Source organism: Furipterus horrens, unplaced genomic scaffold (assembly GCF_987537825.1).
Source record: "Furipterus horrens unplaced genomic scaffold, mFurHor1.1.pri manual_scaffold_3, whole genome shotgun sequence".
NCBI classification, from domain to species: domain Eukaryota; kingdom Metazoa; phylum Chordata; class Mammalia; order Chiroptera; family Furipteridae; genus Furipterus; species Furipterus horrens.
Window position 1 is genome coordinate 173,307,903 of NW_028327173.1, and position 72,089 is coordinate 173,379,991.

General features: G+C 39.9%; 1 protein-coding gene and 1 pseudogene across 1 annotated transcript; one reads left to right on the forward strand and one right to left on the reverse strand.

Moving 5' to 3' along the window:
- Window positions 1-4,224: 4,224 nt before the first annotated feature.
- Window positions 4,225-11,461, reverse strand: LOC150016760 (DNA-directed RNA polymerase III subunit RPC10 pseudogene; annotated as a pseudogene).
- A 6,210-nt stretch (window positions 11,462-17,671) lies between these two features.
- Window positions 17,672-33,166, forward strand: PTGER2 (prostaglandin E receptor 2). The gene is given in 3 exon segments (XM_090270881.1): window positions 17,672-19,201; window positions 29,612-29,827; window positions 29,829-33,166. Coding segments are annotated over 3 exon segments (1,089 nt in total). The 5' UTR covers window positions 17,672-18,358; the 3' UTR covers window positions 29,859-33,166.
- Window positions 33,167-72,089: the final 38,923 nt, after the last annotated feature.

Consider the following 72,089-nt stretch of genomic DNA (forward strand, 5'->3'; position numbering starts at 1 on the left):
GCTAAAGGAGCTCATAATCACCAAACCATTATTATATGACATGTCAAAGGGACTTACTTAAGAAAAAGAATATCAAAACCATGAACACTAAAATGACAACAAACTCACAACTATCAACAACTGAATCTAAAAAATAAAAACAAAATCCAACTGGGCAAACCAGAATAGGAACAGAGTCATGGGTGTGGGGATCATTTGCAGGGTTGTCAGCTTGGAGGGGGAGGGGGACAGGTGGGGATATGGTGCAGGGATTAAGAAGCATGATCGATTTGTACAAAATAGACAGGGGGAAGTTGGGGGTAATGTAGGAAGGGGTGAAGCCAAAGAACTTGTGTGCACAACCCATGGACATGAACTGAGGGGGAGTGGGGTTGCTGGAGGGAGGTGGGTACTGGGCAGAGGGGAGCAAGGGGAAAGAAAATTGGAACTACTGTAACAACATAATCAATAAAATATACTTTTAAAAAAGTGTGAGAAGAAGAAAAAGAAGATAAGCTATACAGAAAAAAACTTGACATGATAGAAGAAAACAAACTACAATTCTGAAATCAGCATGCCTATTTAATTCTAAAACAGCTGAAAAATTGAACTCAACAAGAATTATGTTAAAAATTGTTCCCTGTGTAATGTTTCTCTGAACTCTGGTTTCCAGATCTAATCACTCACACCTGACTCCCAGGAACATTTTCCCTGTAATGTTCTTCAGGCATTTCCAGCCTTTCCACAGGGGCAGCCACCCCTGATTCTTTCACATGCTCAGAGCACTGATGGCAGTGACAAGCCTTGGGCCACGGAGGGAGAGCAGCTCCCTGAGATGGGCTCCTTTAGCCTCCAACGAAGCTTACTGGCCTCAGCCTGATGGTTGTTTGGTTGTCAAACAAAACCAATGAAAGGGCATTTACTCACATTATCAGAGAATCCATTAGGGATTTAATTTTTTTTTTTTCTCTTAGTGGAATAGAAGTCTCCATTAAAATATGTAAAGCTGTTTTTAAGCTTTTGTTATTTGAACTTTCTACATATTTTCAGAAATACATCATATGTTTCACCTTCCTTCCCAGACTTTAAAAGATTTGAGGGCCAGATATTTAACTGTTTTTCTCCTCTCCCCCCCCCAATAACTAGCATGCACTGTAGAAGGACTATAAACATGTTATAAGGATATATTGAATAAAAGGTTCTCTCTACCATAGTCTGCCCTCAAACATAAGTATCTTCAATAAGAGGCTGCTATAACCTGGTCAGAGAGTCCTCTGTATCTCATGAGGAATGTTCTCACTCTAGCATATAAGGATTATTTTTCCTTAGGCTATCCAAAGGTGAAAATAATAAATGCAGGAGAAAATATTTTTGTTCCATAGTTATTCTTACAGTCATAGAAATTATGGAAATTAACTTGTTTCAATTTTATCCAGGAAATAGCAATTCATAATGAACAAAATTAACAATATAAAAATTTGTTGACTTGGCAATTTTACATTGTGAAAACAACCTTGTCTTACTGGAGCAGAGTATTTCATGCCTTCTCCTGTAATTCCTCTCGGGAGTGAAACTATAATTGCCAGCCCAGGTATTTCCAGTAGGGCTTGCAAGTGGAGGAAAGCTGAGCTTGCAGGGAAGTGGTGGGACTGTAATTACGGCTTGCTCTCCCTGACTTTTTCCACAATTGCCTCTTTGACACAAGTCAACAGAACTTACCTGATATCAGCGAGGTGAAAATTTCAACCTTTTATATGGTTTTTTAAAAATTGTGTGTGTTCCGGAAAAGGTGTTTAGAATCCATCATGCTCAGGTTACATATATTCTATATATGGGAGAAGAAGAAATGAACTTTTTTTTTCTTTTTGCTACCTCAATGCTAAAACCAGTGAGAACAATAAAACATAGTCAAATCAAATCTGATAAAGAAGTATATTTTTAAGTCAAGTTCATAGGGCTTTATAATGATTCTTAAGTCATAGAAAATGTTTGGAATCCAACTGGAAACACAGAACAAATTAGAAGTTAAAAATAATATAATGCAATGCAAATGTTACCAAGTGCTTCAGTATGGGCCATAGATTTTAACAAAACAAAGCTTCAAATCAAATAATTGATGCTTAAGATTAGTCTAATAGTGCATTGTATAAACACCTGGGCAAACAAGGAAGTAGCTTGCCAACATCAATTTCTTAGAAACACTAAGTGTCATGCAACACAATTCATGATGAATTAAGAAAGGTTTAATTCCATGAAATTAAAAATGACCCAGAGAGTTATCAGTTAATTTTTTTTAAGTGCAATGACTTACTGGCCGTGACTGGCACATCCCAAATAAAATAAATCTCCTTCAAAAGCTACAATGGAACGAAGGTTCCATCTTTCAAATGTAAACAAAAAGTACTATCAGGCAGCCTGGTGGGGTAGCTCAGTTGGAGTGCCATCAGGATACACCGGGGTTGTGGGTTTGGCCCCTGGTCAGGACACAGGCAGGAGTCAGCCAATGAGGGCATGGAGGGGTGGAGCAACAAATCGATGTTTCCCTCTTTCTTTCTCTCTGCCTTTCTCTCTCTCTAAAAAAAAAAAAAATCAATAATAAATAAAAATTAAAAATACTTCAGAGACTTTTAATTATGTGAAATATTTTTTTAATGTAATATCAGGCAAAGTAGAAGTTAAGGCAGCAAGTTTTAAATGGTTAAAAAGTCAATCTGTGGCTATAAGATGCTATCAGTAGTGACTGCCTTACAGCATGGACTTATCTTGAACAAGTAATTTGGCAATTAAAGTACAAAGGAAAAAAGTACTAAAAACATGAGAAATGAAAAAAATTCTCTGTTGTCATGGGTGATTTTTTCATGCCCTACCATCAAACAAAGGTAGATCAAATAGACAAAAAGACATTTATTTAAATACGTTTGTATTTCTGATGGTCTATTTTTAAGCATAGGCTATGACACAGACCTACCACTCACTTTGAGGGCCTTGGAGGCACCTTAGGAGGGACATGCAGTGGTCCCCCAGAGCAGCTCAAACAGGTGTTCAACAAGACATTTTAGCAGCTGGGAAAGATACATCCCATATGTAAAATGGCATTGTGGCCAGAGAAAATGAACAGTTTTTAAAATACAAGCTCCAAAGTCATAATGACAATCTCTGGCTCTTAGATGTTGGTTTGTGATCCAGCTGCTTTTGTACTGTGATCCAGGATGCGTATCAGTCAGAATTTTATTTATTTAACAATGGTTAGCATTTCTCCAAAGCAACAAAGGAGAAGCCAGCTGGTGAGTTATATCATTGCAGTAGGCAGCTTCTAACAGAGTTGCCAAAGATCCTGTTTCCTGGGCTTCATGCCCTTGTGTCATCTCTTCCCTTCAGGTGTGAGCTAGACCTAGAGGCTTGCTTCTCATGAGTGGAATACAGCAAAACGCATTGTGGGATGTTATACTCTAGATTAGGTAAGAAAAAGACTCTGGCTTCTGCCTTGCTCGCCTGTTCTTATGGAAGCCAACAGCCATGCTGTGGGAGGCTCACATGGCAAAAGACTAAAGGAGGCTGCCAGTCAACAGGCAGCAAAGAGCTGGCCCTTCATGCAACAAACCACAAAGAACTGAACTCTTCAACAACCATGTGAGCCTTCTTGGAAGCAGAGTCTTCCGAGTCCAGCCTTGAGGTGGCTGCAGCCCCAGCCAGCACCTTGATTGCGTCCTTGTGAGAGACCCACAGGACCCAGGTAGGCTGCACCCAAGTTCCTAACCCACAGAAAATGTTTGATAAGAAATGTTCTTTGTTTGTTTAACTTTTCATTTTAATTAAATGTGCAGAATAAACTTTGATTAAATAAGTTTGTAATTAACAGTCAAATAATTAGGAACAACTAATGTACTAAATGAGTTTTACTTTTTTAGTTGTACAGATGATATTAATATTTAAAAGTGTTGGTTGATGGTAAAAGAATGTCAATTGCCCAATAAAGGTAAAAGATGAATGAACATGACCTTAAACAGAGTGTACTTAGTTGCGGATGATCCTCCCCCAACATAGAAACTCCCTGGACATTAATCAGTTCATCCACTGACTGGCAGATGGGCTATCCATTTCCTGACACCCTGGCCAACAACCCTAAATGGGTTAGCTTTCCATCACACCAGCAAAGAGCATCAGGGCACACAGTGTTCGCTTGCAGCTGGGATCCACTCCAGGGAACAAGGTAAATGGACCCTGAGGCAGCTGCGCCAGCCTGGCCTAGTCCCACCAGCGGTGTCCACACTGAGCATCACAGCACTTGCGGAAGGTGGTCATTGGCTCATCTGCAGGGCAGGTCTGAAGCTGCATGAAGCAGGCACAATGATGTTCACATTTGGGACCTATCTTTGCATAGAATCGGCATTCTCCAGGCAGCTGGTCCACCAAGCGTATCATCCACTTCTTTCAGCTTTGTATACATCCGATTTATTGCCTTGCTGGTGATATGCACTTAGGGACAGGTGTTGCGGACGAAACGGTGGCAATGCTGTCCATTCTCCACGATCAGCCCATTCCCACAGCCTGGGTAGAAAAGCAGTGTGACAGCAGACTCTGCTCAGAGGCTTCTGTCACCCCTATAGCCGCTTAGGCAAAAAATGTTTTAAGCTACTAAATTTTGGGATAATTTTTCCTGCAGTTGTAGAAAACATATTACTATTAAATTAATGGACATACAAATTATATATAATCCAGCATATTTCTGATAAATATGATACATGAAATAGTTACAAGCCTTGATTGAATATTAGCTACAAGAAAAATCTCAACAAATGTAAGAAAGCACAAATAGTGCATAAAACATGCATATGCAATGGATAATAATCATAAAGTAAACACTTATGTAGACACAAGGCAGGACAAGAAATAGATCATTGCCTGGACTAGAAGCCCTGTGTGTCTTCCCTGATCACTGGTCTTGGGGTAAAGGCTATCTTGACTTTTACACATGTCTTCACTTTTCTTTGTTTTACCACCTATGTGTGCACCATAATAGATGCACTCTTTAGTGTTTTTCTCTCTAGCTTAGCAATATGTCTCAGGTGGGATTCCTCACATGCAGAGGCAAGGACAGGGAGTCAGGTCTCCATGATTCGTGGAGCTTATACTCTGGTGAAGGACACAGGACAGGGCAGGGCCAGGAATTAAGCAAAGATTAGGTCTCGTTTCACCCTGATACCCAAGGGAACTCTAGAACATGAATACCATCACAGTGTTAGTCCTACTGAGATACTGTGCCAGCATGTCACTAAGAAGTCTTTGGCCAGGGTGTGCTGGGGGCAGGTACCCTTTAGGCCAAGGGCAATTTTATGGAGTAGGGGCCCGTTGTGAGCCACTATCAATCAATACATGCAGGAGCTAAGGTTTGGCCCATTAGCCTTGAAAAGGGAGTCTACACAGGCCAGTGTGTCCACTATCTATTATGACTGAGATTCAGCCTCACTGTATGTGAGCTGCAGTTCATACATTTTCACTGCCAAATAGTATTCTATCGTATGAATATATCATATGCTGCCAATGACCATTTGGAATGTTTCCAGATTTGCCTGTTATGAATAATGTCGCTTGGACTATTCTGAACATAATTTGTATTGGATGTGTAAAAGAGTATGTTTAAGGCATGTACTCAGGAATGCAATTGCTGAATCGTAGACTATGTGCATCTTCAACTTTATTGAATTACAAAAACTGTTTTCCAGTTTACACCACCACCAGCATTGCTCCACATCTTTGCCACTTTTTATTTTCACCATTCTGGTAAAATTGTAACGGCACCTCACTGAGATTTTAACGTATTTTCCTTGCTAATAATGATGATGTTCCACATCTTTTCGTACATTGGTTGACCGTTTGGAAATTGTCTTCTTATAAAACTTCTGTTCAAGTCTTTTGCCTAGGTTTTTCATGTCTGTCTTTTCTTATTGATTTGCAGATGTCCTGTCTGCTGTTACTTTGTCAGTTATAGTCATTGCAAAAATCTTTTCCCATTCTATAATCTCTCTTTTCATTCTCTCTATGATGACTTCTAGTGAATAGAAGTTTTTGTCTTATTAGAATCTAATTTATTAAGCTTTTCTTTTATGCTTAAGCTTTCTTATGTCTTGTTTGAGAATTCTTTTTCTAACCCAGAGTCATGAAATGTTTTCTATATCATTTTATAAAAGCTTTATAGTTTTGCCTTTTACCCTTGGATTTTCATCCACCTGTAATTTATTTTGTGTATGGTGTAATGTAGATATCTGATTTTGTATTTTACCATGTAAATAACCAATTCTCTCCAATTGAACTTTTTATGGAAATATTTATTCTTTCCCCGTAGATATTAAGTATCATCTCTGTCACATACCAAGTTTCTGAATTTGAATGTCTATTTCTAGTCTGTCTATACAATTCCATTGGCCTACTATCTTAGTTACTGTGATTTTACAATAGCCAGCACACTAAATACTTCCACCCAGTGCTTTTGCAAGTGCGCCCTGCTAATCTGAGTGCTTTGTGTTTCTGTATACATACATTTTAAAATAAGCTTGCCAAGTTCCAGCAGAAACAAACAGAAAAAACCTGCTGGGATGTTGGGATTGCCTAGATCTATTGATTACTTTAGTATATTCCCAGTTTATTTAGGCCTTCTTCAATGTCTCTTTGTAAACATTTCAATTTTTATTAAAATATAATGTACATACAGAAAAGTATACAAATTATAAGTAGATGGTGGAATTAATTTCACAAAGTAAACACCTAAGTAACTAGCACCCAGATCAAGAAACAGAATACTACCAGCCCGTACCCCTCCACAACCCCCCTTAGCTATTAACCTCACCCACAAAGGGTAACCACTTTCTTGACATATATTAATTTTGTCTGCTTTGGGGATTTATATAAATAGAATAACATAGGATATATTACTTGGCTTTTTTCATTCAACATTATGCTCATGAAATTATCCATGTTGTTCAGGTAGCTATGTTTTACTTATTCTCATTGTTGTAGCACGTTGTCTTCCACTGTATAAAATTACTATAATAGATTAATTCATTCTGTTATTGACAGGCATTTGAGTTATTGCTTAAAGGGGCTATTATAAATAGTAATAAGCATTGTTGTGTACATCTTTTGCAAACACATGCATTCATTGCTATTAAAGATATAACTGTGAATGTAAATGCTAGGTCATAAGCTTTGTCCCTAGAAAAGACTGCCAGGCTATCTTCCAGAATGGATTGTACTGATTTCTACAGCAGTATATGACAGTTCTAGTCAATCCACATGCTCACCAATACCTTATGTTTCCTTTCTATTTCAGTTTAGCCATTCTGAGACTATGTAGTGGTATCATATTGCTGTTTTAATTTGCATATCCCCAAGCTGCACATTTTCCTATGTTTATTGGCCTTTAGATATCCATGTCTGTGAGAGAGCTGTCTGTTTAAGTCTTTTCCCATTTATAAAAGGTTGTCTGCCTTTTGCTTATTGAATTTCATCGCCAGAATCTATTAGGTTCTTAAGCTTGGGGCTTTGGGCAGTGTGTGGCAAAATTTTGTACAGTGTGGAAATTTTAGTAAATCCAAATCTACTTGGTTCCTGGAACTCAATATGAGTCTTTAGATAATGTACCTAAAGCCATTGCAGGTGTGTTTCTGCTGATTCTGGCTTATGGCCTCCCACTTCCTGGTAAGCTTGCTGTGCTAACTATTCCTATCCCTGAAATTCTCTGATGCCCAGGATAATGGTGGCTTCATCAGCAAAGATTTGTATTCATCAGGACTTGCATCAGTCCAGAACTACTTTAAACCAATTCGGGGCAGGGGACTTTTTTGGTACCACAAAGGTGAGGTGTTACAAACTCACAGGGACTGCCCGTAGTATGTGGTCATAACTTCCCAGAGAAAGGGATTTTCTTTTATCTTTTCTTTTCTCCCTCTGTACTGTTCAAGGTCAAAGAAATTTATTTTCTTTACAGTCTTCTGGGGGTTAGGTTAGAGTCATAGTAGGTTTACTTCTGGTTCATTCTCAACCTGAGGAAGTAGCCCTTTGGGACCCTAACCTTATGGAGGAAGTTTCTTATTACACTTACCATCTTTACCAGAACTTGGATTTTAATTTCTAAATCTGTGGGCCCTGAGAGAGCATAAAAAAATAAAAAAACAAGTTTCCTTAATTGGCATATGTCTTCAGGGGCAAAAGTAATGTCAATGTTCTGTTTTCCCTTTAGATTCCCATTTTCATTTAGATTTGGGCCTGATAAATCCTTACTATCTTGTCTTTTTCATGCTTTTCAGACTTTTGAAATAGAACATACAATGAGAGAGAAAAAGCAGGATGCAGTATTTTCTGTGTATTGTACAGCAGACAAATCTGGAAGGACATATTTCAAATTAGAAATGAGAATCATATTAAAGTGGCATGATTGTGGAGAATTATTACTTTTGTAACTTAAAAATTGTAGCTAATTAAAACTCTGTTTTCCTGATTATTTCCAGAGGAGTTCATTCTCTTTTAAATGACACCACAATTTAACTTCAAAATTGGGGGAGGTGGGGTGCTAGAGTGATCCCTCACTGGACAACGTTATTTTACATACTTCTTTTTTTTTTTTTTTTTTTCCAGTTTTCTTTTTTTTTTTTTCACTCATATATTTTATTTTATTTTTATTTTTTTTCAGATTTAATGTGTTTTATTGATTAAAATATTACATTTGTGCCAATTTCCCTTCCCTCTGCTCCCCTCCACCCGGTGGCCCCCCTCCCTCCAGTTGTCCCCCCCTTTTAGATTATGTCCATTAGTTGTGCATACAGTTCCTCCCAACCTCTCTCCGTCTATTCCATTCCCTCCTACCTTGATCCCCAATTCCTATATCATCTCCCTCCCTTTCCCCATTCCCCCTCCCTGTTGACCTCCCCCCAATATGCTTCCCGTACCCACAGTTCCTCTTCCACTCTCGTTGCCTATTTAGTTTGCCTTTGTTTCATCTCCCTAGCTTCTGTTTTTTTTTAAACCAGTCCCTTTAACATCTCATATAACAGTGGTTTGGATCTAATGAACTCTTTCAGTTTTATTTTGTCCTGGAAACACTTTCTCTGTCCTTCTATTCTGAATGACAATTTCGCTGGATAGAGTATTCGTGGTTGTAGGTTTTGGATTTTCATTACTTTGAATATTTCTTGCCAGTCTCTTCTTGCCTGTAGGGTTTCCCTTGAGAAGTCAGCTGATAGTCTAATTGGGACCCCTTTGTACATAATTCTTTTCTTCTCTCTTGCTGCTTTTAAGATTCTCTCTTTATCTTTAATTTTTGACATTTTGATTATAATGTGTCTTGGAGTGGTTCTCCCTGGGTCCAGTCTCTTGGGAACTCTCCTTGCTTCCTGGACCTGCAGGTCTATTCCCTTCCCCAAGTCTGGGAAGTTCTCCTTTATTATATTTTCACTCAATTTTTCAAGTTCTAGTTCATCTTCCTCATTCTCTGGCAAACCAATGATTCTTATGTTGGGCCTTTTATAGCTGTCCCAGAGGTTTCTGATCCTCTCATTGTTGCTTCCCATTTCCTCTCGCTGCATTGGTTGACTGCTTGTTCCTTCTCCATATTCCAGTTTGTTGAAATGAACTCTGGATTTTTTTTTCTCACCATCTATCTCGTATGCGGTTTTGTTCCTTTCGTTATGAAAGTTTTTCACTTCTTTCTTATCTTTTTCCTGCTCTTTTGTGAATTCTGTAAGCCACCTGATAACAATGGCCCAGAACTGAGCCTCTGACAGGTTTCTTATCTATTCATCTGTCAGGTTCTCTATCTGCTGCCTGGTGAGCTGTGTCACCGGGATTTCTATAGTTGTCTGCCTCATTTTGACAGATGCGTTTTGTTTTCTTGGGCCGGCTGTCCGGGGCAGTGCCTGTGTACGCGTCACAAATCAGCGACCGGCGCCTGCCTGTCCGCGACCTATTTCGCAGCCCTGTGGTGCTTTCTTTGGGGGCGGGGGTCCAAGATGGATTCACACAGTTATTCAGCTAGGAGACCGGGATCCGTCCTCCCGCCCCCCTGGGCCTCACTGTTCAAGGCGATGCGGCGGCCGCTCTCCCCAGCTCCAGAGTCGCGCACCGCCAGGGGCTTGACCGCAGCCGGGATTCCTCGCCGCCCCGCCGCTTTTCCAGGTGCGACCGCAAACAGCACTGCCCTCTTTAACTCTTACCTGCCCAAATGGCACCGCTGGTTTATAACTTCATATGTTGGGCTTCCGTGTAGTTTTATTTTCTGGAATTTCTAGTTATCCTTTGTTTTGAAGTAGTTGTATTCCTCTATAGTTGTAGAGGGAGACCTAGCGTGTCCGTCTAAGCCTCCATCTTGGCCGGAAGTCTACATACTTCTTTATATTTCCCATTATAATTTATTCCCCTTCTACCCCCTCCCCACTGCAATCACCACCCTGTTGTCCATGTCCATGATGAGTCCTCTTTCCTTTTTGCTCGATTCCTTCACCACCTATCAATAACCAAAACTTTTGGCAAAAGCCTGCAGCCCTGATATTTTTATGTTGCTCCTCTAGAGGGAGCACAAGTGCTTAAAATACGGCATAACTGTAAATTCATCTGCTACAGCCGCAGGAGTCAAGAATTTTCTGAGCAACAATGGACTTCAAAGATAATCAATCTAGTGTGTTTTCTTTAGTCTCAGGGATACAGAAAACAATCTGTAACTATAAATGTTTGTTTCTATTATTAGTGCTGCTTTTAAATGACACAGATTTTCTTGAGTTGAGTATATAATCTTTTGAGTTCCCCATGGAAAGGAAGATGGTAAAAGAAGGTCAAGAGTGCAAATCATTCTCGAAGCCCTAATATTTCTATAATGAAATTATAATATAATAACTATCACCTGAAATTCCAAAGAATAGTGCTATGGGCCCACATAATGGTCCTTTTTGGGGGGTGTTTTTATTTTTTGATATCCTGTTGAAATTGGGTTCCACAGAACACCAAGATAAGGAAAGAATTTACAGCTTTGGTGTATGCTTAATTTGACTAGGGGTTTACCCAGGCAGAGCAAATCCGATCAAGGGGCCCTGAAATGCCAATTGCAAGAGGAAGTGGGGTTTGTTTAGCTTTGGACAGTCCTCAAGTTACATCTGGACTTAGCTAATCTTTAATTCAGAGTTCACTCTAAACTTTCTCATCTGTTTGTTAAATTTAAATTTCCATTAATGTACACAATATCTTTGTTGTAACCCAGTTTTGTCTCAAAGCTACTTGGAACCAAAAACAAAATGAAGAGCCACGGCTTCTCCAGAAGCAGTTATTCCTTGCTCCAAGTTTATATACTGAGATGGCAACCACAGATGGGGTTGGTAGGAGCCTGAGAACTCTTCTTCTAGTACTGGACATAAACAATGAAAATCTCAGATAATACAACAAGTCCTAATAGCTTACTGGTCTCACAGACAGAGGAGGAGCAGGTAGGACTGTTTCTCATGGTATCCAGAGGTGGAAATGGCCCATGAAACTCTTCTTTTGGGGATGGCTTGCTCAGAATCTTATTCCCTCTATTGGATGCAGTCTGATGGGTGAATGAACAGGCCAGGATTCTGGACTTGCATCCCAGATGTGGGACTTCTGCCCCAAATGGAGGTGCTATACCTCACTACCTCCCACAGGGGCCTCCTCAGGCATCTTCTTTGCACTTTCGGTCACCGTCTCCTTCTATTTATTATTATTAAAAAGGATGTGTGCATTCTAGAAAGTTACAAAAAACTAGAGAAGTACAACTGGAATAACACACTATATTCCTACTACTGAGAAATTGCCATTATTAACAACTTAGTGTATGTCCTTCAAAACATTTATGTGTGTGTATGTGTTACCAAAATGAGATGTACTATGTTGCGTTATCTACTTATTTTATTAAGATTCTCCAACTCTCCGTGTTAATACACTTTCTTGTCTGATACCTGATTGATATTCAAATTCCACAATTTGTTCCAAAAATGTCCTTTACACTTTATTTGTTCAAACCACAACTCAATTCACGACCATGCTTTGCATCTGATTGTGACATCCCTTGTCTCTTGATCTAGCACACTTCCTCTTTTTCCTTTTACATGAATATCACTTGTTGAAGGCACAGTCAGTTGTCCCACAGTCTGAGTTTGTCTGCTCGCCACCTTGTCATTCCAGTCAACTTGTTCTTCAACCCTGAAATTTAAATCTGAAAATTAAAACTAAAAACTTGATGCATTCAAGTTAGTTTTTGTTTTAGCTAGAATCTATCATAGAGGATGTTGTATTGTACTTCATGTTGCATTTTCATCATATCAGAGAAGATATGTATTGACTGAATGTTAAAATTTACCCCTGGGTTAAGGTTATTCTGAGCCTTTTATTGAACAATTAATACCTCTTGCATCCAATGAGAAAGTGATCTCTGTGGTATTACTTTGTGGCCTTATAAGAATGTCTACTTTCCATCAATTATGGATTTGAATATTTTAATAGCAACTGAACACCCTAAATCTGTCATTTTAATAGAGGTGACAGGATGATGATTTTTTAATTCTGTAATTCCTTCTATGTTTTTGGCTAGCATTCTTCTGTAAAATAGAACTTTCCCTCATCTATTTCAGCAATTTGGTTACTCTAAGATATATTTCTCATAGGAAAAAAGAAAATGTGAAAACTCAGAAGGGAGAGTGGGAGTTTAGTAGTGGAATTTTCCATGAGTAATCCTTTCTGTTTTAATCTTAAATAAAATAGAGCTGTTGTGTTAAATATAGTAATTATAAGTATAGATTTCATAGTAAAAGTGGCAGATTGTTTACAAAAAGGCTGCAATAATACCTCCCTCCCATGTGCACGCTTTGCTCATCAGGAGATGAGGTCTATTTCTCAGCCCTTTGAATCCAGGCTGGCCTTGAGACTGACTTTGACTAACAGAATGTAGTGAAATGATGGTGTGAAACTTCCAAGTCTTGGCCTTACAGCTTCTACTTTCACCTTGTTGGAACACCATGCTGCCACAAGAGCCAGCTCAGGCTAGCCTGCTGGGAAATGAGACAGGCCTTACCAACTGAGGCCTCCTCGACCAGCCACTCCCCAGTCTAACCACCAGGTGACTTCAGCCACTAGAATGAGCCCATTCAGACCAGCACAGAACCACATAGCTGAGTCCAGTCCAACATTGCTGAACCACTAATCATGAGAAGATAAAATGACTTTTAAACCATTAAATTCTGGAGTGATTTGTTACACAGGAATAGATAACTGATATACTTATCTATTAAATATTAATAGATAGGTATTAAATATTTATTATTTATTAAGATGATAACAATTTATTGTTTTATAATTGATCACTGATCTTTTAATAAGCCAAATTTTAACAAGTTTGATATTTATGAAGCAAAGTTGACAGTAGGGAATACATAATGAAACCTATTTTCTATGGAAAATTCACCAGTCATATATCTCATCTCAGTAAGTGTTTATTTTTACAGAAATTAAATCATATTATACATGGTGTTCCATAACTCACTTCATTCATTTAACACTGTAGATACCTACCGATACAAATAAATGCAGAGCTATATTTTTAAGCAGTTGCAAAATATTCCATTGAATAGGTACACCTATTTATAGAACTCCCTTCCACTGGACATTTAGTTAGTTCCCAAAGGTAACATATAAACAATACTGAAAAGAACTTCTTTATACTTACAACTTTGAGCATTTATCCTTTCAGTCTCTGTTTGTTCATCCATAAAATGAGAATATCTGACCCTTCCTACAGAATTTTTAAAATTAATGAGATATACAGCAAAGTTGTTAGAAAATCAGGTATTGATTACAGAGTGGTCCCCTAGCTGCTTTATATACTCGTCTGGCCCCACACATACTCATCCAGATATCGTTGTCTGTACTTCCTACGCTGTAATCCACATCTCTTGGCTATTCAGTAACTACCAACTTGTATTGCTTAGTCCCTTCACCTTTTTTACCCATGGTAGGAATGTATACATTAAATATATATGGTTTTTTATATGTCAACCATACTTCAGTTTTAAGAAAATACACATACTTTTTAAAAATTAATGAGATAATGTACATGAAGACTTTAACAGTTCAGGGGATATTGTAAACCCTTAATAAATTGTAGTCTTTTATTATTATTATTATCATCATCTCATTATGAGTTTCATTAGGGCAGGAACCATATTAGCATTACTCAGGACCTGGCTCAATAGTAAAATAGCTGACATCTGCTGAGTGATTCCTACGAGCCAGGCCCTGAATTTAATCACAGTCCATGAGGTAAGTACTGTCATATCCCCATATTACAGGTGAGGAAATTGAAGCACATAGAATGACGTAAGTTGTCCAAGGACAGAACTAAAATTTGAATTCAAGGCAATCTGACTTCAGAACACATGCTCTTGAAACTATACTGTTCTGCCTCAGTAAATATATGCCCTAAAAAATTGTGGCTGAGTGAATAAAATAATGGATTATAGTATTCTAAAACTAAAATTTCCAGGTCCCAGAGCATATACATATTGCAATATGTTATTCATTGTAATTTTAAGCTTTTTAAAAAGCAATATAAAATTATCAATATTATCACAACTATGGAAAACAAAAGTGCATAGAAGAAAAATGGAAAGAAACACAACAAAATGTTAGGAGTAGCCATTTTTGATGGACACATTCATGAGTGGGTTTTTCTCTTCCTTCTTTTTTCCAAAATTTCTCTAATGAATTGTTACTCTATACAAACAAATTGAACAACTATAGCCTTATTTTTGTGTTACACGTGCTTTACTGCCTTATAGTTCGTTCTATCCTCAGAAGCAATCCTCTCTGAGAGAACAGAATTTTCATAATTATATTGAGCTCTTTGTGCTCCACCAATCTTAAACAGAAATTTAAAATCACGGGTAATTTGTCTTCCTAACATTACTGGAGTGATTTATTTGATCTAATTCCTGGTGCTACCAAGCAGTGTTATGGATTTGCCTTTCTGATATTTTCTCTCTGAGGATGAGAGAACTGTGGTACTCTTATATCCATTTGTAAAACCATTTTTATTGACTCAGGGTTTTGAAAAGACTTTATCAAATTGTTTCTCAAACAACCTTGTGAGGTTGTAATAAATCCCATTAATCCTTGAATACACATACACATGTCTACATGAATGCAAAGGTATCTGGAACTAATTTGACATACCAACCTATGTATTTTTTGCCCAGTACTTCTTGATATTCCAGACTTTTCCCTAGTTTTAACAGCAACCAGGGCATTCTATGCTTACTGCCTCAGAGAAAGCACAATGTAACACAACACAGGCATCAATTCTTGGCTTATGACTTGAAAGACTAGGCCTAGTTGCACCACTTCTCCCCGCAACACCTTCCACAGGCTGTGAAGGAGGGAAGGTGATGTGCAAGTGAACACGAGAGCTAGGATGTTAATGCAAGGGTTTCCTAGATAATGTGGCTCTGTACCCCCAAAATGTCAGAAAGGTTTGAGGGAGCTGAGAGCATAGAAAACTGATGCTTCACTTCTCAGGTAGAAAGAGGACAAGCAGGAGATGATAGTGGATAATGAACTGTGCAGATCTGCAGCAGATGCTGTTGGTTGACTAACACGACTCCATTCCTTGCCTGTCTCTACTCTAGAAGAGGCTGCAAGTGTTCAATACCCCCTTTTTCAGCCTCTTTTAGAGCTAGGGGTTGGGCATTTTACCTAGTTCTGGCTAATGAGATGAGAAGGAAAGTCTTTTAGGGTGCTTCTGGAAAACTGTTTGCTCTCCTGATGAAAGATATAGGTACAAGAGAGAGCAAGCTCTCAGGTGCTGTCTCTCTCTCACCCTCTGCCTTTAAAGCAGACTTGATGTCTGGACCTGCTGGGCAGTTGTGGTGACTTTATATCATGACAGCTCGACTAAGCAAGATTTGTTTTCCAGAACGCTGCATGGTTTCAGGTTACTGTTCGCCTCAGAGAAATGTTGTGTAAGACCTGGAAGACAGCAGCAAAACATCAGGCCATGATTTTCATGATCTGAAGGACAATGCAGGGCTCCAGGCATGGCAGTAAATCTAGCACATTCTCACTAATCTGCTGGTTCACCTTGCTGGCATGAGGCTGCATCCAGACTCCAGCTCCTGCCAGATCTCCGTTTTCAGTCTCTCCAAGTCCTAAGCCAAGTGCATGTGCAGCTCCATGAAGGTGCCAGCTTCTTCTGCATTATCAAAGTTGGAGGTAGTGAGAGACACATGCAGATCCAGTCTATCTTTGAGAATTGCAGTTGTTCATAAATTCCATTTTGCCCCTGCAGGTTCCAAGTCTGTTCCTTCTCTCATCCAAGTCCAGCTTTCTACCCTGACAGCCTTCTGGCTGACCTGTGGTGACTTCAGCCTCAACACCAGAACCAAAGAGAGCAAACAGCCTTGCATAGACTCCTTAATCAACTCCCATGATCATTTAACCACTGTCCAACAGAACATCTGTGATAATGAAAGTGTTTTATATAGGAGCTGCCCAATGTAATCACTAAGCACATGTAGTTCTTGAGCACTTGACATGTACCTTGTACAACTGAGAAATAAGATTTTTATTCTTATTTAATTTTCATTCATTTAAATTTAAATAGCCACTTGTGGCTAGTGGCTACCATATTGAAGGGCATAGGTCTAGTGCTTAACAATAAATTTCTAATGCTTTATCACTTATAGTGGTTCTGTTCCTCTGGTTGAATTCTGACTGATACAGGCAGCAACTGGTGACCAGGTGGGGAAGAGCATGTAGACAGAAAGCCAACATGCTAGGAATAACAGGGCTGGAGAAAAGATTCCTGGGGAGGCTCACCAACCTGCCACTGTTGAACTTCTTATATGAGAAAAAGAGAACCCCCTTAGTTTGCCCTCATCCCCATTCCACTCCCCAGGCCAGAATTATCAATGTGAGCTAAAATACTCATGGGAGCAAGTAGGCTATAGTAAGGTGTGCTTTTCAGCAAGCACTCTTTCCTTTGCTCCAACAATGAATCTTTTCCCCTTGCCAGTTTCCTAGGCAGATCCTTTCACCTTTCTCTCCTCCTCCCTTCCCCAAGTGAATATGACCTTCCTTATAGAATATAATTATTCATGTTGTCTGTCAAACTGGATGTAAAAAAAAAAAAAAAAAAAAAAAACCCATCAGCCCATTTTCACAACTTTGCAAGTATGACAATAGATAGTAAGCAATCATTTTTGTCAGCTCCAGTCTCTTAACCAGGCCACTTAACCAATAAACTTTACCAGAAATGGGTCTTGCCAGATAGGCCACGATTACCTGTGAAAAAATTAATGTCTTAACAATCTTTTCTTTCTAGGCGGAGCTTGAGTAGAGAACAATGTGCAGTAGTTAAAGCTGTGTCCACAAACAATTCTCCACAAGTACAAGAACTATTGTTTGTTTGGGGGTTTTTTTCCTTAAAAAAAAAAAAATGGTTACTTAAACAAGTGGTTATCCGTTATGATGTCGACACAGGAAAAGGTGAAATGCTGGCAACCAAATAAAAGCAACAGTGCAACAGGCAACTGGGGGCATGCATGGCTTAGTTCCTTGGATGCTTGCTAGTCACTTCCTGCCAATTCTGGTCCCGCCCTCTTAGTGTATCTTCCTGAGAATGTTAAAAAGAAGAAGGGAAAAAAGAACATATTGGTCTTACTGCAAGCCTTCTTTGGTGTCTGTTGTTCCCTTCTTTTTACACCTCACGGGACTGGGTCTTCCTAGCTTCTCGTTTGGCGAGTCGCTTTGCTTTCCCCTTCGCCGCCTTCCGTGCCCCTGCTAGAGCTGAACACTGCCTAAAGGAGGCGGGAGGACTGGGGGCTTTGCGCACCCGAACCCGAGGGAGCGGAGCAAGAGCCACCGCTCCCGCTCGCCGCAAGCAGCTCCCAGGCGCCAGCAGCCCACGCGCCTCTGCGCAGCACCTGGCCTGCCAGTGCCGGGATCCGTCTCCCCTCCCTCTCCCCGCCAGAGCACCCGTGGGACTCGCAGTGCATCTCGTGGGAGACTGCCTCGGAACATCGGTTACTCTGCGCCCAGCACAGGCGGCGCCGAGGAGGAGGAAGCAGCCCCCTCGGCAGGCGGTGTGCTGCGGTCGGTGGAGCCTCGAGCGCCGGCCGGATGCTGCAGCCCCGCTGCCTCTCCAGCAGCTGGGGGAGACCCGGGCAGAGCCTGCCCTGGGGCAGGCGCGCTGGGGGCCGGAAGGGGGTTCTGGATTTCGATCCCTCCCCTTTTCTCTCTGGGTCCCGTAGCACTCCCACTCTCAGACCTCCCTCCTCCCAGGTCTACAAGACGGGAGAGGAGGACACATCTCTGCTCCCAGTACCCCACCATGGACAATGCCTCCAGTGACTCCTGGTCCGAGGGCTGCGAGACTCGACAGTGGCTCCCCTCGGGCGAAAGCCCAGCCATCAGCTCTGTGATGTTCTCGGCCGGGGTGCTGGGGAACCTCATCGCGCTGGCGCTGCTGGCGCGCCGCTGGCGGGGGGATGCGGGGCGCAGTGCCTGCCGCGGGAACTCCATCTCCTTGTTCCACGTGCTGGTGACCGAGCTGGTGTTCACTGACCTGCTCGGGACCTGCCTCATCAGCCCGGTGGTGCTGGCTTCGTACGCGCGAAATCAGACCCTGGTGGCACTGGCGCCAAAGAACCGTGTGTGCACCTACTTCGCCTTCGCCATGACCTTCTTCAGCCTGGCCACGATGCTCATGCTCTTCGCCATGGCCCTGGAGCGCTACCTAGCCATCGGGCACCCCTACTTCTACCAGCGCCACGTCAAGCGCCGCGGCGGCCTGGCCGTGCTGCCCGTCATCTACGCTGTCTCCCTGCTCTTCTGCTCTCTGCCGCTGGTGAACTACGGGCAGTACGTCCAGTACTGCCCCGGGACGTGGTGCTTCATCAGGCACGAGCGCACCGCATACCTGCAGCTTTACGCCACCCTGCTGCTGCTCCTCATCGTGGCGGTGCTCGCTTGTAACTTCAGTGTCATCGTCAACCTCATCCGCATGCACCGCCGGAGCAGGAGAAGCCGCTGCGGACCCTCCATGGGTAGCGGCCGGGGCGGCCCTGCGACGCGCAGGAGAGGGGAAAGGGTGTCCGTGGCGGAGGAGACGGACCACCTAATTCTCCTTGCTATTATGACCATCACCTTCGCCATCTGCTCCTTGCCTTTCACAGTAAGTCATTGACTTCGTTTCCACAGCCCAGCTCTGTGCAGCCTTCTCACACTCCCGCCTCTCACTTCCACCCTCTCCACTGCCATACAAACTTTTGCAACTTGTAAAAATGTGTCCTAATTTGTAAAGATCTGTAGACTTCCCCTGTCTCTTCTCACCTTTACGCACTTCCTTACCCCCCTAACCCTGGCGCATGGGCCTCTCTGCTAGTGTTTCTCATACAGGAATACAGTCCCACTGACAGGGAGCCTTGACATTGACTGAGCCAGCCAAGCTCCCCATCTTGGAATCACAGGCCCTTTATAGTGTCCCTGTCCCGCTCCCTGGCATAGCACCTGAGGAGGAGGTAGCCCCTTCCTCTGGGTGGTTGGCAGTTACAATCTGACTTCCCTGAGCTGCAGTTTACCTCCTGGTAGCCCTTTCCCACACACTGGCGCTAGTTCTCCATACTTTGCCTGTGTTTCTCCCAGGGTAAAATGTGGTACTCAGCTCATGGCATTGCAGCTGCCATGGAGAATGGTCCCGGGTGAGAAGGGTCCCTGTTTCAGAACTCCAGAGCTTTCGTTATTTGTCCTGGAAGTTCAACAAACACCTAGTTTATGGGATTTATAATTTACATATTGGTAGTGTAATTCTGTGGCCATGAAAATTCATAATAAGTCTGTAATGATAATTAGAGGAAGGCTGATTGCTTGGAAGCAACCCCTTGCTAAGCTTTTGAGATCCCTCTAGAGGAGGCATTTGTATTCTTACAAAATATCTTGATGTCACTGTCAGAAATATATACAGGTGCTCTTCAGCATATAATTGTGCACTTTATGAGCACAAAACCACAATAGGAATAGCTGATCCATCTCAGGGATGGAAGAGGTAGGCATGTCCAGTGCTTGCCATGACCCTGCAGGCCAGAGCCTGAAGAACTGAAGGACAGGAGCCTAGGTACTGGGATGGGTGCTGTCCTGGTCTGGGGCAACTTCAGTAGTTAGTTCTGCGATGCTGTGAGTTTGAGCCTCCTAAGGTGTACAGAGCCTGGGATATGTCTGAGCACGGGCTGACCTCTTACAGAGACATGGGGACCGGAAGTTTGGGCAGCTCCATTTCATAATCTTCAGAAGAACAAGACTGACCCTGCAGAGAGTAAGTAGTTGTCAGTGACTCCCACCTGCCACAATCTTGGAGAAAAAAAGTGATGGACAGTGCCTGCCATTAGCTGATCTGACCTGTAGAAGCTGAAAAAGTAACTTTATCTTACTTCCCACCATCATCACTGTTTTTAATTATCTTTATACGCTCATTCTCAGGGGTGGGAAAGAACACAGGATGCTAAATGCCCGGATATGACCCTCCCCTGCCCCAAATTAACTTCTTTTCCTAGCTATATTTTCTTCTCCCTGGTCCTCACTGTCCACATACTTCTACACCACCCTCTGTCAGAGAAGAAGCTGGTCTGAATGAGTAAATTACACTTTGGGAGGAATGAGATGGACTGTGTAAAATGTACAATGTTATTAAATGAAGTCGGATTGTGGGAGGCTGCAACTCCCACTCCACACACAGCTGGGAAGTTTGCGCAACAGAAATGCTATGACGTAGAGATCAGCATGGCTTCTATGGGTTTTTTTTGTTTATTTGTTTTACTGATAGAACCTTTAGATTATGTTAGGAGGTAAATCAACGTTTGGGGGTCGGGACTAGGATGCAGAATAAATACCTATAAAAGAAAAGCATTTCAAGTTCCACTAAACAACTTAGAATTCAACTTAGGAGACATAAATCACCTCTGAACTGGAGAGTGCCTGTCTTGGACAGGTGAGCCTTACGATATCTGTTCCTGGAATTTTATTTATTATTTGTGAGTGTGTATATAAAAATACCCCTGACCCCCAGCTACTTAAATAGCCTAGGAATGGGCTTAGACCAGAAACTTTTAGAAAAGCTTGTTATTTCCTTCCCTAAGTTCTTTAGAGAAAGAGAGCAGAAGGAAAAAGGTCTCACCTTTGAGCATGACTGATCTACTGTGTAAACTGTATTTTTCAAAATAAAGGCAGTGATTTTCAATAGGTTCCCCTCTTTTTAGGTAAATTTGCCTTTTATCATGAAGACTCCATCATTGCCATATGTTTATTTTCAAATATATGTATATTTTATACATTTGAATATATAGGAATACACACACATACACATATTTTCCCCCTCCATTTAATATTAAGCAAGGGGCAAATCCAGAATTGCTACAGGGAAGGGGCTAAGAGCTAGAAATCTCGTTAGAAGGAGTGGGGGAGTAGGAGGTTTGCTTTGAATCTGTGTTTTTACTTACAGTGCCTGTTTATGGCATGGGGAGGGGCTAGATGAAGATTATTTTGTCAGTAGATTCTTAGTACACAATACTTTAAACCTTATAAAATTCTGCACTATCCCAATTTAAGTTATTTCTTAGAGGGCATGTCTGATCATTCAAACCCATGGCCACTGTTTGATGCATACATTCTGCTATTTCAAAATGCTCATCATGTGCCTGGTGGGGCACTTTTCCCCATGTCCTTTTAGTTTATTGGTCCACACTAAACCTGTGGTCAGAAAGGCCTACACCGATCTCCCACCTGAGGCAGGAATCATTTCCACACATCCTAACTGGGGACACTGTTAGACATGGCAAAGTCTTGTGGTTTTCTTCAGACATTCTCCTGTTCCTCTCACAGCGCACATGCAGTGCCATAGAAATACAGTGTGGGCCACAAATGTGAGCCACACATAGAATTTAAAATTTCCTAGAAGCCACACAACAAAAATTTTAAAAATGTATATTAATTTTAGTCAATATATTTTAACTCAATTTATACAAAATATTATCAACTTAAAATGTAAGCAAGGTAAAAAGAAAAGTTATTAATGAACTATTCCAACTAATTTTATTCCTTACATCCCAGAAAATACTGGCAACTTACCCTATCTCTGCCAGTTCCCTCCAGAGCTGCTATGTCCCTCAAAAGTAGCCCAGGAAGGAAGAGAATGCCCAGTGAAATGCCAGTTTATTCCAGCACTTAAGGAGTGGGGGGAGGAGGAGGAGGGATTTAGGAAACCTGAAACTACTAACATTGCTGTCTCAAGGTGTGAGCAGATTAGAATTATTACTTCCTCCAAGAATCTCAGTCTAGGACTTCTGAAGTTTGGGAAGTGAGAACATCAAAATGTAAAATACCCAGAGCTCTGCAATGAAGTCAGGTTCAAACTCAAATATCATTACTATCATCAACATCAAAATAGCTAACATTTTTGAGTGCTAATTTTTACATACACTAACCCATTGTCTTCATAACAACCTGTAAAATAGATATTATTATTATTCCCATTCTACAGATAGGCAAATAGCTTACCCTGAGTCCCACAGCTGGTGAATGTTGGAACCAGTATTCAAAGCCAGGCAGTTTAAGCACAGAGCTTAGGCACTTAACCACTATACTATCAGAGAGAAAGTGCTCATTTTGTGGTAACATGAGAAAATTAACCCGAGATTTCAAAGAGAATTGTGAGGATGTTATAAATATCTGGACCACTTTGCCTCTTAATTCCAATTTGTTAGCTTTAAAAATAAAATGGCAAAGACCTTTTACTCCATACCAGATCAAGGGGCCTGAGCTGGGGCCAAGTGTGTAGTTCCTCTTTACTTCTCTACAGATCTGTGAGTTAAAAGGCTGAGACTGAGATTTAAAGAGATTGGCTAATGTAAATGCTGTTGTAAATTAAGAAATAATCAGACGAGCCCTCATGTAAAATCTTACATTGGTACCATAAAACATTTAAGTAATTTTTAAAAAGGCATGACTTGTTTAGGAAATGACATTAGTTTGGCTGTCCAATATGAAATCATGCATGGGACCAACAACATGTTCTAAACTGTTTATGCACTAAAGGGATATTGTGTAAATTAATAAATTCCTCCTTACGTTAATCAGCGGTTGTCATCATCTCAGAGATAAATAGAAACTTTCTTCATGAAATGGAACAGAGCGCAGGGAATATATCAGACTCCATTCTTGCCTCAGATATGTTTGTGTCTTCATTCCCAACCACATCAAGCCACTTTCTCACTACTTTACTAATAATTGTGGGTAACTTCCAGTCATTTTAAGCTGTTTTCCACATGCCATTAGGATAAAGCGCTTATGTATTTTATTCAGTTCTAAAATTTCAAGAGCAAACCATCGACTCATTCTAAAAATTTCTTCATGTTTAGAAATTCTTTAGGGCTATAATTTCTAGGTAAATCTGATTAGTGGAAATCTGATCTTTGCAATACAGAACAAACTCAGGTAAATAGTAATGGAGTTTCCTGTTCATTCCTGGTACTCTTTATGACATGTATGGGGCTTGTAAAACTGATATGAAACTGACCAATTACATACAAGGAAAATATTGCAATTCGAGTAGGGATGAAAGAGCAATCTAGAAATCTCCATGCATAACCATAATGAACTTTGCTTGGTGATGTTTTAAGTTAATATCCATGTACTATTGGAAGGTCTTTTATCATTCATGCATCATTAATGATGTGTTTGGGGATTGTTTAAATAGTTTTAATACACATTACATTTTTTTTCCTTTTTATTGAATTTATTGGGGTGACACTGGGTAACAAAATTGTACAGGTTTCGTGTGCATAATTCCACAACACATCATCTGTATACTATACACAGTACTTTTTTTTTTTTTCTGTGTGGTTGCCTCTCACGGGCGCCCCTGACTGGGGACCCAACGTGCAACCTAGTAATGTGCCCTGACTGGGAATCAAACCAGCGACACTTGGCTCACAGGCCAACGCTCAATCCACTGAGCCACAGCAGCCAGGGCTTTATACACAGTATTTTTTAAGAGAAGAAAGTTTTTCTGTATGAGTGTTTCCATTTGACATCCTTTCCTTTGCCCTTTGAACTATGAAATGGTGTTTGTGAACAAAGACAGAATTACACTGAGTTTTTAAAATTTAGACAGCAAGAACCATAGTCCTTTCCCCAAAAGAGAAGTTGTACATTATGTCTCCACCCTTGGTCAAGTTGATCATCCCTGCTGTTTCTAATGACTAAGACCTCAGCTTAAAGAAAAACAGCTTTCAGGGATGGTATATTTCTTTTCTGGCATTGCAAGAGGCCATCACAGTATTAAGTTAAAAAAAAAGAAAGAGAATAGAAATGGTATGCAGTTGGTCTCTAGAGACACAGTGTTTTAGGAAGGTGATCAACAAGTCTCTTTCCACCTACAGGCTTAAGACCCAGTTCATCTGCAACCTGATCTTAGTTTCCATGGCTTCTCCTGTCCTCTGTTTTGAAGTTTCTGATCACCACCCCCAATCCTTATCTTGAGCTCATCTTCCTTGTGCCTCAACTTATTTTAGATCTACCAAGCTTCATTTTTCTCAAACTATTTTGTTACCTAAAACTGTCCCCCTCTAACGGAAAACTAGACTTAAGACTTCTGCAGGATTTATGAGTATTAGGCCATGGATAGGGAGCGTGAATCCGGGGAAGGCTGACACTCCCTGCATGCCTGTACTTCATGGACAACACATGGCTCACTTTGAAGTCATTTGCAAAATCTTTTGTTTATTGGAGTTCTGGGTAGATGGTTCATAGTGTCCAACATCTTCTCAGAGGGTTTGGAGCCACCACTCTGGAATATACAGGCCCAGAGCTCTAAACCTTAGCATCAACTCTCTTCTGTGTCTGGCTCTGGGATCACCTGGAGCACAAGGCAGGGGACACTCTTTAGTACTGGAGCCACATCCATGCCCCAGTCTCTCCTTCTGAAGGGAAATGGGCTCCTGTTCCCTCTACCATGAAGCATGGGGGGAGAAATTTCTTTAAAAATCAAATACCTTCAAAGTAATCTCCCCATGTAATTTTTTCTAAAAAATGAATTACGCAAAGCCTATAGCCAGGATACTTGCTAATGTCTTTCACAGGGAGATAAATGTATAACAATCTCTGCCTGCAATTTCGTCGTGTAAAGTGGGGGAAAGAAAAGCACCAAGAAAGCCAAGTAGCTACTTAGATACAGCCATGGTTCTTAACAGGAACAGTGATTCCCATAAATCTTGCTGACACCTTTGAAAAGCTGTCTCTTACAAACCCAGTCAGTGGTGAATTTTATATGAGACTTTTACATCAGACTTGCAACAGCATAGTAGCTGGAAGAAAAATTCTGATGCCACTGCTTGAGCGTGACTCCATTGCCTCCCTACTTACCTGGAGTGTGATTTGGGACAAATAACTAACCTTCTAAGCCTTAGTTTTCTCCTTACTAAAATGGAATAATAATATTTTGTAGGTTCTATTAGGTAGCCTTGCTCTGAGAAATCACCCAGAGACCATTCTAGGATTAAACACCAGGTTTATTGAAGGAAAAGGGGGAAGGGGATTGGAGGGAAGAGGAAACTCCCAGACCAACTCAAGGGCCCATAGGAGCAAGGGAAGCGAGGGGAAGGTGACTCCTGGTCCACCTCACAGGCCTGTAGAAGCAGAAAGAAGGGAGAAGGGGGAGTGGAGACTCCCAGTCACCCCCGGAGTCCCATAGTAATTGCCTGCTTGTGTGTCTGCAGGTGCCATCTCCACACTTTGCCAAACACATTTCGGTTAGGGTGAGTTTATGCATCAACACACTCAGCAGGCCATTTACATCTCCCTGCTTTTCCCCCACAAGGCCAGTCAACATAGAGGGCTAGGTCCATCAACATTTCTTCTGGGAATGAGCAAAGTCCATTTTTATTTCCTATGGGAGGGGCTAGGTCCAAATTAATTTGCATATGGTTTATTTGCATCTGTCAAAAGTCCAGGTGGGCAGTCCAGCTGCCACCATGTTCTGACAGATTCATGTAAGGATTAAATAGCACAAGACATAAATTGCTTAACACCATGCCTGGCACACATAGGTACTCAGTAAATATTAGCTGCTATCTCCATTCAATTTCCAAGGGAAAATCAGGTTGTATGTTAATGATCAGGAATTCTAGAAGTGCAAAGTTATTTGTTTGGCCAGGTCTAAGTGGGTCTTTTGTTTTTATTTCAGGTGTTAGTTAAGGTTCTAAGGCTGCACATTAGAATCCCGTTGTGGGAGAGGGTGGGGATTAAAAACCACAATACCCATGTTACAGCCCAAATATGATTAATCAGAGTCTCCGAGGGAGCAAGCCATCAGGATATTTTTAATCCTCCTTGGGTAATTTCAATGAGCTGCTAGATAAAGTTCTCACTTGCTCTAAAATTATGAACACACTATGTGGTTGTACTGGTGGTAGGACAGCATCTCAAACGAACAGTATCCAGTCAGTGCCAGGATGAAGTTTTCTGTGGGAGGCTGCAAGGATTCTATAAAAGATTTTAAAACAACAACACTTCTTTTCACCTGTGATGCTTTGTTGGTATCAGTTTTACTAAAGCCCCATAGAGATAGCCTTTCCTAAGAAATTAAAACTCACTTGACTCATTTAGATTAGCATTTTGTATTTTTCTTATAGCAAATGTATTAGTAGTGTCCATAAAACTATGTATAAATTTACCAGCCTCTGAAGCAGAATATCATTGAAACATTAATTAATTGATTTATATACAATATGTTAGCCTTTAACGAAGAACCAGGATTGGCTGGAGGGAGAGGGGAACAGAGAGTTATTGTTTCATGGGTAGAGTTTCAGTTCGGGAAGATGAAAAGAGTTCTGGAAACGGATGGTGGTGGTGGCTGCTGTTCTGTTCTTTCATGTGATGGTCAGTTAGGTGTGGCCATAGGAGAAGACAAGAGAGGCTCAGGAAAACAAACTTAATCATACGCGCAAGTCCTAGAAACAGGGAGGACCGCACAACATAGGAAAGGGCCACATGGGAAAGTACTAGTGCAGGTCAGAAGGCAGCTGCAGTTGCTGGGGAGAGCATGGGCCACAGCCCTTACTGGAGTTTCCAAGGGAAAATGCGAAGCAGGGTAGGGTAACCAATTTAGGACTGGCTGTTAGAATCACTTCAGCAAGCTCATTTCAGTAGGACTGGTCGCTAGTTGCCTGGTACCAGGGCCCTGGGAGGATGAAGGCAGAGGAATATTGTCTCCTGGGGTACAGGGCCAGATGGAGGAGCTTGGGATTCCTTACTTTGCATATCAAAGGATTGCTCCTGGGTGACCCCTGGCTATCTAAGAATTGGCCATCCCCAAGGGGCAGTCTCTGCCCAGCCAGAAAGGGTTTTAGGATGTCAAGACATCATAATGTATAGAAAATAAAAACATAGGAGAAAGAACAATATGGTTGCACAACAATGTTAATGCATTTGATGACACTCAAAATGGTTAAAATTGTAAATTTTGTTATGTATATTTCATAATAATTTTAAAAACAGGATCTACAAGATCAAAATGGTGAACTCTAGGTAAAAGACAAGGACCAAATTTAAATAATGAGGTAGGAGAAGAAGGGGAAGACAAAACTTTTATCAAGAACTTCAAGGATCACTGCAGTAGATCTCTTTTCCACGTGTAAAAGAAGAAATTGTCTTCTGTAAAATATTGGCCAGCTCCTGAAATGCAAATTTTAAGCCTTTTCAAAAATCACGCAGCATAGTGGATGAAATGGAAAGGAAACAAATAGTACAGAATTGCTTCATCCTCTAAAACCACTTTTCACTTCTTATTGCTCTATCACACTTGAAGGAGATCAGGAACTGAAAACCTGACTCATTTTCATGTGTGCAGCTGTGACACTAGCCCTCTCTACATTTCCCACTGGGCTAGCCAGCTCAGTGTCATCATATTCTCTGACAAAACTGGGTTATAAACTCAGCCTTTTCTGCTACAAAGTTCCGGTTGCATATGTGTCTCTGTGAGTGTGTGTGTATGGTGACTAATGTATTTTAATCTACTACATTTATATACACTATTATCCCAAATTTTTAAACTCCAAAATTGTTCAGTATCTTATTCTTTGGTTAAACTAGATTATAAACTCAGACTTTTCTGCTGCAGAGTGCCCAGCTGTGTGTGTGTGTGTGTGTGTGTGTGTGATGACTAATATATTTCAATCAACCAGACTTATATATAATGTTATCCTGAATTTCTAAACTCCAAAATTTCTCCTTAAAGGCACTATATAAGTCCTGCATATTTCTCATCTGAAATAGTTTAGCTGCCAAGAAAATTATTGCCTCATTGCATATCCCCACCTAACTTTCTCTTCTCTCAAAAATCAGGGAGATCCACCATCAAGTCTTTTTCCTTACTCAACTGCCAAGGCTTTTCTCCATTCCCTATGCCAAGATTCTCTGGCATAAACACCTGTGGCTGCCAAACCTTCCTGCTATTGTCCTAACATAAGCAACTGCAATATGCTTTGTATATCCAGTTGTCAGATGCCTGCAGAGTAAGCCGAACAGAAGGAAATAAAACATTCCTTCTTCTGGTGAAGAAGAGTGGAGGAAAGAAGGAATAGTTTTCTAACCTATGGGCTACCATTGTTAAGAAAGTCCCTGGAGCATTATAAAGAACAGTTGTAAATGCCTGGGTGTGATTTACATCTGTTTTCTCTTTTCTGTAAACCGTGTGACAGTGTTTGATCTTTACCGAGTACATACAGTTCCATTTCTTTAAATCTGACCAAAACGTTGTGTTGCTCTCTACATATCTAAGGAATCCAATGAGAGCTGGTATACCAGTTTGAAAACACTGGTCAATGTGTAAAAGATGTGTCAGCCTTTCAGTGTTTAGGACATTGCTCTGAAGACCTTTGCTCTAATATAGGCGACCTGGGTGGAGCACCTGGGGAGCAAAGCACTGGTGTCAAGGAAGCTGGGATTTGTGTCTTGACTCCAGCACCAAATAGCCCTGGGAACTTGGGCAAGTCACCTCACTTCTCTGCACCTGAGTGTCTTCATTGGTAAAATGGAGATAATAACTAACATTGTGGGGCACTTAGTGAGAACTGTTTTAAGTAGCTTATACATGTTACTTCCTATCAGCCTCCAACTAAGAAGGAGGTATTGTTGTCATCACCTAATTTACAGATGGAACTGAAGCACTAAGAAGTTAGTTTTTTTACTTATGGTCCCAAAAATATATATGGAGCCTGATTCAAACCCACACTCTCTGTGTACCCTCTCACACTGAATTGTGATAATTAAGTCAGATTAAGTATTTGGAAGCATAGCATGTTGTTATTAACTTCCCTGAAGTTCATTTCTTTGTCTGCCAAAAGGAGACAATACTCATGTTTCAGAGTTTTTGTAAGGAATAAACATGTGGAAGAAGTGTGAAATTTTGCCATTCGCCTTTCACCACCACCACAAACAAAACACATTTTTAAATTTTGAAAAATTGCATATGGTCTAAGCCTGTCCACCGCTGCAATGTAAAACTAACACCATTTCCCCTTTTTGCTTCTTACAGATTTTTGCATATATGAATGAAACCTCTTCTCGAAAAGAAAAATGGGACCTCCAAGCACTTAGATTTTTATCAATTAATTCAATAATCGACCCTTGGGTCTTTGCCATCCTGAGGCCCTCTGTTCTGAGACTAATGCGTTCAGTTCTCTGTTGTCGGGTTTCATTAAGAACACAAGAAGCAACAGAAACTTCCTGTTCTACACGGTCAAATGCCAGTAAATAGACTGACCTTTGTGGACAATAGCTAAGAAGTGCTTAGTTAGCCAGCATCTGGAAGATCGTTTGAAAGGTCTCCTCAGAGAAATGAAAGAAGTTAGTTTATAAACAAATGAAGCTACCCTAATAAAACAGAGTAAGTAAACCAACATTTTAGCAGTGGTTTAGGTTACAGATGTGCTGACAAGGCATTTCCTGGAAGGTGTCAGAAGGAGCTATAAAATCTACCCTCTGAGCCTGTTACATGGCTTTTAGAAGAGCAACCAACTGCATTAAAGATCTGGTTGCCTTTTGATTTAAGCTTTCCTGTTGAATGAGAAAGCATGTGGTTTTGTAATTTGTTTAAAACCTGAAACAGTTACTGCTGTTATAAATATACAGTGTACAGTCAGACTAGATAAAACTTCATATGTATTCTCTGGGAAGTAGATATGTCAAAGCAACCAACCTCATGCTTTTTGATTGCTTAACAAGCCTGTTCTTTGGACAGTAAGTTAGAAAATCGCAGGCACTTTGTACTGTGATGTTTGTGTATGTGGGAGTACTCTCTCATCACTACAGTATTACTCATAGAAGAGCAGACTCAGCTTTTCACTAGTCCTCTGGAAACGGTGTCTCAAAGTGTCAGATTATGTATTTTATAGTGCCCATTGTGCTAATACTAATCAAGAAAACTTTTAAGAATTTTCCTCTCAACCAGAAATAATAGGCTATTAAGAGAGTTAATTCTGATTAGTACTCTTCAATCTCTTTCCAGTGGAGGGTATATGTGGCTGTGTCTGAAGTCACGTATTGGGGTTAAAAACTGAAAAATCCGGGCAGTTCTTCAGTTACAGTGGAACCCTTTTAACACTGATGTTGAGGCCATAACTAACATCTACTTAATAAGAGGATTGTATTGTAGCAAAATTTATCTGCCTATATTTTTATCCTGGAAACACCGATTGACTAATACTACATAGGAAATCATGTAACAATGAGTCATATCTTTATATATTTCTAAATCTAAATGTTTGGCATAGTGTAAACTCAGCATCAAAATATTTCAGTGAGTTTCCACTGTTTAGTCATATCTTAGTTACTGTGTAAACGTATTTGAAATGTTACAGAAATGAACTATAAAACAAAAGTTTGAAAATGAAATAGTATTCAATGAATTTCCCAAAATAACATTTTATAGTTAGTGTAGATATAATATTTTTTTCAACAAGATAAAAGTAGAAAAACCTAGCAGGTTGTTAAAGTATTGTTGCATTATAAATTAGAGTTTAAAATACTTCGTACTAGAGGATTCTTTTCCTTACAGCATGATCTTCAAAATAGTAGAATGACCTTATTTTTTTTCAGTGAGTGTTATTATAAGATAGCTGTTATTAAAAAAAAAGAGAGATATTAGTTTTTTCCAAAGTCTCATTCAGTTGCTTACGTAAAACCATTTCCTATAAGGAGTTATCAAACTAGATAATCACTTAAGAGTTTTCCTAAACCATTCTGGGCATCAGTGTGTTTTGACACAATCTATATCAAATCAGCTCTTGTTTGAAAATAAATAAATAAATGATTTGCTTTTCTACTAATTTAAACAAGGCAAAATTTAACTTAAGTACAATCTGGACATGTAAATAAATCTTCCCTATCTACCAACTATTCTAAAGTTAAGAAATTGTTCTAAAAGGAACCAATTAAGCTCATGGGTAATTCCTAAACATAAAATTCTAAGGTTACTTTGAAGGTGGAAGATTGATTTCTTTTATCAGATGACATTTTTCCTCCAAATGAAAATGTTATCTACAGTTCTTCACCCCACCTCACCACCCCCCAAAAATCTGGAATAATACCTGAAAACTTAGAATAGCAAACTTGAACATAATATCACTAGTGGGAACCAAATGTAACAGTTTAAGCCATTTATTTAAGAACTGGTAGATCTCTAGAGCTTTGTTTCTTAGTTTACTTCTGTTTCTTGCACTGTTTTAAATGAGTCTTGTTTGCACTGATACATACATGGAAGGAATTGGAAGTAAAAATCCTGTGTAATAGTCAATCACTTACTACGAATGGTAATTTAAAGGTAACAGAAAAAATTACTACGATTGGATATGTGAATATTTTTTTAATCCCATCTCATCACACATACTTGTTTAAGTTTACTGAGTTGTTTTCAAGTTAAAGAAGATAACACAGAGCTTACCTGGGTATATTAAAGAAACGAATTGTGATGATTTTATTCTTTGCCCTCAACAATCAGTGGAATGAAAAGGGAAAAAGAAACTATCATGAATATTCACCTCAAAATGCCAGAAATGGGCAAAAGTAGTCTGTCCTGAGCCAAATTATTCCTGGATGGTTCACTGTGGCCCCAGACCATCTTTCCCAGGAAAGAACTGGGAAATTCTAGTACTAAATTGTGGCTTCAAGTCTTCAAAAAGCTGACAGGGACCTGAGTTTTCTTAGAGTCTACAGAAAGCCTCTCCAAATACCTGAATCTCAAAGTGGTTTGAACCCATGGCAACCAAGAGCCAAACCAAAGCTCTGGAAACAGCACCAACACCAAATCACTAAGCTGGCAGAGGCCATAAGCCTTGAGCCAAGGGGAGGGCAAAACCCTTCCACAACACATTCTCAGTGTGCTTCGTTAAGCTTTTGGCACCCCTGCCTGCTCCTGTCTTAATGTTAATGTAATATCACTTCTGATTTGAACCAAGAAAAAACCAACACATTCAGGTTTAGAATTTAATGACTTAGAAAGTCAGGCTAAGACAATTAGCTTGCACTTAAGTGGAGGTTTATTTATTTCACTTAGCCAAATGTAGTGGTTTAGGCCAATCTAACAGTTTTCTGAATTTGAGAAGTATCCCTGCTTGAGCCGTTCACAGATAGAGAAACAGTCTTGTCTGCAAATGACTGATTTATATATGTGGACTTACAATGCCTACTTCATACAGGTGGTGTCGCAACTTGAATATTTGATGACTATCTTCTGTCTTCATCAGATACGTAACTCCATTGGATTTCCTCACCGAGTGCACATTTATAACATACCTCTATTCACTAACAGCATTATAACTGATTTTTTTTTAAATTTACAAAGCATTTTGATTACCTGAAATGAAACACACTATGGGAATAAATATTATTTTAGCAATTCCTAAAAACTACAGTCTAATTTATACATGGGACCAAGGCCATGTATTGGGCATTAATTTTTATTTCAGAAAATTACTTTCTTTTTTCTAGTAGATTGTGTGACTTTTTTTATTATAAGTGAATTTTCTTGAATTATATTTTTTTATTTACTGTAAAATATATGTACTATTAAAGGTCATTTTGGGTGGTTTAATTCTGCCATTCGTGTGTTTGATTTTTAAAATCCTGCTAAGAGTCAAATATATCGGTGAGGATTCCAGCAGAAAGAGATGACACACTCAAAAGGTAGCTGAGGGCTATTGCATGAAAGGAATGTTTACAGAGAAGTGAGGTTTAGGGAATCAACAAGGGATAGTGAAGGATCCCTTACAAGCGGTTATCACTTGTAGGCCAGAAGGGACAAGGGAGGAGCAGTCTCTGGAAACCAGTGAGAGCTGAAGGAGGTTCCACCCAGCAGGAGGTAAGGGCTGAAGTGGGGAAGCAGAGTTGCTGCCAAACCACAGGAAGGGAATGAAGGGTCTGCCTTCTTAGAGGATCTCTCCTCCTACTGGCTACTCTTCTGCTTGCTCCTCCCATTGGCCAAACTCAACTGTAATGCAGAGAGTAAGAGGAACCTGGGCAATGTAGCCCATCAAGCCCATAGTAAAGGTGGAGAGTAGATTTAGACGGGCAAATCGAGAAATTCCAGCATAAGCAGAGTAAATATATATCGTCGTCGTCGGCAGCCATCCGTCTCGAGAGACGATGGTGTAGCTTCTTAAGAGTCTATCTGCACCGCCGAGAATGGCTGTGCAGTCCAACTCAGGAGTGACACGGTATCTGTCTCCTCCCGTGTTGAATCGACATCTTGTGATGACGCTGGAGTGTCCTCTCCAGTGAAGCTGAAGCTACAGAGCCTGGGCAGGGTGATATGGAGGGTCTGCTGTTGCCCATGCAGCAGACCCCCCCTCTCTTCGCAGCTGAAGGGTCCAAGGGAAAGACGAAGTCAATACAGCTTGGCTTCAGGTGCGCCGCAGGAGTTGCCGGTATTGACTACAACGTCAAACCGCCTTAGGGACTCCGGCTCCGGATTTTCTGTCGGGGGTTTACTCCCTTAGCCTTTCCCCTGAAGAGGTATGCCGCAAGGCAGCGGAGGTTTTTTGGAGTCAGAGTTTTCCTTCTCCGATGTGCCCTGACTGGAAGATCGAACCAGCGACACTTAGCTCGCAGGCCGACGCTCAATCCACTGAGCCAAACCAGCCAGGGATAATAAATATATATATTTGTATATATATATATAAATTATACCAACACAAAAATTGAAACCACAGAGTGGGCAGCCTCTCTTCCTGCCTTTTATTCCAAATAGATATCCAACCTTGGGGAATAGGAATCAGCCCCATCTGAATGGAAAGGAGTAAAATACTATAGATTCCTTTACCAAAATATCTGTCATCAGCTCAGCTCTGAGCCTCAGCATTTACATATGTCCAACTCTGGAGGCAGTTAATATGACCAGGGAAGAGAAAGAGGATCAGACTGAAGTATCTTTCTGTTTTCCCTGCCAACTGCCATACAGTGTAATAACTATTTCTAAGCAGAACAAAGGGAGACAGCCATATATAATGGTTTGGAAATGAACTGAAGCCTTAGTTTTAAAAAGGACCACTGGAATGGGAAAACATCAAGAGAAAGCTCACTTGACAGTGGTAAAGGCATGCCATATCTACAAACTTAACATAAGCTGAGATAGTTTACACAGCTGTTATAAAGAAAGAGTACATATAGCAACTCAACAATTCTGCATAGTTTAAATTACTTTTTATCCTCACCCAAGGACATTTTTTCATTGCTTTTTAGAGGGAGAGAAAAGGAGAGAGGAAGGGAGAGAGAGAAACATCAATGCCAGAGAGAAACATCGATTGGTTGCCTCTTATACCTGCCGCAACCAGGGATTGAACCTGTAGCGTAGGTGTGTGCTCTGACCGGGAACTGAACCTGCAACCTTGCAGTGTATGGGACAATGCTCAAATCAACCGAGCCACACTGGCTAGGGAAGTAGTTCTGCATAGTTTAAAATCCTGGTTAAAAACAAACAAACAAGCAAACAAAAAAACAGGAAAAACAAATTTTAACAAAATGGACGATTAGACAAAATATGACATCCCAGGCTATCTGTCCAAGTTGCCCTTTCTGCTACCACAAGATTTATCTTCACTTGTTCTTTACTCCCTCCCTTCATTCCCTTCTAGAGCACACTTTCACTAGTACACACTGTCCCCTGAACCCTCTACCACTGTGTCCTGTCCACTTTCATGCACACAGTTGACCTTTCCCCTTTCAGCAAATTCTAGATTTATTGGGGGATATTAAAGATTTGTCAAAATGCTGGGAGTTTCTAAGACAAGTTATTTAATCTCTCTGACCCCCAATTTCCTCATCTATAAAATGATAATAAAATTATCCATTTCCTCAATTACTTTGAGGATTAAGTGAGTAACTGCATGCAGGACATTCAGCACAGCACCTAGAAGTGGTAAATGCTAAGAAGGTTAGGGATTTGTACTGTCATCTTAGATGCCCAGTTCAGTGGACCTTCTGACCTCTTCACACACACAGGCTCAGAATGCTCACTCTTGGTGGGGATCATGGTGCTAGGGGTCATGGTATCTCTTTGTTAACTCTAAGTAACTGTCAAGAATGATAGTAATAATAATAATACATGGGACAAATTTGTATTTCAGAAAATGCAGTAAAGACTGGCACACATGGGACTATGTAGAGGAATGTATAAGTATGAAAGAGGAGACCAGGAAAGACAACAAAACATGGTCCCCATCCCCTCAGGGGAGGCATGGAAGAGAATGAGAGGAAACAGCACATGAAACATCATTCAGATGGGATATGTTGCATGTTGGGAAACACAGCTCTATCAGAAAGCTGAAATTGAGCAGATATCATTTACACATCATCTTTTGAAGATACCCAGAATAAGCCCAAGTAATGTGCCTCAGGTGACCTTTCATGTTCCTGAAACCACCCAAGACTTTTGTTCTCCAGACGAAACATTACTCATTTCTTCAACTGTCCCTTATGTGACACCTCACCACTTGGGTGCCTTCCTCTGGTTCTTATCCAAGCTATCAGTGCCCATCGTAATAAGCTGGGCCAGAATCAAACAGCAATAGGTAATTCTAAACCAATCTTATCAGTACTGAGTGCTGATATGCCAGTTGCTGGCTTGATCTGGACCTTGCATTTCGTAATACAAGCTGTGATTACAAAGTTTTATTAGCAACTTGGTCATGCCTTCATAATCTTAAACAAATTAAAGAAGCAATATACTGCACATTACCTAGAGGAAAATGGGTGTGCAGGGTTGAGTTAGTTGCTCACTAAGGACGTCCACATAAGATACCCTTAAGATTATGGTGCTGATCATGCTGCCTGAGACCACATGGTCTCTCAGTTTCTCATTAGTCATTTGCCTATAACTTCTTAGATTGGCTCTATAGACTAGGGGTGGGGAGCCTTGACTTTATCATCTGACCATGGCCTTTTGTGTTAATACCTGGCTCTTGAAGTGATGAGAACTAGATTCCAGTGCCAGAGGCCAAAGAACATTTTTTCCCTTGAAAATGGAACATATTACTTTTGGTTATCAATGACGACTTTGCTGGAATTAACTGGCCAATGCTCATCTCAGTCCTAAGAGTGGGCCTGACATGTCATGATAAAGTAAACATTTAAAAATGGCCCAGCTGCACAATTTAACCTTTGAAGAGAGTTGAGACTATCTTTCAGTTCTTAGAGAGCTTGTCAACATGTCTGCACTGTGAAAATCTCAGAGGAATGAGCCAGAAAGCCCTAGACTTTTGAAAACTCAACATTAAATTTTTATGTTTTTAAAAATAAACGTCTTCATGTTACTTGTAAAATGGAAAGACACAATAACCAAAATACAGTGAGCTGCATACTGTGGTGTACTGCTATTTGACCTGTAAAAATAAATCTTTCTGCTGTGAGTAGGCGTTCCGGTAAAAGAAGAGCACACTTAGCGGTAAATAAGAGATCATTTTTCTCTTTACTACCTATTATGGTGATTGGAGAAACACTAGCTCAGATGGTCACCTCTTCCTATGAAATGCCAGTTTGAGAAACTAAAGAAGGTACCGAGTCAGTTCCCTGTCTTTCTTCTGCAAACAGCTTCTGTGTTCTCAATTAGGTGATAGTGAACCACAGAGTTGCAAAGAAATACTAAGTAAGGAAACGAAATTATTCTGTGTTATTAGTATTCAAGACTCTTTCAAAATAAGGTCTTGCCTTTAGTTTATCTAATTGAGCATGTTAAAAATACTACTGTTTGTCATCCTTTGTAATAGTAATTTTGAATTAAGAGACAAATCACATGGGAAAAGACTGATTCACTTTATTTTTACACCAACACCCTGGGAGGTGAGGGAATCTGGTGAAACTGAGGTTGGAATGCAGACATCTAATCAGTGAGATCTTCTCTCCATGCTGCCTCCCCATTCCCTGGGCCTTCTTTCCCACTTCTCCTCTGCTCCTGGACTCCAGCCACGCCACCCAATGAACTATACCTGCAACATGCCAGTAAGCTTCCATCTCAGGGTCTTTGCCCTGGCTTTGTCTCTACCTGGAATAAGTACTCTTCCTCCAGACAGCCTTGGTTCACTTCTTCATATTTTCACCTCCTTCAAAAGTTTGCGTCAGTGATGCTTTCTCAGTGAGGCCTTCACTGACCACCTTTCCCAATGCTGCACACCCATGCTCCCCATCTCCTTCACCGTACTCTATCATTTTCCAGTATGAATGACCTTAACATACCTGAAAGTGGATGTAGTTATAACATCCATGTTCTGCCTCCGAGCACTAGAATGTGAGTTCCAGGAGGCGGAGATTGTTGTCTGTCTTGTTTTGATGGCTAATGTCTTGGTATCTTACAGTTGCCAGAGGTCCCATACACTTGATATTGTGTCTTAACAGATTTCAGGGTCTTCTTCAATTTTTTTTTTTACTCAGTATATTATTCTTGGGCTATTTTTTAAATGATATCATACTGTGTTTTGAGTGTTGTATATATAAAACCGCCCTGGCTGGTTTGGCTCAGTGGATTGAGCGTCGGCCTGCGAGCTAAGTGTCGCTGGTTCGATCTTCCAGTCAGGGCACATCAGAGGAGGAAAACTCTGACTCCAAAAAACCTCCGCTGCCTTGCGGCATACCTCTTCAGGGGAAAGGCTAAGGGAGTAAACCCCGACAGAAAATCCGGAGCCGGAGTCCCTAACGCGGTTTGACGTTGTAGTCAACACCGGCAACTCCTGCGGCGCACCTGAAGCCAAGCTGTATTGACTTCGTCTTTCCCTTGGACCCTTCAGCTGCGAAGAGAGGGGGGGTCTGCTGCATGGGCAACAGCAGACCCTCCATATCACCCTGCCCAGGCTCTGTAGCTTCAGCTTCACTGGAGAGGACACTCCAGCGTCATCACAAGATGTCGATTCAACACGGGAGGAGACAGATACCGTGTCACTCCCGAGTCGGACTGCACAGCCATTCTCGGTGGTGCAGATAGACTCTTAAGAAGCTACACCATCGTCTCTCGAGACAGACGGCTGCCGACGACGATATATAAAACTCATTTAATCCTCCAAACAACACTGTAAGGTCAATGTTGTCCCATTTTACAGATGACAAAACAGATGTTCAAAGTTAAGCAACTAGTTCAAGATCACACAGCTTTTATGGGAAAATTAAAAAGTAAACCATTTTCTGTCCTGGCCAGCGTGGCTAAGTTGGTTGAAGCATCATCCTGTAACCGAAGTGTTGTGTGGTTCAATCCCTGGTCCAGGATGCATACGATCTCCCCTCCAGACACCTACAGTAGGCAACTGATTGGTGTTTCTCACATTAATGTTTCTCTCTCTCAATTCCCCTTCCTTTCCTTTCTCTCTAAAAGCAATGAAAAATGTCTTCAGGTGAGGATAAAAAAATTTTTTTTTAAAATCAAACCATGTTTTGATTTCAAGCCCAGGGGTCATTCTACTGATCCCACAAAATTGACATCAATAATGGCCCTCTATCTTTTACTGTAGCCCACTGGAAGAAAAACTCCATGGGCATGGACCTTGCCTATCTTTATCACCACCATATTTGTAGTACTGAGATAGTATCTGGTATGTAGCAGTTGCTTATAAACATTTGTTGAATAAATAAATAAATGAACAAATGAATGAAAAGCTCATGTCAAGGATGCAGTCTTTGTTTCTCTCTGAAAGACTTTAAATACTTCATCTTCTTGCTTCTCTCTCTCCCTCTCCTTTCTAAACAACTCAATTCTAAACCATTTTGTGGGGCAGAGAAAGGGAGGCTTCTGAAGGTGCAGGGCATGGGAGCATGAGCAGGCAGGATGAGGAAGCCATGCAGGTAGCCTGGTGTGGGTGTCAGAGCATAAGCAGGGTGAAAATGTATCCAGAGAGGGGGTGGTGCCTTGCGGCATGTGGAGTCCTAGTAGGTTGAGGAGGGTGTCCCCCCAAAAAGGCAGCCTGGAGTGGGGTATCAGAGCCCAAAGACTGTGAGGAAATTATCTACACAGGGAGAGTGACCTAATCTGGGGAGTCAGAACTGAAACAGTGAGGGTGACCTGCCATCAGGGTTTAGGAGCCTAAACAGAACCAGAGGTAAGAGGGTGTCCATGGAGAAGGGCAGCCTTGCATGGGTTCTTGGATTCCATGGGAAGGAGGCTATCCACACAGGGGGTGAACTAGTTAGTATACAGTCAGAGCCTGAGTTGTAAGGTAGGGCATCCTTGCAAGGGATTACCCAGCGACAGGGTTTAGGTGCCTGAGCAGGACAAGAAAGGCGTGCACTTGCACGGCATCCTGGCATGGGTCAACAGAGCAGAGTGAGGATGGTGTCTGTGTGGCAGAGTCAGGGGCTCAGATTAAGGAGTGAGAGCTTGAGCAGTAATATGGAGATGTGGGAAGGGTGATAATGGGGGTGGTTACATAGAGAGGGATTTAGCAAACAAGCAAATATATTAAGGATGATGGAAACCAGTTTTGTCACTGTTAGAAAAACATAAAAAGAAAGAAAAGTAGAATGAATGCTTTAGTGTTGGATTGAAATGGGGGGTATAAATGTGTGTGTGTGTGTGTGTGTGTGTGTGTGTGTGTTTCTATAGTTTTGTTAATTGAGAAAGTCTGGGATTAGCAATCTCCCTCCTACTCAATACCTAGTATACACATCTTGATGTCTCCATGCTATTTTCCTCTAAAAGGATCCAGTTTTCCTTGGAGAAATGTCTGGTTCCAGGTCTGAGGCAGAGAAAGCATAAGATGTACTAGGAGTATCTTACTATGCAAGAAATAAGGAAGTGCTCAAGAAACGAGGGGACCATAAGCAGGATATTTTTGTGCTTTCAAAGTACCTTCTGACTAAGTTCATTGCAAAAGGGAAAGAGTGACTTTATGGTAAGAAGTCCTGGCAGACCCTCATTTAATCGGGGATCAAAGAAAGCATCATCAGTAATGGAACTAACTTAAATCATGAGCCAGAAGATAGGATATTATAAGAACACAGGGTCACTTCCGGCCAAGATGGAGGCCTAGACTGACACGCTCTATCTCCCTCCACAACTAAGAAGGAATACAACTACCGCAAAACCAGAAATAACCAGAAGTTCTAGAAAATAAATGGAAGTCCAATGTATGAAGTTATAAAAAAGTGATGCTCGTCCAGATGGGTAGGAGGGGCGAAGTCGGGGTGGAGAGGTCAAGCTGTGCTGGTGGCAGCAGCAGCGGTGACGACAGCAGGGTGGCGGTAAGCACAGACACCTGTATTTGAGGGGTGGCAAGAAGCACCTGGGGGGCACCCCCGGCTGCAGACCAGACCTGTCAGCTTGTAATCCCAATGCCAGAGAAGGCAGACCCTCATTTCCTTGAACTGTGAGTCATGGAGGGGGTGTGGATGGAGGAGGAGGCTCCTGGTCTCTCAGCGGAGAGTGAATGGCAGGAATCCATCTTGGACTCTCACCCCCACAGAAAACACCACAGCATGGTGAGAAGGGTCGCCTGGTTGTGATGTGTGCATGAGGCTCCGCCCCCTGTAGTGTAGGAGGTGTGACAGCTACACCCAGGAAGCAAAGGTAAACACAAAACTGTCAGGATGGCACAGATCATGATAGAGATCCCGGTGATGCAGCTGACCAGCCAGGAAATATCTAATCTAACAAAGCAGCAGGTAAGAAATCTTTCTGAGGCACAGTTCAGAGCTTTGGATATAAGAATGCTTACAGACCTAACAGCAGATCTTAAACAAGATGGGGAAGGAATGAAGGTTAGTCCTGCTGAAATGAACAAACACACATATGCAGCTAGTGGTGAGGGAAATAAAACCAGGGATCAAATCAACAAATCAGAACATAGGGAAGGAACAGTCAACCAGTGCAGAAAGAGGAAACAAAAAGTGAGGAAAATGAAGAGAGGCTCAGAAACCTATGGGACAGCTATAAGTGGGCCAACATCCAAATCATAGGGTTGCCAGAAGGTGAAGAAGAAGAACTAGAAATTGAAAAATTATGTGAAAAAATAATGAAGCAGAACTTCCCTAATTTGGGGAAGGAAATAGACTTACAGGTCCAGGAAGCACAGAGTTCCAAAAATACTGGACCCAGGGAGAACACACCAAGACACATTATAATCAAAGTGTCAAAAATTAAGGATAAAGAGAATCTTAAAAGCAGCAAGAGAGAAGAAGAGAATTACATACAAAGGGGTCCCAATTAGACTGTCAGCTGATTTCTCAAAAGAAACTCTGCAGGCAAGAAGGGACTGGCAAGAAATATTCAAAGTAATGAAAAGCAAAACCCTACAACCACGATTACTCTATCCAGCGAAGCTGTCATTCAGAATAGAAGGGCAGAGAAAGTGCTTCCAGGACAAAGTAAAACTGAAGGAGTTCATCAGATCCAAACCACTGTTATATGAAATGTTAAAGGGACTTGTTTAGGAGAAAGAGGATCAAAACTATGAACAATAAAATGAAAACTGTATCATAACAACCAACAACAGAAGCTAGGGAATCAAAACAAAGGCAAACTAAGTAGGCAACGAGAGTGGGAAAAGAATTATAGGTATGGGGAACATATTGGGGAGAGGCCAACAGGGAGGCAGAAGCGGGGAAAGGTAGGGAGATGGTACAGAAATTAAGAAGCATAGTAGGAGGGAGTGGAGTAGACAGGAAGATGTTGAGAAGAACTATATGCACAACCAATGGGCATGGACTAAGGGTGGGGGACAACTGGAGGGAGTGATGTCACTGGGTGGAGGGGAACAAAGGAAAAAGAAATGGGGACAACTATAACAGCATAATCAATAAAGCACATTAAAAAAAAAAAAAAGAACACAGGGTCACTTCTATGGTATTTCTTGTTGTAAAAGATTTACATCCTGAATATAATAAGGAGGAAACACCAGACTAACCCAAATTGAAAGACATTCTACAAAATGACTGGTCTGTACACAGTCTTCAAAATTTTCATGGTCATGAAAGTCTAGTAAAGAGTTTGGAATGTTGTATACCTGAAACTAATATGTATTGTATGCCAATTACAAATTTTTAAAAAAAAATTTTTTAAAGAAAAGAGCCAGACTGAAGGAAACTAAAATGACAGGACAACTAACTGCAACATGTGATTTGGAACTAGATCCTGTTTATATAAAGGACATTTTGGGGCGCTGGTCAGGTAGCTCAGTTGCTGAGAGCATGATCCCAATACACCAAGATTGCAAGTTTAATCCCCAGACAGGGCACATACAAGAAGCAACCATGAATGCATAAATAAGTGGAACAACAAATCGATGTTTCTACCCCCATCTCTTCCTTTCCTTTCCTCTCTCTCTCTAATATTAATTTTAAAATTAAAGGACATTATTGGAACAACTAGAAAAATGTAAATGGGCTTTGAGAAATAGCTGATGGTACTGCATCAATGTTAATTTCTTGATTTTGATTATTATACTATGTTTATGTAGCAGAATGCCTTTGAAAACACACACTGAAGTATTGAGAGGTGATGACACTTCACATCTGAAATCTAATCTCACATAATTCAAGGGAAAAAAGTTATATGTACAGGGTTTTCAATTGTTTCTGTGATTATTTCTGTGAATTTTGTGTTTATGATTTCTTCAACACTTAAAAAGCTAAGAAATTAAAGCAGCAGGCACACTTCTTGCAAGGGAAAGAAAAAAATTCTCCCCCCCCTTTTTTTTTGCATAGGGAGAAATTGACAAGGTAAAATAAAATTAGAACCCAAGTTGTACCACTCTGATTAGTTCTTCCTCATGTATTTTGTTTTTGAACTGTGAATGAGTGAGCATCTATGAAGTGGAAACCAAAACTAAGTAGTAATGACAAATATATCACTGGCTGGAGAATGAGGCAGTCCATAGAGCTGCTTTTTATAAGAGCTGTTAATCTTAATGTTTCCCACCTGCTCACTAAGTCAGGCTAAGTGTTACAACCCATTACAATTATGCTTATGGTTTGGACTAAAGAATTAATATACCTATAATCATGTTCCCATTAAGAAAAAAAGAAACTAAACACATTCATAACTATGAATTGTTATTTAAATTTACATGAGTAATTTGGGGGGTGGGATGTGGAAGTACAGTTATTTCAGCATTAACTTAATGGGAAGAGTAGATGTTATAGGAGAAAATTACTCTGTCCAAAAAAAAAAACATGGTTTATTCACAGCCCCATACCATGATCATTTGAATCTGTAGGCTTTGCAGCTTCCTCAGAATCATGAGTTCATTCTTAACTATAAGATAGCCTGATTTCAACCTTCTTGTTTCTCAGTGGGACCTGCACAGATACAAGGTTTTGAATCTCACAAATAGAGATTAATTATTCTTCAAGATGAATTTCCATAAGAGCTCTTTCCCTTTGGAAATCTGTCTGCTCACCTTTCCTGTCAATCATAAATCTATGTTCAAAAGCACAGAAGAATTGTGTTTACTCTGGAGCTATGTAGCAGGACACCCAGGTGAGGGAGCAAGCTGTCAGGAGATCAGTCCTAAGTACTGCTGCATTCTGTTTAGCACGCATACCCTCCCCAGCCCATCCTCCACACTGCTGTCAGCAGCACCACCCATGGAGGCAATGGTTGGTATAACTTTGGACTTTGATGTTAGACAGGTCTCATTTCAAACCATGCCTTTGCCACTTACTGTGTAACCTTGAGCAAGTTACTTAGACTTCAGACTTCCTAAGCCTCTTTTCTCACCTCTATCCTGAGGGTAGTAGTTGCCCACCTCAGAGAATTGCTGAAAGAATCAAATGATATGTCACATAAAATACTTAAAATAACTCCTGACACATGGTGTATGCTTTAAAACATACTGGTTATTAACATTAATGATATTTTTAATGAAAATATGATCATGTTACTAGGACCTCATCTTTATAGTGCATTAACTCCCAACCCTCTGCTGTTCAAACCTTTCTCATCATAAAAGGCACACATGGAGAGGAAGATCACCAACACCACCAGTACCACCAAATACCACCAATACCAACACCACCACCTCCACCACTGATAGCAACACCAACAACACCACAAGCATCATCATATTTGTGTCTACCTAATGACCTTGACAGATGTTACCGTCAAGTCAGGTTGACTGGGGATGCTGAGGAGCCCAATAAAGTCAAAGTTGAATCTACATCTGTGCTCACAGCAAGGAATCACCAAAGAATCAGTGGCTTTTGCAACAGCCCCACACATCTCCATACCATCCAAAGACATTTGGACTCAATCATGCATGTGTTTTCCTTCAGTCTCATTGTTTATTCTCTTTTATTCAGGTTTCTGCTCAAATTTCACCTCTGTAAAGATGACTTCCCTGACTTATATAAAATATAATTCAATCAAATATTCTCCTCATTCTCTTCTTCCTTTCCATAATCCTAACCCTAAAACCTAACCCTAAACTGTCTATGTGTGCATGCTGATGGTCTTTCTCTCCAAGTAGAAAAATATCTCCATGATGGCAGGGTTTTTTTTTTATTTTTTATTTTTTATTTTTATTTTTTGGTCATTGTTGTTTACCATTAGAATCATATCTCATGTAGTATGGATTCAATAAATAGTTATTAAGTAAATAAATAAATCTAATTGTCAGAAAACGATTTAGAGAAAAATGACCCTAATTTTTAACTGAGGCCAAAGGGCTTTGGAAAAATAAAGTATGCCCATGTTCATTACAATGAAATTTACAAAGAAAAGAAGGCAACTTCTGTACAGTTCATGCAAAAAAAAAAAAAAAAACTGGCTTCACTACATAGCTCTAAATACACATTTGTAAAAGCATATATTTCATATCTTTCTGTTCATTTTCATGATTGGGGCTTTTCTTCTTATGAAATAGATTTCTAGGAATAGAATCTCACTCTATAACATTGCATCTATATGACCTAGCAGTCCAACCTATGACTAATGTCCAGAAACAATTCATTCCTAAATCATCAGTTTCCCTATATCATCGGCTCCCTATCATCTCCAGGGTAAGAGCCAGGTTCCTTTGCAGAGAAGCAAGGGGGGACAGGGTCTTCTCAGTCCCTTCTCTCACCTCATGCAACCCCTCACATCTCACCACAGTGCTGAGATGCCTCAGGTTTCACCACTGCAGGCCTTGGCGCACACTGTCCTCAGTCTGCAGTGCCCTGTTCCCCTGGCCTGGTCCACACCTACCCACTTTGAAGTCTCTAATGGACATATACTTGACCTCTTCTTCCTACCATGACATTAATAAAAATCAAACTAATTCAATATTATAATCAATAATATGTTTGTAACCCTGTGTTAAAACTAATTAGAGCAAATAAAACTAACTTGATTTTTCTCCAAAACTATGTTTATCTCTGAGGGCATTATATTCAAAATTTTGTTTCCATTTACCAAAAGAAGTTCATCCTGTTTCATATCAACTGTAGCTTCTGAGATCCTAATTATGATAATATAATAGGCATCTCACCAATACCTATAGAATTGTACCATGAACCAAATCTACAATAGAAATATACTTGTAGATTACAGGTAGAAAATATACCACAGACTCATTGCTTTTCCCCTGCAGATAATCTTATAAACAGTTCCCAACTTTTAAGGAAAAAAAAACAAAGGACACTTAACACTGACTTGGTCAGATATATCTCTGTGAACTCGTCGTATCATCTTTTAACTCAGCAACAACTTTAAATGAAGAAGTTCTGTTTGGTAAGTCACAAAATTATATATTCAGGAGGATTTTCAATGCATAAATTATATATAAGAGGTAATGATGTTATACTAAAATACATTATTTTATATGAAATTTCCCCAAGGCATAACATAAAGTAAAAGCGACATCTGATAAACACTTGCATTTCTTATGCCAAAGAACAATACCCTAGGGGTTAAAACTAGAAGCTGTAGTTTGGGTTTCCTAAAAATTCAAGATAAGATCACAAAATAGTGACATAAATAATAAACTAGGTCAGATGTCATATTTAAAAAGCTTTTTAGTAGGTTTCCACTTTAAGCCTTTTTCCAAAAGTTTTGTTTTGAACATAGACTACTTATTTTGAGTGAAGAATTCTTAAACAAGAATCAGGACCAACACAGGTATCTAGCTTTAGCTGGAAAATAAACATAAAAGAGAAATTGGCAAATACACACAAAGGAAGAGAACTTGTACTTTTATTGTGAAGATATTATTATGACTATGTATCTTGTTTGAAAACATTAGTAAATAAAAGTGTTCATTGAGAGGATTCTTTTCCAGAAATGCAAGTGCTGATTAAGAAGAATCTTCTCTGTACTTTTATTTGGAAAGTCCTGTGGAAATCAACATTATTGAGATATTCTGCTTTTATCTTTTGTATCCTACATGCTTCTTCCAAAAAAGGATTTGAGGGAAGTTACAATGGTAAATGACATATGCAAAATAATAATTATGTATAACTATATATGATATACATGTATGCATATATCTGAAAAAAAATGAAAAGAAATTGCTCTTTCTTTTACATCACGTTGCCTGCCTTTTGTGTTAATGATATGGTAGACATTTGTTATCTAATATAAATGAAGAGTAAAAAATAAAACTCAACTGTCAAATGTGAGGGACTCTGGAGAATATAATACACAATGTCCAATGTTGAAAGAAATATATTTTTCAAATAAAGCCTTAATAAACTTTATTAAAAATTTAAAAATTTGACCCAGTGAAGGATTCTGTATGTAATCAAGATAATCTGATGTACATAAGATACGTTCTGACTATCTAGCAAGACAACAATGTCATGGTTTTCTATTGTGTCAATGTGGTCAAGCTAGAACTGTTTCCGAGTTCCTTTCTCTGTCTGCATGGTTCTCATTGGCCAGAAGGGAAATTTTTGCCAGATTTGGAGGCAGAAGTGAAGCAGTAACCATGTATGTTGGTGTTAGGGCAGGCACCATTGCAGCCCCTGCACATTGTTGAGAATTTGCTGGTTCACTTTGTTGGCAATGGGAAGGTAGTGGCAGGGTCCCCATTTTCCCACTTCCTCTCAGATTTCTTTTGAACAGCAGCTGAGCCCACTGCACCTCCAACAAGGGCTTGATTCTCTCCTTCAGTTTATTTGAATCTTGGATCAGGTTTATGTGCTGCCCCAAGAGTGCACCAGGCTTTCTGCAGGTCAGTCACTGACATCATTGGGCAGATGGTGGGAATCTGATAAAAGATCCTCTAGATATCTAGGCTGATCAAAAGAGACTCTAAAAAAGGGTAATACTGTTAAGATTTATTTGGTTTACTGGTCGTTTTGGTGATATTTTTAGCTTCATACCATAAACAGGGCTCCCAAGGGTGAGTCTACCAACTTTCCCAATAAGGCTGCCTTTTGGGTGAAGGAAAACAAATGTTACAGAGATGGAAGCTCATTCCAGAAAGATTTTTGTAGAACTTTGGATAGGCTATGCCTAGACCAGGTTTTTTCATTATTCAAAGTAGGGGAAAAAACGCATCTAACTACAAAGCTAAGTGACAAGAAAAGGAGTAAATATTATCACTGCCCTACTCTATTGACCTGGAAAGGCAAACCAATAGAGTTAGACAAGAAACAGAAACAAGAAGTATGAGGGCTAGAAAGGAAGGCATGTTGTTTGTAAATAATGTTTACATGGAAAATCCAATAAGAACTTTAGGCAAATATTAGAATAATTTTTTAAAGTTCAACAAATATACTGGGAAGAAAATCAATTAGAAAAACCTATACTGTTTCTATACACAAACAATGAATTTGTGAGACTGAATGAGAAAACATAATTTTTTAAAAATTCTGTTCCATGAACCACAAAATCTACAATGTGTCTCAGAATTAATCTATCAAACGATGTGAAAGATCTTTATGGAGGAAATTATAATACTTAATTGAAAGGCATAAAAGACATGTACAAGTATATTTATGCTCATGAATGAGAAGACTCAATAATGTACAGATATCAATTTCCTCCAAGTTTTTCTATGGATATCCAATCAATACTTTATGGAATGTATGGGTGTATGTGGGATTTAACAGAATTATTCTACAGTTCATGTGGAAGGATAAAGAGCAAAAATAACCAAGTGCATTAGTTTCCCATTACAGCTATAACAAATTACCATACACAGTGATTTAACATAACACCAGTTTATCCTCATACTGTCTGGAGATCAGAAGTTCAAAATGAGACTTACAGGGCGGAGATCATGATGTCAGTGGGGTTGCATTCCTTCTGGAGGCTCTCGGGGAGAACCCATCCCTTGCTTTTTCCAGCTTCTAGAGGCAGCCTGCATTCCTTGGCACCTAGCAATATCACCCTGACCTGTGCTTTTTTCATCACGATTCCTTCTCTCACGGACACTCCTTTTTTCCTCTTAAAGGGCACTTGTGATTACATTAGGCCCACCTGGGTAATCCAGGGTTATGTTTCCCTCTCAGGATCCTTAATTTAATCACATCTGCAAAGTCCCTTTTGCTATGTAAGGTAAAAGGGCTCAAGGGATTAGGATGTGTATTGACCAGCAGTTTCACTTTGAAAAATATACTATAGAGAATAATATCTTGGTACAGAAAATATGCATACATATGCTCATATTAGTATTGCTTGTTATTGCCAAAGGACGTAGGAGGAGAAAACTTTAAATAAGTGGACCAATAAATTGTGAAACAGTCTCACATCTGTCAGAATTAATGAATATACTAGATCTAACTGCTTCCTTATGCACAGATATAAAAAAAAATGTTGAATGAAAAAAAGACAAGATTCAGGGACTTTCGGCCAAGATGGCAGTATAAGCAGACATAGCTTGCCTCTTGGCACAACCACATCAAAAGTACAACTAAAATGTAGAACAACCGTCACTCAGAACCATCAGAGATTGAGCTGAGTGGAAGCCTGACAACCACGGGATAAAGAAACCACATCCATCCAGACGGGTAAGAAGGGTGCAAATGTGGAATGATCTGGTCCCATACCCATCTGTGATGGATAAAAATTCAGGAGGGATTCTCAGGAGCAAGTAGTCCTAACCCCACACCAGGTGCCCCAGCTTAGGGTTCCAGTGCCAGGAAGAAAAGTCCCCACAACTTCTGGCTGCAAAACCCAGTGGGGACTGAGTCAGTGGAAGAAACTGCTGCAACCCCAAGCAGATCCTCTTAAAAAACCTACACACAGGCTCAGCTTCTCAGACTCACTCCCTCTAAGCTCCAGCACCAGAGTAGCAGCTTGAAAGGCACCAGTGAAATACAAGGAAGAACTGAAGTGTCTGATATCAAGGCAAGTAGAGGCCATTGTCCCTTTTCTAAACACCCCCATGACAGAACTGGCAAGCTGGTGCCACATGTGAGATTCCATCAGTCTGGCTAACACTGTTTGACTCACCTTGGAGATTGCCAGAGACTCTCCTCTATCCATTTTACAGGTCCATCCAAGCTGCTTTTCCATATGAATGGTTTGTCTTGGCTCATGCTTCACAAGTTTTTAAATTATATCAAACAATCAATAGCTGCCCTCAGTGAGCCCCAGGCATGGCACTAGCAGCAGCCAGCCTAGATTCATACCTTGGCTTCACCTGGGAATCTCCAAGCCCAGCACAAGTAGCAGCTACCTTAGATTGCTTTATAGCCCAGGCAGGGTAGCCCTGTGCAGAACACAGGTGGGGGCTGACCTTGGCCTATACCACCCAGGAAAGCCTAGGGCCAGTGCACCCGGTGGACAGCTACAGACCATATCAGAGCACCACCACCCTGCCCCTGTACAGCTGATCCTCCTCAGAGGGCAGAGGTTGGTGGTTAGTGGTCACAGCCAATCCTTACAGCTGCCTGGCCTAGGTAAATCCCTCCCATTGATCGACCAACAGCAACCAAGGCTCAACTACAAGAAGAAGGTGTACTCAGCCCATACAAAGGGCACACCTTGAGTACCCAGCTTGGGTGATAGGGGAGGCTGTGCCACTGAGCCCTACAGGACACTTACATTAGGTCACACTACCCAGACACGGAGTCAAAGCAGCTTTACCTAATACATAGAAATAAACACACAGAGGCTACCAAAATGAGGAGACAAAGAAACATGGTCCAAATGGAAGAACAGATCAAAACTCCAGAAAAAGAGCTAAATAAAATGGAGATATGCAATCTGTCAGATGCAGGTTTCAAAATAGTCATCATAAGGATGCTCAATGAACTTAATAAGGACCTCAGCAGCATGAAAAAGGTCCAGTCAGAAATGAAGGATACACTAATTGAAATAAAGAACAGTTTACAGGGAAACAACAGTGCAGTGGATGAAGCTAAGAATCAAATCAATTATTTGGAACATAAGGAAGCAAAAAACAACCAATCAGAACAAGAAGAAGAAGAAAGAAAGGATAGTATAAGAAGCTTCTGGGACAACTTCAAGAGGTCCAACATTTGCATCATAGGGGTGCCAAAAGAAGAAGAGAAAGAGCAAGAATTTGGAAATCTCTTTGAAAAAATAATGAAAGAAAACTTCCCTAATTTGGTGAAAGAAACAGACATGCAAGTCCAGGAAGCACAGACAGTCCCAAACAAGAGGATGCAAAGAGGCCCACTCCAAGACACATCATAATTAAAATGCCAAAGTTTAAAGATAAAAAGAGAATATTAAAAGCAGCAAGAGAAAAGAAGTTAGTTACCTACAGGGGAGTTCCCATAAGATTGTCAGCTGATTTCTCAAAAGAAACTTTGCAGACTAGGAGGGATTGGCAAGAAATATTCAAAGTCATGGAGAACAGGGACCTACAGCCAAGATTGCTCTACCCAGAAAAGATATCATTTATAATTGAAGGGCAGATAAAGAGCTTCCCAGACAAGAAAAAACTAAGAGTTCATCATCACCAAACCATTATTATATGAAATATGAAAGGAACTTATTTAAGAAAAAGAAGAAGATCAAAACTATGAACAATAAAATGGCAAAAGTACATATATATCAACAATTGACTCTAAAAAACAAATTAGTCAAACAAGAACATAGACAGAATCATGGATACAGAGAGCATTTTGATGGTTGCCAGATGGGAAGGGTGTATAGCATAATGGGTAAAGAGGTAAGGGGATTAAGAAGTACAAATAGGCAGTTACAGAATAGCCATGAGGATGTAAAGTACAGCATAGAAAATGGAGTAGCCAAAGAACTTATATACATAACACACGGACATGAACAGTGGTGCGGGGATTGCCTGAAGAAGTGAGGGTACTGGATGGAGTGGAACAAAGGAGAAAAAAATCAGGCCAACTGTAATAGCATAATCAAAAAAATATATTTTAAGAAAAAGAAAAAAGACAATATTCATACTTACAGAATACAGTGATACATGTAAAATTTCAAAACATACAAAAGTAAGCCAAATGTTATGAATGCAGACATCTGTAGAAAGGTACGAAAACCTAGAAGGAAAGAATTCTCAGCAATTTCTGATGGTGGTTGTCTCTGGGGATGGAAAGAGAGAGATGGGATGTCACAAAAAGAATATTATCTCTAATTTTTATGTCTTAAAAATATCTGGGGACTTCCAGCCAAGATGGAGGCCTAGACAGACACACTGCGTCTCCCCCCACAACTAACAAGGAATACATCTACCTCAAAACTAGAGACAACTAGAAGTTTCAGAAAATCGAGCTACATGGAAGTCCAACAAACAAAGATATAAAGAAGAAATACTCATTCAGACAGGTAGGAGGGGCGGATCCGGGGTGGAGAGGACATGGTGTTGTGGCAGCAGCAACAGCGGCAGCAGCAGGCTGGCAGAAAGTGCAGTCACACGTTTTAAAAAGTCAAGAGGGACACCTGAGGAGCGCTCCTAGCACCAGACCAGACCACACAGCTCATGGTCCCAGCACTGGGGAAAATAAAGCCTCATTGCTTCAGACTGTGAAAACCAGTGGGGGGTGGGGTGGATGCAGAAACTGCCAGTCTCTCAGCAGAGTCCGCTTAGTTAAAGGGCCCCCACGGTCTTAGAATGTCCACAGACCTACCCACTCTGGGAACGGCAGCCAAAGCAACAGCTAGAAAGGCGCCAGTCCCATACAGGAGTGGGAGAAGTGCCTGGAAAAGGGACGAGTGCTGAGCAAACAGCATTGTTTCCTCTTAGACCCCTCCCTCACATACACACCACTACGTGGTGAAACAGGTCACCCTATACTGACTAATACCTAAGGCTCCGCCCCTTACAACATAACACATGCGGCAGCTCTATCTAAAACACAGGAAAACAAACACAGAAGCCTGTCAAGATAAGGAGAAAGAGAGAAGTATGGCCCAAAAGGGGGAACAGATCAAGTTTCCAGTGGGAGAACTAAGCGACAAGGAGATAGCCAACCTAACAGACGTAGAGTTCAAAACACTAATGTTGAAGATGCTCACAGGCTGGACAGATATGCGTAAGTATGGCAAAGGCATAAGAGAAGACGTGAAGGCTATGCTAATTGAAACAAAGGAAAATCCACATAAAACCAATGGTGAAGGGAAGGAAAACATGGTTCAAATAAATGATTTGGAACATAAGGAAGAAAAAAACAGTAAACCAGTACAAAATGAGGAAAGACTTAGGAACTTCTGGGACAAATTTAAATGTGCCAATATCCAAACCATAGGGTTGCCAGAAGGAGAAGAGGAAGAGCAAGAAATGGAAAACTTATGTGAGAAAATAATAAAGGAAAACTCCCAAAATTTGGTGAAGGAAATAGACATACAAGTCCAAGAAGCACAGAGAGCCCCAAACAAGCTAGACCCAAAGAGGACCACACCAAGACACATCATAATTAAAATGTCAAAGGTTCAAGATAAAGAGAGAATCTTAAAAGCAGCAAGAGAAAAGTAGAGAGTTATCTACAAAGGAGTTCCCATAAAACTGTCAGCTGATTTCTCATAAGAAGCTTTGCAGGTAAGAAGGAACTGGCAAGAAGTATTAAAAGTGATGAAAAGCAAGAACCTACAACCACGATTACTCTATCCAGCAAAGCTATCATTTAGAAAAGAAGAACAGATAAAGTGCTTCCCAGACAAGGTAAAGCTAAAGGAGTTCATCATCACCAAGCCATTATTATATAAAATGTCAAAGGGACTTACTTAAGAAAAAGAAGATCAAAATTATGAATATTAAAATGACAACAAACTCACAAGTATCAACAACTGAATCAAAAAATAAAAACAAAATTCAATTAAGCAAACCAGAATAGGGACAGAATTATAGGTATGGGGATCATTTGGAGGGTTAACAGCTGGGAGGGGGAAGAGTGAGAAATGGGAAAATGGTTCAGGGATTAAGAAGCATAATTGGTTGGTTAAAAATAGACAAGAGGAAGTTAAGAATAATATAGGAAAGGGTGAAGCCAAAGAACTTATATGCATGACCCATGGACATGAACTAAGGGGGTTGGGATTGCTAGAGGGAAGGGTGTGTACTGTGTAGAGGGGAGCAAAGGGGAAAAAATTTGGGACAACTGTAACAACATAATCAATAAAATATACTTAAAAAAGAAAAATATCTGAAGGAAATAAAACACATTGCTAACATTAATTCTGAATAGTAGACATCCACATTCTTGTAATATTTCTTTTTATGAGACTTAAATTTTTAAGAATAACACAACCAATAAATTTTTCATAATAAAATACCAATATCCTATTAATATGGAGAAATAAAGTAAGAATCAACTCTGCAAAGACAATATAAATGTGTAGATTTTGCTTTGGTGAGAAAACTAAAAACATTTGTGTGTGAGTGTGTATGTGTGTGTGTGTGTTTGTGTGTGTGTGAGAGAGAGAGAGAGAGAGAGAGAGAGAATATGTTCCATGCAATAGAAGCAGCCATGCTGTGCTGTGCTTCAGGAGAGACCTCATAATGACAACTTTGACTACTATCCCTAGTCAGAGATCCCTGGACAGTGCAGTGCCCAGAGACTTGTTCATTTGCCCAGGACAATGTGTACTGAAATTGACTAAGGGCACTTCCTGTTGCTCTTCCAGAGAGGGCAGCCAAATGACAAATCCAGAACACAAACTATCACCCATTCCTGACTCACTCAATATGCTTCATAGACCTCAGAATCATTTGTTTGCTTATTGATGTTATTAGTTAGATCAAACATAGTTTTTTAGATTACCTTTGCTATTATAATTATAAAAAGAAAGTGATCTCCAACCCACTTATTTTTGCGGCTGCTTCCTGACACCCACTCATATCTGAAAGATGACAAATGGAAAGTGTTATCACCGCTCATTTAACAGATGCTCCGCTGTTGATTTTCTGGGCTGCATATTTTGAGTTAATATCCTAACAGCCATACAAAAATGACAACTTCCTGACAAAGGGGCTGAGAGGTTTAGGGATCCCAGAGTTCAGATTTCTTTCTTGGTGGGCTGCACCAAGATTGCCTGCCTGCTCATCACATAGGAATGTAACTTGTTCAAACTAATAAACACTCCTTCCTAATGCAGGGCTTGCTGGCAGAAAACCTGACATAGTGTTCTTGGGTTTATTGAACCTGACCACAGGAGATAAGGCAGGGAATTCTGTTTCCAAGAATCATCACAAATTTATAAATATTGTATGTCAGTAAATGCTACATGAAGATAGAATTTCTGTTTGGTCAAACTGGTGACTGTTATTTGTGCAGCAGGCTTTCTGAAATGAGGAGAGAGTACTTACTCCTTAAACAGAGTACACGATAACATTCACAGTCCTTTTCCTACATCTCATCATGAAAAATGTTCTAGAACACAGCCTTCCCTGTTAACATATAAGTTTGTTGAGAGCAGGGACTTGATCCCTCTTATTTCTCACAGGGCCTGGCATCTAGGTGGTCCCTGTTGAGAATAGTGCAAACACAAGTTGATCACAGGGATTATGCATTGCATTATCTAGCCAAGACACAAGAAGCTTGTTCTGTCCTCTAGTCTTAGAAGACTGAATAAAGAAACCAGGAAACAAACAAACAAACAAACAAAAAGGAAGTAAAATACTACAATTCTAATAATTCTCAATTTTTAAAAAGTCTTTTTACATGTGAAGAAATTGTAAGTACAATGATTGTGATTTTAGAAAAAGATCATTTCCAACTAAATCTATAATGATAAATAGCTCACAAACCCATTAATCTTTAAAGAATAATTCTGAATTTATGTTGAAGGGGAACCAAGATATTAATGTTTATGTATAGACATACATACACATACAAAATGGAAAATCTGCTTTTATTTATAATCTTAAAGTTTCTAAACTTGAGGGATGGACTTTGATACCTAAGAGAGACTTTTTCAGCTAAGGAGCTTGATGGGTTTGGGTATGTAAATTTAGGTACAACTCCGTGGCAGAGCTGATTAGTTCTGTGTAATAGCAGAAAGAGGAATCTGAGGTCAGGAGGTCAGTACACAGCAGAAATACATTTGAAAGGAAAGAACCAAAAATGCTGGATGTGCTGCACAGAATAAAGACAGAGAGAAAACTGAATAAAGGGCCAAGGGCCAGTTGTCTAATTAGCGTTTAAGCTGTTTGCTATGAGATTTATGACATAAAATGCCTCCCCCAGCTCCCAAGTGAAATCTTCAGTTTACATTGCTCCTTAAAGCTTTTCTGTATGAGTGAATTCTATTGAAGGATCTAAGAGATATACTGAGCTTTTTCTGGGTTTAAAAAAAGAGAGAGGACATATAGACAAAGACACATAGAGAACGATGGTTCAGGTGACTCCCTGGTAGCCCCTCTTGGGTGACTCTTGAGCATCTTAAGTCTCTTTTGCTTTTTCCCAGGCTTCCTCGTGTTATTAAATGGTACCACAGCTACCAACATGCTCAAGCCAGGTATCTGCTTTAATTACTCATTCTCTATCTATAGTCCATTAGCAAGTCCTGCCAAACCCACCCCCACAAACATTCCCCAAATCTGTCCACTGGGCCACCCTTGTTACATCCCCACCCTCAGGAACTACTGTAATAGCCTCCTAACTGGTCCCTTTACTTCCACTTTTTATCAACCAAACCCTACCCTGCACTGTCTGTTCTTCATAGAGCATCCACAGTGAACCTTAAAACTCAAAATCAGATTGCATTCCTCCCATGCTTAAAACTACAATATTTATCCATCCTACTGAGAACACAAGCTGCCTGCACCATGGCTCACAGAGCACTCTGTGATCTGCCCCTTGAACTACATCTTACCCTTCTCTCCCATTGCCCATCCATCTCAGCATTACTTACGTTTCTCAAACACCTTTGCCACAAGAACATTCCCTATTGCTGGTGCGTTCTTCCTCCAGGTCCTTGCATGCTTAGCTCCTTTTGCCTATTAGATCTCATCTTATATATCTTTTCCTCAAAAAATGGTTCCCAATTCTAGTGCAGCCACCCTCCCACTAGGAAATCTCCATTATGTGACCCTGCTTTATTATCGTCATAGCACTTACCACTATTGGGACATTTGTTCACATTCATTTTCTGCCTCTCCTCACCAGAATGCATGATTCACAAAGGAAGAAATGGTATTTTCACTACCAAATCCCAGAACAATGCATGACGCATAGGAGAAATTTGGTGGACACTTGCTGAGAGGCAGTATGCATAGTGGTAAAACATCAAACTTTGGCAACAGACAGCCTGGACTTGAATTGCAGCACTACCTACTAGTTGTACAAACTTAGGTTGCTTACTTAAACTCTCTGTTTCCACATCTGTAAAATGAAATTATGATAATAGCATTTACCTTGTAGAGTTTTTGCATGGATTAAATGAGTTAACATATTTTAAATGCTCGGAGAATTTCCTGGCATGCATAAGCACCATATGGACTAGCTATTATTCATTTATTTTGATGTGCCCTTAATTTCTTAGGCAGAAAAAAAATTCTGTATCCTCAGACTTTTTAATTCATTAACAGCCAGCAGCACACACCCAGTGATTTGTATACTTTCCAGTCCTTTTTAAAGCAACCTAGAAAAGAGTCACCAAAGGAGCCTGGATGCTCCCACTTTGTTCCTGGGAAAAACATCCCAAGAGTACATAACCAGAGTCACTTGAGGTCAAAGACCTTACAAAGAGTTCGAGAGTCTTACGAGGGTGAGAGCAGGGCCTCAGCATCCTTCCCTTGGAAGCCCTCAGAGTGCTTGGCTTCTTCTGCAGGTGCGACAATCAGTTGGAATGAGACCTACCACACTTAATAGATACAGATCCTCCCCCACCAACAAGTAGGCTTTATGTTGGTAGGGTTACCAGATAAAATACAGGAAGCCAATTAATTTGGATATCAGATAAACAATGATTTTTATCTGAAATTTGGACTTAATTGAGAGTTTTATATTTTTATTTACTACAGTCTATATTCAGGGCACTGAAAGGGAGCTTTGCAACAGACAGACCTGGGATCAAGTCTGAATTCTTGGTTTACTATGAAAGCAGTTTTGAGCAAGTTACTTAACTCTCAGTGAGCTATAATTTCCTCATCTATTAACAAGCCTACCTCACAGAATGTTTATGAGATTCTAATGAGGTAGGCTTTGTGAGAGCACTTAGCATAATGCCAGAGAGCTGAATAAATAGGAGACTTGCAAAAAACCATTCATCTGCAGGCCTTCCTTTCTGATGCTCCAGGTCTGTTCTCTAGCTTAGATGCTGAAAGCCAATTTTTTTTCTAGGATAATTAGAATCAGTCTTGAAGAAAACAGAGTGAAGGAAATAAAATTATGTTTTAACATCACATTTTCCTGTGTCAATTATCTATTGCCACAACAATGCTGTGTAACAACCAACCATAAAACCTCAGTGGCATTCAACAGAAACATCTATTCTTGCTCACACGTCTAGGGTTGTCTCTGCGACTGTGATGATCTGAGTTGGGTAGTGTGGCTCATTTATGCAACTATGGTAGCTCTCGGGTCAGCTGGGGATTGACTGGTCTAGGATGGCCCCAGCTGAAGTGACTTGGGTCTGTGTTGCATGGTCTCTCATCCTCCAGTAGGCTGGCCTGGGCCTGCTCTGAATACGGGGATAAGGTGCCAAGAGAAGAAGGAAAAATGTGTAAGTGATTTTACAAGATCATCTGTGTCAAATTTTCTATTGTCTCATTGGCCAAAGCAAGGCATGCAGCCAAGGTCAAATCAGGTTAGAAGGGTACTCCCAAGAGGTATGATATAAATACATTGAGGCATGAAACAATGGGGCCATTAGTGTGATAGATCTACACCCCTAATAAATAAAGGAAGTCAATCAATAAAGGCATAAACAATGTAGTAGACACTGCTGAATGGGATACCCTACCTCTCATCTCTGGGAGCTATGCAGCCCATCCACAGGGATGGGTTCCTAGCAGTCTTGCTTATGCTATGTGACCCTACACCATGGTTTTGGCTGGCTAGCCAAAGTGGGAACCCCTGATCCAAGCTGACCTGGTCATATTCTTTTTCTGGAATTTAGAAATTGGAACCAAGAGAGTTGAGTCAGAATCTGTGTATAACAGCAACCTATAACATCTAACTTTGGGCACTCTGGGGAGGCTGTGTTTTGCCACATGAACTGAGGAGGAAAAGAGAAAAAAAAGCCAGTCTCTCAGTCATTAGAGACAGACAAATGAAGTAAATGTTGCATTCATTGCTATTGATGCTGTAACAAATTGCCACAAACTTAGTGGCTTAAATAAGCAAATTTATTATTTTACAATTCTGGAGGTCAGAAGTCTAAAATAACTTGGCAGGGCTGTATTTCTTCTGAAGGCCCTAGGCAATTCCATTTCCTTGTCTGGTCCTTCCTCTACAGGCTGCCTGCATTCCTTGGCTTGTGGTTGCATCACTACAAACTGCTTTGATTGTCACATCTTCTCTGACTCTGACCTTCCTGCCTCCCTCTTTTAAAAATTCTTGTGATTATACTGACCCCACCTAGACAATCCAGTATAATCTCCCCATCTGAAGATCTTTAACTTAATTATGTTGGCAAAATCCTTTTTGCCATGTAAAGTAGAATTTTCACAGATTTGGGGGCTTAAGATATCTTTGGGACCATTATTCTGCCTACCACACATGCTCAAGGAGGAACCGAGATGACCTAGACAAGACATTCCTGAATTCCTGCTCTTGAGTGCCATGACACACTCTTATATCCTTATAATAAATATTTTGGGTGATAGCTCCCTGAACCACTCTGTTGATAAGAATTCTGAAGGCTTATTGGGATGCATGATCAATTAACAATGGGTACCAACCAAACTGGAGAATTACACAATATGTATCACAAATTCATCATCCTTGCTCTAGATTAGAAGTTATAGAATTATTATGACTGAATGTAAAGAATAATATTTTCCTTATCAAAATGGACTTTAAGTATGAAAACTTAGATCCTTGTAAATGGTAGCAGAACTTCAATTAAAAGATACCCCTTAGGAGACTGCCTGTGTAACTCAGGGGCTGTGGGGAGGCTACATTTTATCATGTACCAGATACCTAGCACTTAGAAGGAAAAAAACCTTGGTGATTTTTCACCCAATACCTTTCCCTTTGAACAAAAGCATAGCTTTTCAAGGCCCAACCACAAACCTGCATCAAATGGCCATCACATTCTATTTTCCCTCCTAGCTGGCGCAGCTGTAGTCAGGAGGTAATCCACATCATTATACAAAACATTTTTTCTTGTCAGAGCACTCTCTCACAGGAGAAGGTCATTGGTTTCAGGAGCTCCAAGTTTTATTTCTGTCAATTCTGTTTAGTGCCGTGTGCCAGGAGCTCACTTATGCCTGGATCCATGGCCTGGCTTTTATAGGGAATTGTGCCCTCAAGCGACACTTAATAACTTCACTAATCGCCCACTCCAGTGTTCTTGGTGACTTCATAGTGCTGAAATCATAGTCTTATTCGCACCAGACAGGAAGAGAGATGTGCCCATTGTACCCCAGAATTTATGAGGAACCAAAGGGTGGTTTAGAGAGTGCTTCTCTATTTTTTAAGGGGTATCAAGAATTCAGACTGTCTCTCAGAAACTGAGAACACTTGGAAGGAGAGGAGATGGATCAAATAAATGTCTTTACAAGAGACTCCTTCCTCTTAACTGTCATGAATTTCTCTTTTCGTGAATAATTCTTTTCTCTCAGAAGACTTAAGGAGGCATATGTTATTTAATCCCCCACTATAGCTTTTAAACCCTGTAGGATGAGTATTTACAAAGTTGGATCTTTTACTAGATATTGTAAAAGAGATGTCTGTGCCTATGTTTTGCCAAGAAATTGAAGTCCAGTCTTTGCCAAGGAGCATAAATATACTTGGCAGAATCCAGAGACTCAGTAGCAAAGATAAAAGTAGTTGTTCTATTCAGCCAACTGCTCACACTTATTACAAAACATTTGTCTTCCCTCGGGGTGAATTTTCTCCCCTTGAGCTGTCTGACTCTGGGATATATCATCCTCCAGCCCTGCAAGGCCTGTGGGAGAGACATTAAAGCGAGCTGCTCAGAGTCACATAATTCCATCCTTGTGCAGTTCCAGATAGATGCCTACAGACGCACAGGGGCTCAGTTATTGACCAGAGACATTTCATCTCTCAGTTATCTGATGTTTCCCCCACTAGTAATAACAAATTTTTAAGAGAGACTTATTTTAACTCTGTCATTCTTTTTACTTCTTTAAAATCTGATTCAATTTTCTTCAGCTCTCTGGGCTCTACACAAATGTCAGTAAGCTGAATGGGTTGTCAGCACTTGGACTGATGATCAGTGAACAGATATCTTAGTTTTATGTTCAGTGAAGCAACTTGGGGACTGCGTTTGTGAATATTCTGGTGGTTTTAAGATTTTTCCCTTCACCTTTCTGTATGTCCCCAAAGCATTTCACCCTGGGAGAAAAACAACCACAATGGTCTGAGTCTGAGCAAAACCTCTTTGTTCTTCCTTTTCCTGTCACATGAACCTCAAACCAATCAATTATGAGAGAATTAAACATTTCCATACACCCAAATTTAAAACTGGTTCTTTTAAAACTAGTTAAAACATGTTAACATGATTTAAAAGTTAAAGAAGTCTAACATTTCAGCAAAAACTTGAGTTATCATCAGTAACTAAAATCTGATACTTCTTGGCAGTTAATTTACTCTATGTGTTGACAATACAATGGCTGTATTTCTTTTTAAAAAATAGCCTATAAAACTTCTTAAACTACTCAATTCCTCATTTGTTTAGAACTATAGTTGTCTGTGTGCTTATCTCACTTTTCTTCTGAACTGTGGGTTTCTGGAAGGGAGGCACCTCAAAGCATTGCACCAGGAAACCAAACCCAATCCCTGCCCTTCAGGAGCTCAGGAAAAACCAAGAGATGGCCCAGCACAAAGAGCTATCTTCACCTTCCTATGGCCCCTTCTCTTTCTCTTTCTACCCACTGTTACCTTTGCAAAAAAAATCAACAACAACATAAACATTTCTTATTATTCATTATTTTGCTTTTGTTAAAAGCTCTTACAAAAAAGCAGTCACTCCAGATCCTTTGTGTAAAAGATTAATGTATATTATAAGTCATTCCTATACATCATTATAAAATACAGTAAAGCTATTACTTGTAATTCTTGAGGTTGGGAGGTGGAATAGAGGGAGGGAAGAAGGAGATCTCGCTTCACAGAATGACTAAATTAGGCAATTTGGCACTACTGTTGTATCAGAACCCTTGGGCTGCTCCAATTGAAACAGAACCCACGGGCTGTTTAGTTAGGGGCCCGATTGCCCACTGCCAGAATCATAACTCTTAATACCAGAGTTTGGTGAAAAGAAAAAGAATTGTTCATTTACACATAGTCCTGCTTCCCCCTCCCAGACCTGGCCAGTCTTAAGAAAGTCAGAAACACTGTTTCCCTACTTCCTAGGCACAGTTCAGCTTTACCAGTAGCTGCCAATCACTCAGTTCTGATTGGGGAGGTCCTTTCTGTGCTGTGGTGTCCTCCAGCTCTCAATGCAGGACCGCCTTGATTCTCAGCCTCCTTACAAACTGCCTTCTTCCTGTAAACTGCGTGGATCTCCTCTCCTTCTTAAAACCGCCTGGCGAGAGCTTCTTTAAGCAGCCTGGAGACCTCTTCTCCAAGCCACATGGAGGGAGCCCACAAGAGCCAGAGTGAGGGTGTGTGGGCCAGAGAGAGCCTGAGAGAGAGAGCCTCCTAGAGCCAGAGCCAGCCCAAAATATGTCCACAGCTGCCTCCCTTCCTCCCTGCCTCCTCTCTCTCCCTCACTGCGTCCTCTCACGCAGTGTGTGTTGCAAACAGTCCTGACCATTCACAGAACCCTACGTAGGCTCTGTTTCTTCCTTAGCAGCCCACAGTCCAAGATCCCGCCCATCTTCCTGAGTCTTGGAAGTAAAGCGGATCTTTGCAACAATGTTTCCAGCCACTAGCTCCAGGCCTGCAAGGGCATCCTGAAAGCTGCTTCCTGCTCCCTATCTCCCAGCCGCAAACTCTGGGTTTTGTTTTTTGGACTCCCCTGTTTCTGTAACACTGTGACTCTGTAGTTCACACTTAAATAAAAATTGCACATTGCAGATTTTAGATTATAAATTAGTTTGAAAAGTCAAACATTCTGGGGTGACACTTTTAATTCATTAATAATATTATTGAGATCTTTTCCTGAAAAGTTACAAATAAAAGATTATGAAATGTCATGATTCTGCCCATTTCATTATCTGACAAGTAGTTATACAAACCAGAATTTCTTTTAACAAGCCAAGCAAGTCAAGTTTGTTTCAGGAAAAATAAAAAGTGAAATAGACACAAGTTGAAATCTGCCATTAAGATTTTCAGATGATAAATCACTTCAGAGTAACTACTTTCCACTTTTTTTGGCAAACAATACACCAAAATTTGTATTTATACAAACAATAATCTAGAAAATACTTCTTTGATAACATGAAGTAAAATTTCTTTAGATATCCAATTTTTCTACTTCTGTCCAGCAGTTTATAAACATAATGGGGGGGGGGGCAGCCTCCTAATGAGGAAAACACAAATGTTCCAAGATTTTAGCAGAAAACAAAAATCCCAAGGAAGTCACTCCAGAGTGGGGGTCCCCTTAGGCTTTTCTGCATGTTAATTCCCACTGGAGCTCTGATTCAAGAACAGACACACCCTCCCCATTACCCATGACCCAGTTGAAACTGATTTAATATTTTCTTTTATACTTATAAATGCATGTACTCATGTTATGTTTTATTTTGTTATTGTAGTTTATCACTGATCTTTTAAAAAAGTGACTAAGTAAGGGAGAACATAAAAAATAATTATGGAAAATCCAAATTCGAAAAATAGGCACATTTCCAAAGAACATATTTCTAATCCTAAAATAACCTCCCTTTAGCCTGAAAGGACCAGTAGGATTTTGCAGACACCTTGTCCAGCTTCCATTTCCTCCAGTTTTCTGCACTTCTTAAGCTCACTGAGAAGTCTTGGGATCAATACCCATAAAAACCAATCCAAAATGACTTATCTTAGACATCAGATTTGTTATTTTCCTTTTATTTCTTTTCCTTAAATTTTCTTCCCCTTCAGATTCTCCACTGAAGCCTAATTTCCCATCTGAGGGATACAAATGATTTGTAGAAATAGGATGATTAAAATAATACATCACTCCACCCCTTTCTAGTCCAGGTTACTAGTTCTGTTCACTTTGGAGGAGTCTATGATTCGATTACAGTTCAGCAAATACAGACCCAACTGTGTATTATCTCTGAACTGGACAACAGCAATTGCATACAAACAATGCTATTGCTTGGAAGGCATGAAATTCAGGGACACTTGCTTTGCCCAGGTCTTATCAATTAAACCACTTATATCAGCTGAGTATGTGGAAAGCAAAGCCCTTCAAGACTATAGGAACAAATGACATAAAACCCTTTTAAAAAGTGACCCATAGTATCATTTGGGCATCAAAGGCAAGAGTCATTTGAAAATGAAACTTCAGATTAACAGCTCCAGAAGAACTGAGATTTGACTACATGTTGTTTATGACTCGATGTGGAATTTTACCAGATTCCATTCATGGATTTTTTATTCATATCCAAACATAAACTAGGGGAAAGAATCCAACAAAACAACAAAAAATAGCAACAAACTCACTAATAAGAAGAAGTTCTATATTTCCACTCTTTCTAGAAAAACTATAGTTCAAGAGTGGTAGTTTCTTATAAACTAATTTACTCTGCATATTCCAGATAATGGAGCAGAAACCAAAGATTGATGTTTCCATTTTTTTCAGATGGGTTCTTTACTCTCGTTTCTTTTCCTGGCTCTTGTGTTTACCTACTTTCTAAGGAGAGATGTGTATTGAGAGTAATGATGTCTTCATGAGGATTTTTTTTTTTTTATAAATTGGTGTCCTCATCTTCACAGACTTGCCACAGACAATCCCTTCCACAAGAGTTGAGGCAAACTACCCCCATGCTGAGCATCTCTCTCCTTAAGCATCCTATCCACTGACCTTAAATTCTAATTGGCAACTCCAATCCAGAGAGTCATGTTATCTGACCTTCAGAATTATCTACCATAAAGTACATATGGATAAAAAGTAAGACTCTCAGTGTGTATACATGACATTTCTTAATAAATGAGGTTTAAAGTTGTAAACTATCTTCTGTTAGAAAATGTTCTATCTGGTTAGTGATTCAAGTGTTTCTTACCAGGTGTTGAATAGAAAAGAACCTGAAGTTGATAAGACTTTTATCATTTTAGCAATGAGCCTTCAATACTTTTTAACTAAATTATGATGCTTCTGTAACTTCTCTTGGCCCCAAGAATCATTTCACTTAGTGATGAAATGAGAGAGAGAGAGGCATGCTCTGAATAAGAGTTGGCACAAGAGGAATTGGATCCAAGTGCTGAAGCTTTAATGAAAGTCATTTATCACAACAGAACAGAAATGAAGTCCATGGGCTTTGCACTAGCTTTTACTTACAAGAAGCCCACATTCTTTTTTGGCCTGTCTCTTAGATTGCACAATGTAGTAAAGAAGACAGGTCTCATTTCTTCTAATCACTATATTACGCCAGACACTAATTAGTGTTAAGAATTTTATGGCAGACTTCCAGCCAAGATGGAGGCATAGGTAGACACGTTTTACCTCCTTCCACAACCAAAAGAAGGATTACATCTACCCCAAAACTACAAACAACCAGAACTACCAGAAAATCGAACTGCATGGAAGTCCAACAAACAAAGATATAAAGAAGAAATACTCATCCAGACGGGTAGGAGGGGCGGAGCCAGGGTGGAGAGAATGTGGTGTGGTGGTGCCAGTGGCAGTAGCGGCAGAAAGGCAGTGGCTGAAAGAGCAGTCACACATTATAAAAGTCAGGACAGCTACCTGGGAAGCGACTCCAGCCCCAGACCACACCACACAGCTCACAGTTCCAGTGCTGGGGAAAATAAAGCCACATTGCTTCTGACTGTGAAAACCAGTGGGGGTTGGGGTAGCAGAAGAAGCTACTGGTCTCTCAGCAGAGTCCATTTGTTTAGAGGCCCCCACAGTCCTAGAATATCTGAAGACCCACCCACTCTGGGAACGATGGCCAGGGAAACAGCTAGAGGGGCACCAGTCCCATACAGGAAGTGGAAGAAGTGCCAGGAAAGGGGGCAAGTGCTGAGCAAGAGGTACTGTTCCCTCTCTGACCTCTCACCCACATACACACTGCAATGTGGTGAAACAGGACACCAGCACTGGCAAATGCCTAAGGCTCCGCCCCTTTCAACATAACAGGTGTGACAGCTCTACCTAAGATTCTGAGGTAAGCTCAGGAGCCTGCCAAGATGAGGTGACAGAGAAGTATGGCCCAAAAGAGGAAGCAGATCAAAGTTCCAGTGGGGGAACTAAGCAACAAGAAGATAGCCAACCTAGCAGATGAAGAGTTCAAAACACTGATGATAATGATGCTCACAGACTTGACAGACATGCTTGAGTATGGCAAATGCATAAAGAAAAAAATGAAGGCTATGCTAAGTGAAATGAAGAAAAATACACACAAAAATAATGGTGAAGGGAAGGAAGCCAGGGTTCAAATCAATGATTTGGAACATAAGAAAGAAATAAACAGTCAACCAGTACAGAGTGAAGAAACAAGAATTGAAAAAAAATGAGGAGAGGCTTAGGAATCCCTGGGACAACTTTAAACGATAAACATCTGAATCATAGGGGAGCCAGAAGGAGAAGAGAAAGAACAAGAAGTTGAAAACTTACTTGAAAAAATAATGAAGGAAAACTTCCCTAATTTGATGAAGGAAATAGACATACAAGTCCAGGAAGCACAGAGAGTCCCAAACAGCTAGACCCAAAGAGGACCACACCAAGACACATCATAATTAAAATGCCAAAGGTTCAAGATAAAGAGAAAATCTTAAAAGCAGCAAGAGAAAAGAAAAGAGTTACTTACAAAGGGGTTCCTATTAGACTATCAGCTGATTTCTCAAAAGAAACTTGGAGGCCAGAAGGGGCTGGAAAGAAGTATTCAAAATGATGAAGAGCAAGGACCTGCAACCAAGATTACTCTATCCAGCAAAGCTATCATTTAGAATAGAAGAACAGATAAAGTGCTTCCCAGACAAGGTAAAGCTAAAGGAGTTCATCATCACCAACCATTATTATATGAAATGTTAAAGGGACACATTTAAGAAAAAGAAGATCAAAACTCTGAACATTAGGATGACAACAAACTCACAACTATCAACAACTGAATCTAAAAATTAAAAACAAAACAAACTAAGCAAACAAACAGAATAGGAACAGAATCATAAGTATGGGGATCATTTGGAGGGTTATTATCTGGAAGGGGGAAAGGGGAGCAAGGGGGAAATGGTGCAGAGATTAAGAAGCATAATTGGTAGGTACAAAGTAGACAAGGGGATGTTAAGGATAATATAGGGAAGGGTGAAGCCAAAGAAATTACATGCATGGCCTATGGACATGAACTAGGGGGGGGTGGGATTGCTGGAGCAAAGGGGAGTACTGGGTGGAGAGGAGCAAAGGGGAAAAATTGGGACAACTCGAACAGCATTATCAATAAAATGCACTTTAAAAAAGAATTTTATGGCAAAGAGTTATAATGGCAAAGAAGTCTATTTTTGCAATAATCATACAGGAAATTCTTTGAGGTTTATTTTTTATTTTTGTTTTGTTTTCCTTTTGAAAGGTGCTAAATGCTCCAGCAAGTGCTGTGCTTTGATGCTCAAGCAAGGTACATCCTTTTATTTTTATCATGGACATTTTTGCATTCATAGAACAAAATACCTCACTAGGTGACAAGCAGCCCTGGCTGTTTATTGCTGTAGTCAAGTACCTCTTTAGTCAGTTCTCACAGTGTCTGCTACTCTGGGCCTCTTTGGGTGTTCTTTCCTCAGGACATGTCTTTATTCATTAAGGACTCACAGCCCTGGAGTCTTTTCTCCCACATGACTTTGAGTTTGTCCACAGGCCAGCAGAACAGTGTGAACTACTGATATCCTGACACAATGGCCTGTACACACTTTCAGTGTGGGCACACTCAGACAGAAGTAAGGCTTCATAAAGCAGACTTTTTTAAGAAGAGTTGTTCCATGAATTGTATTTATTTGAAGCACAGAACCTTGACTTCCATAATGAAGGCTTCCCAGAACTATTATTCTACCAAATACCTATGTTTATGGAGCACTCATAATATGCCAGGCATTTCACTTCATCTTCATCACATTCCTACAGGATATGTTCCCAATTCTACAGATTAGGAAACAGGAGTTCAGAAAAGTTCAGAAAGTTGCTCACAGTCACTCAGCTGGCAGTCAGTAGCAATGGGGTTCAAATGCAAGAAGTTTGACTCCAGAGCTCTTAGTCACCTTTTGGGCAGTAGTTTACCTTTTGGAATAAAAGAATGTGTTATAGATAGATAGATAGATAGATAGATAGAATAACGCTGATAGAATAATAATGCTTCAAAAGTTATTTAACTCAAGACTTTATATGAAAATCTTAGAAGTAGTTGAGAATGATTGGGGTTCATTTAAAATATAGTGTAAACTATAAAAATGTACTGTGAGGTTCTTACATAACCTTCCAATTTCTCCTCTCTATGGAGTTGATGAAAACTTTTCACCAGATGGGGGTTAAGAGAATCACCTTTCTCCTTGTCTAGTTTAAGTGTTCCCTTCACTGTTCACTGTCCCAGACTCTGTTTATCTCATGGTGTCCTTGCCCCAAGATGACTTGAAATTTCTCAAAGTTGATTTTAAGTACCAAGTCATTATGAATAGATTGCTAAGGAGGTTTAGAAAGTGCTTGCTGGAATTTTTTTTTTTTGTTGTTGTTGTTGTTGTTTTAAACTCAGTAAAGGGTGTCTCTTCCCGTTCCTCTCATCCCCTCCTATATCTCATGTGCACAATCCTGTTACACTTCATTTATATCTCTGTTTTAAGAGCTCCGTATCTTGCATCTGTTTCTTTGCTACATTCTGCCCTCTGTGGCAATGTCAGAGTGATCTTATTTTGCTTCTTTGGACATGAAGTGTGGTTTCCTGGCAAAGATCTATAGCCCACACAGTTGGTGCCCCATCCACATCCTCCCAGCATTCACCTCACTGATGACTGACACCACTTGTGACTCTTCGGGCTTTCTTCCTTGACAGGGAGCAAGCTTACAGGCTAAACCAGAGGTGTCAGAATTAATGAACCTGAGAACATTGATAGATGGGGAATTGGAATATAAACACTGTAAATTCCTCACTCCTGGTTGCTATAACTCTAAGGCATATTCTACACCCTTTCCCAGAGGTACCCAGATGCCATGGCCAATCCATGTAATACCATTAACATACCCCTGGCCAGAGCAGTGCTGGTGAGCTTCTGTTCAATCATGTCACATGAAGGCCGGATGGGGACTAGAGAAGCAGCCAAGGTGGGGTTGTGCCAATGTAATTAAAGTATCAGATTACAAAGATTATAATCGCTGATTCTATGCAGCATTGGCAAGTGTGTGAAAAAACAAGCATTCTCATTCAACCTTCTGATGCAGTGGGAAATGATACAATTCTTTGAAAGCAGTATGGCAATATCTATCAAAACTTTGAATGTCTGCATACACTTTGGCCCAGAAATTCCTCTTTTAGAAATATATTCTGCAGAAATATTTGCACGTGTATGTATAGAAAGTTTCATCTAGAATATTAATAACAGCCAAATAATACAATGCCTATCAAAAAAAATACAAATAAATTGTTGGTACATTCATAGAAGGGAAATACTTTATCGTCTTCAAGATATATTGTTAAAATAATAAAAAATGCAAATAACAAAAATAGTTCCTTTTTGTTTTTAAGATATTGCATGTAAAGCCAGAATGTATGGAAAGATATTTTGTGTTCTTGAATAGGAAGGCTCAATATAACAAAAATATCAGCTTTAAATTATTTAATAAATGTAATCCAATCCCAATAAAAATAACACTAGATTTCTTTTCTGGAGCTAGATAAATCAATTTTAAATTTCATGCCAAAAACAAATAAGCAAGAATAACCAGGAGAGTCCTGAAAAGAGTGAGCTATTATGGGCGAAGGGGAAGGATAGTCCCTACTAAGTACTAAAAAATGATATAAAGGCCTCAGCAATTCAATTGCATAGTACTGGTGCATAAAAAGATAAGCAATGGAACATAGAAAGTAAAAAAATAGAGCCAAATTGATATGAAAATGTAATAAATTATATACATGGCATTTCAAACCAGGGGGTAAAAATAGATTTTAAAACATTCTTTTTAATTAAAAAAAAATGTTTGACCTAGAAATTTTCCAATGAATAGATCAAATTGGATCTATATTTCATATTAGGAACCAGAATACATTCCAAATGTATCAAGGGTTTAAATGTACAAAAACAATTCATATAAGTATTAAAAGAAAATGAGTCCCTAGGACTCAATACCCAGACATAATAAAATACAACAGGTTTCAGTTGGCCAAAAGCTTCATAAGCAAAAAATAAAGGACAAATTGGGGGAAATACTTGCAGTATTTATCATGGAGCTAATTGTTGATATATGAAGATGTCCTAGAGAGTGAGAAGAAAAAGACTGGTAACCTGGGTAGGAGAAATGAGGTGTCTGTAAAAGGGTACGAACTTCCAGTTTTAAGATGAATTAAGTTCTGTGTAATCTGTAAATTGCTAAGCAAGTAGATTTTAAATGCTCTCACAACAACAAAAATATGGTAAGTATGTGAGGTGATGGAGGTGCTAACTAATCTTATTGTGTTAGTTATTCTGCAATATATACATGTGTCAAATTATCATGTTGTACATTTTAAACTTACACAACATTACATCAGTTACATCTCAATAAATCTGGGAGTGGGAAGGCATTGAGTGACATCCCAACAGAAAATCTGGAAGAGAGGTGAATAGTTTATAGAAAAAATGAAATCAAATGACCTTTAAACCTAGGAAAAAATCCACCTCACTCACACCAAGAAAAATGAAAATTAAAATACAATGAGATATTATTTCTCTACCAACAAATCGACAAAATTCCAAACTTCTAGAATTTACCTCTTTATCAGATTGTGGAGAAACAGGCACTCCTAGACATTGTTGGTGGAAATGCTTAATTGCACAACCCTTGTAAAAGGGAATTTAGCAATAATTAGAAAAACTATATATATTTATCCCTTGATCTAGTCATCCCACTTTTAGAGATGTATCCCAAAGAAAAAAATTATACATACATAAAATTATTAGAATTAATACAAATGTCCATCAATAGGACACTGGTTTAAAAAAACAAACAAACAAAAAAACCTATAGAGCATCTACATGTAGAATCTATGCAGCTATAAAAAAATTAAGGTAGTACTTTATATATTGATATAGAATTATCTTCAGGATACTTATTAAATAGTTGTTTTTAAAAGCAACATATAGAATAATGTGAATAATATGCTTTTTTAGGTAAGAAGGGGGAATACATATATATGCTTATATTTTCACAATGTAAACATGAATTTTAAATCAAACATTATTAAAAGTGATTATGCATAGGAGAGGTAGAATACAGAGTAGAAGGATCGGGGTGGAGGCAATATTTCTCTCAAGATTGTTGTTATAGTTTGATCAGAAGATATACTTTTCTAACGCATTCAAAAAATAAAGTTAAGTCAAAATGAAAAAAGAAATACCTATGAACTGAAAGTAAACTGAAATAAATGAAATTAAATGTATGGCATATTGGTGACATCACCTCACACAAAAACTTCAAGTATCTTCAGAAGACACATTCTTAGTGGGATATAGTCAGTAATTGCAAATGAATTTCAACATCATTCTGTAGTTTTATTAGTAGTGATAACAGTCATAATGTTATTACTGTTATTTTGAAACTATTTTATATATTGCAGGATAAAATAAATGAGCGATTTTGTTAATATTATAGGGAACCAACATTTTTAGGATAAAAATAGATACAAGAATAAAATTAAACAAGTAAAAATCCTCTAATCATATTTTTAATTGGAAATACCAGTGTGAATTCATAATTTTTAAAATACATTTTTCTGCCTCTGGCCACCAAAAAA